Source organism: Vipera berus (genome assembly GCF_964194415.1).
Source record: "Vipera berus genome assembly, chromosome: 2".
NCBI classification, from domain to species: Eukaryota; Metazoa; Chordata; class Lepidosauria; order Squamata; family Viperidae; genus Vipera; species Vipera berus.
The window spans coordinates 250456382-250517890 of record NC_138203.1 but is presented as its reverse complement, the minus strand read 5'-3'; the positions used below and the strand labels follow the sequence as shown (position 1 = coordinate 250517890).

At 40.1% G+C, this 61509-nt stretch overlaps 2 protein-coding genes across 2 annotated transcripts; both read left to right on the top strand.

Moving 5' to 3' along the window:
• Positions 1 to 22768: 22768 nt before the first annotated feature.
• Positions 22769 to 24932, top strand: LOC308660903 (putative G-protein coupled receptor 173). Its single transcript, XM_081315531.1, has one exon. The coding sequence runs from the start codon at positions 22948 to 22950 to the stop codon at positions 24100 to 24102; it is 1155 nt and encodes a 384-aa protein (XP_081171657.1). The 5' UTR covers positions 22769 to 22947; the 3' UTR covers positions 24103 to 24932.
• Positions 24933 to 27269: 2337 nt separating this feature from the next.
• LOC308664470 (putative G-protein coupled receptor 173) lies at positions 27270 to 29433 on the top strand. Its single transcript, XM_081321712.1, has one exon. It carries the CDS (start codon positions 27449 to 27451, stop codon positions 28601 to 28603), a length of 1155 nt encoding a protein of 384 aa, XP_081177838.1. The 5' UTR covers positions 27270 to 27448; the 3' UTR covers positions 28604 to 29433.
• Positions 29434 to 61509: the final 32076 nt, after the last annotated feature.

Here is a 61509-nt window from a genome sequence, read left to right as displayed (position 1 = left end):
ACCACAGTCCAAAACTATTTTATTTTTGTTTTTAATCTGGCTTTTAAGTATGTAGCCCTGGAAGCTGTTTCCTTCTGTAATGCAATATTTGCTCCCTTTATAGCACTTTGTGGTTTGGATCATACAGAAGGTTAATAAACAGGGAATTGAGATAAAAGTTTGGGAGAAAATTTTCCTTGTTAACCGTAGCAGTTTCTCTTCTACTTCTAGTAACCACTTATATTCTTTCCTGTCTTGTTACCTGCCTTCCAGATGTATTGGACTTCAACTTTTGTTATTCTTAGCCAGATGTATGTGGAGGCCAACTAATGACTGTATTATTTATTATTTCTGTTTCACTTTAATGTATAAAACATAATGAAGAGAATACAATATAAAAGGCACTAAGGGTCAGGTAAGAACCACAGTCTAAGCTCACTAGGATATTTGATCAACAGTAAGTACTGACGCGGTGGCTCAGTGGGTTAGGACTCTGAGCTTGTCGATCGGAAGGTCGGCAGTTTGGCGGGTCAAATCCCGAGTGCCGCGTAACAGAGTGAGCGCCTGTTACTTGTCCCAGCTTCTGCCAACCTAGCAGTTCGAAAGCACGTAAAAATGCAAGTAGAAAAATAGGGACCACTCCGGTGGGAAGGTAACAGCGTTCCGTGCGCCTTTGGCATCTAGTCATGCCGGCCACATGACCACGGAGATGTCCTCGGACAAGCGCTGGCTCTTCGGCTTTGAAACGGAGATGAGCACCGGCCCCTAGAGTCGGAAACGACTAGCACGCATGTGCGGGGGAACCTTTACCTTTTACCTTTAAGTACTGTTGAGCTGTAGTGGAAAGGAAGCTTTTGCATGTGAGAATCCTAGCCAGGCAGACACATAGTTTTTCTATACTGCAGATTTATTTGGTGACAAGTCACTTAGTGGGGGAAATACCATTTCTCAAAGCAGGAAGAATCACTGGTTTGATAAAACTGGTGTGTACACAATTCTCTGTGCTATGAGTTGGGAATACAGAAATTGCATGGCATTTCCTTATACAGAGTTCATAAACATGATGCCTGGAAGTTACAAATTTGTGAATAGAAATTTATAATGGGATGGGATGGGATGGAGTGGAACGGAACAGAACAGAACAGAACAGGATAGAATCAGTTGGAAAGGACCTTGGAGGTCTTCTAGGCCAATCCTTTGCTCAAGCAAGAGACATTATACTATTTCAGCTGTCCAGTCTCGTCTTAGCGTTTCACTATTTTTTCTCACTGTCAGAACATTTCTCCTTATCAAGCAATCCATTATGATAGAGCTGAAAGGGACCATGGAGGTCTTCTAGTCCAACCCTCTGCTCAAACAGAAGACCCTATACCAGGGGTAGGCAACCTCGGCTTTTTTATGACTCATAGACTTCCCAGAATTCCTGAGTCAGCTGAGTCAGGAATTCTGGGAGTTGAAGTCATAAAAGAGCTGAGGTTGCCTACCCCTGCCGTATAACCATTCCAGACAAATGGCTGTCCACTCTTTTCTTTAAAAGCTCCAGTAATGAAGCACCTACAACTTCTGAAGGCAAGGTGTTCCACTGTTCTTTTCTAGGTTTATTTTCAAGGTTGAATCTCTCATAAATTTCTATCCATAGAATGAAAGTTAGGCATAAGAGCATTTACTTAAGCTTAAGAATCACTCCTCCACGTGTAGAAGTATGTGTGTGTCTATGCATGCAGTGTACTGTATTCTACAAAAGCATGTTTTACTTGTTTTAGGCTCCCCATTCAGGATAGATCAGCTAAGCTTCTTAATGCTTGTTGCTATGGAAACTGAATGAGTTTTACTGATAATAAACATAAATGGGGTGCAGTCTGCCACTATGTGACAGATTATTTCTATTGCATAAGTTAATGATAACAGAGTTTACATGGCTTCAGCAGTACTGTATTCCTCATATATTGTTCCAAAAGGTAAATTTTTTCAGTCCTGGTATACTACATCAGTTCTCAAGAGCAGGAGGAAATGTCCTGTTGATTGAGGTCTGCTCTCAATATATCTTGCAAGGCAAAAAAGGAGGGCTGAAATGACTAGGACAGGGCTTTTCAACCTTTTCACCCATTGTACCACTTTTAGGATATGGCAAGATCCGAGTACCACCAGTCACCTAGCAAGGTGTCAAAAACTTGATGACCAAAAAAAAAAAAAGGAAAAAAGTGATGAAGTACAGGTAGTCCTTGACTTACAACAGTTCGTTTAGTGACTGTTCGAAGTTACAGTGGCACTGAAAAAAGTGCCCCCCAAGCCACAGCTGAGCAAGACACCTGCCTGCCCACCCGGTGGCGCTCTTCCTCCTGTCCGAGGTTTTCATTGTGAGCATTTCTGTTGAGGATTGGAAGCAGGGGTGAGGTGGGGTGGGTGTTTGGTTTTTATCTCCCCCCCCCTCTGCTGGGTGGTTACAGCAGATTTTGGTCACTTCACATGACCCTGGGACACTGTGACCATCATAAATATGAATCAGTTGCCAAGCATCTGAATGTCAATCACAAGACCCTGGAGATGCTGCAACATTCCAGCTGATCGGCGCTTCTTCTGGGCTCAGAAGCGCCAGGATCAGTGCCAAGCTCCAGCTGGAGCCTGGCGCTGATCCTGGAGCTTCCACTGAGCCCTGAAAGCCCCAAAGAAGCACTGATCCTGGCGCTTTCGCTGAGCCCTGACAGCCCTCCTTAGGCTTGTGCGTTGCTGCCACCGGTTCAGCTCATTCCCCTACCACGCTACCAGTTTTCTAGGATGGTCATGTACCACCTGCCAGGTGCCAATGTACCACAGGTGGTACCCGTACCACTGGTTGAAAAGCCCTGGACTAGGGAATATGGCTAGATAGAACAATAAAGCTTTTTGGAATTTTTTTCCTTAGTTTTGGTGCTTTTTATTGCTTTTTGAAAAAAAGGAACAGCTGGGACCGGTTCCATGGAGAAAGGTTTTCCCACGGATTGGAGAGGGCGTGGTTTTGTGTGCTGCCTGCATCCCATGGATGGGGCTTTGCTTGTTTGTGTTGTTGATTGTTGGCCTGGTACCGGTCCATGGACCGGGGGTGGGGGACCTCTGCCCTAGTAAACAGGTGCTGTGTATTTCCAGCTTCAAAATACAGGTAGTCCTTGACTTACAACAGTTCATTTAGTGACTGTCCGAAGTTACCGAAAGTTACTGAAGCCCTGAAAAAAGTGACTTTTAACCCTTTTTCATGCTTATGACCATTGCAGCATCCCCATGTTCACGTGATCGAAATTTAGACATTTGGCAACTGAGTCATATTTATGAGGGATGCAGTGTCCCAACATCATGTGATTCCCCTTTTGTGGCCTTCTGACAAGCAAAGTCAATGGAGAAGTTAGATTCGCTTTACAACAACTCCAGTGATTCACCCAACAACTGTGAAAAGAAAGGTCATAAAATGGGGCAAAATTCACTTAACTGTCTCACTTAGCAACAGAAGTGTTGGGCCCAATTGTGGTCGTAGGTTGAGGACTACCTGTAATGGGGGGGAAAATCTGTTAATTTGCACCAATTTTGGCTGGAGAAAGTTCTAGGAGTCACAAAGAAGATATTCTGTGGTTAGGTGTGTGGTCTTATGTTGCTTATTACTGCTCAAGCGTATCATAGAGAAATGCACCTTCCAACACAGGAAGGTGGAATTGTGTATTATAAAACCACTGTTGTACTCTTTTTTGAAGCCTCCTAGAGTGGCTTTCCCAGAGAAACCTGGGATGACAACAGTTTAACTGGAATGATCTCTATCTGCCGTGATGAGGTATAATCATATAGTATGTTATATAGAACTAGATACCTATCAGAATTATAATGTCTTGGAGATTGTGGTCTAAGGATATAGTGTCCAGAGGTAGGCAACCTTGGCTCTTTTATGACTCGTGGACTTCAACTCCCAGAATTCCTGAGCCAGGGGTGCCTACCCCTGGTGTAGGAGAACAGGAGACATTGCAGGTAAGAGCAGAGAAACGGATACAGCACAGCAGGCCACTGGTGGTAAAGGAAGAATTGGCAAGAACGCATAGAGCCGACGACTGAAGAGTGGAGAGGAGAGAACAGAAGCCGGCAGACACTCCTTCTCCACTTCCACTAAAGAGCTCACAGCCACCAAACAGACCCTCCCTTTCCCAGTTCCCCCCAGCTCCAGTGCAGAATGAAAGACTGTGCAAAGCCAATGCCTTGGGAGCAATTCAGAAAGGCACCACTGAGCTGATGATAACAGAAGGCCGGTCAGCAATAGAAGCCAACTAACTCTAAAGGAGTTAGTGGCTCCGTGGGTTAGGAGCGGTGGCTCCATGGGTTAGGACGCTGAGCCTCTCGATCAGAAGGTTGGCAGTTTGGCGGGCCGAATCCCGAGTGCCGCGTAACAGAGTGAGCGCCTGTTACTCATCCCAGCTTCTACCAACCTAGCAGTTTGAAAGCACGTAAAAATGCAAGTAGAAAAATAGGGACCACTACGGTGGGAAGGTAACAGTGTTCCGTGCGCCTTTGGCATCTAGTCATGCTGGCCACATGACCACGGAGACGGAGACGTCCTCGGACAAGCGCTGGCTCTTCGGCTTTGAAACGGAGATGAGCACCGGCCCCTAGAGTTGGAAACGACTAGCACGCATGTGCGGGGGAACCTTTACCTTTACTTTAACTCTAAAGGATGGCTGAGGCAAGCATAGAAGGAAAAGGAGATAACTGTTCGAATCTCAGAAGGGTATGACTGACTGATGAAGACTAATGAGTCCGAAATGCATATCAGCCTCCCTAAATTCTTTGTTAGTAATTTACACAAATATATGAACTGTCCGGTGTGACTACAGCCTGTTCGATGGCCTTTGAGATAAGGCTGAAAACAGGAAATAAAGATTTGCCCCATGTTTGGGGCCTAGCAAGGTAATCTAAGAGTTAACATATGACACATATTTCTCCCCTTGCAAAAAGCTAACAAAGCGAGAGAGAACCTGTGGCTCAAGAAGTAAAAACACTGCCTAACGTGCAATCAGCCCAGGTTCGAATCTCAGAAGGGTATGACTGACTGATGAAGACTAATGAGTCCGAAATGCATATCAGCCTCCCTAAATTCTTTGTTAGTAATTTACACAAATATATGAACTGTCCGGTGTGACTACAGCCTGTTCGATGGCCTTTGAGATAAGGCTGAAAACAGGAAATAAAGATTTGCCCCATGTTTGGGGCCTAGCAAGGTAATCTAAGAGTTAACATATGACACATATTTCTCCCCTTGCAAAAAGCTAACAAAGCGAGAGAGAACCTGTGGCTTAAGAAGTAAAAACACTGCCTAACGTGCAAGCAGCCCAGGTTCGAATCTCAGAAGGGTATGACTGACTGATGAAGACTAATGAGTCCGAAATGCATATCAGCCTCCCTAAATTCTTTGTTAGTAATTTACACAAATATATGAACTGTCCGGTGTGACTACAGCCTGTTCGATGGCCTTTGAGATAAGGCTGAAAACAGGAAATAAAGATTTGCCCCATGTTTGGGGCCTAGCAAGGTAATCTAAGAGTTAACATATGACACACACACACACACACACACACACACACACACACACACACACACACACACACACATATATATATATATATATATATATATATATATATATATATATATATATATATATATATATATATATATATATATATATATATATATATATATATATATATATATATATATATATATATATATATATATATATATATATATATGATTCATATCCCGCCCTTCTCCGAAGACTCAGGGCAGTTTACAATCTAAGAAGCACAAATCAATGTGCTTAGCAATAGCCTTCATTCTATGTATATGCCTGCTTATTAGGGCTTCCGCCCCCCCCAGCGGCATTATTACAAAGTCAGCTTATTGCCCCCAACAATAGGACCCTTAAGGATTTAGATACATTATGCATATAGAATTGAACAATATAAAGAGTATAGATTTAGGGATAGTTAAGTGAGAAAAAAAGTAGGGTAATAAAGTTTGTTAGGACCTTTTGTATAAGAAATCTTCTCTAGAAACTCTACCCTCTTTATCAGTAATCTGTACCATTTCCCACTAGAACACCTCTAGGGTTCTCCAAGTTTTAAGGAAGACATTTTTCATATCCTCTGCTACCCATTCCTCTTTTCTTTCACCATGGGAATCTTTAGAGTAGATATTGAGTTTCTATTCATTGAATTTAAAGGGGTATTTCAAGAAACTGCAGGCAATTTTCATATGCTATGGCTTTTCTATATCACCAGACTGCAGTCACATAAAGTTGCATTATGATTTTTCAGCTATGGATACATTATCTCATTCCTATACATTCAAATTACTAATGTCATCACATTTCACCACATTTCCTCTCCTTGTCTCATTGCCATTCCTAACCTGTTTATTTAATATATGTTTTCAGCTCTTGATCAATCAACCAGTTTATTGTTTGGATTGCAAATTGTAATAAAATTACAAGGGAAAAAATTATCCACTCAGGGCTGAGACAGTAACATTGATAAATAAGCTGAATAAGAGTAGTGCTACCATATAGCTTTGTTTCACCCCATTAAGACTCAGAATATTGTGTGTTAAATGTTGCATTAGAATAAATCTACCCAGAATTTGAGCACTTTGGCTCATAATAACATCAGTGATCTTCTGTCCAAATTTAGTGTTCCAATTTAGTCTAAAGCTTGTTTCTATTAATGGATTTGAAGGCTTCACAAAAATCAACAAATACAGCAAATATTTTCCTTTTCTCATAGAGTATTTTACATACTTATCGAATGAGCTAAAATGAAGCAATGACCAATTGTTAAGTATCTGCTCTAAACCCACCCAGTTATTCTGCAAACACATTATCATTGATTACTTAATCCTCTAATTTGTAAACTAGATTTTTTTGCATAAATTTTGGCTATGATGTCAATCAGGCTAATCAGTCTATATTTTTCTGGGAGGCTTGACCACCCTTTTATAAATTGGGATAATAATAAATAATAATAATAGCAACAACAATAATAATAAAGGTTGGAAGGGACTTTGGCGGTCATTCTAGTCCAACCCCCTGCTCAGGCAGGAAACCCTATACCATTTCAGACAAATGGCTGTCCAGTCTCTGTTTAAAAACTTCCAGTGTTGGAGCATTCACAGCTTCTGGAAGCAGGTTGTTCCACTGATTAATTGTTCTGACTGTCAGGAAATTTCTCCTTAGGTCTAGGTTGCTTCTGTCTTTGGTTAGTTTCCATTCAGAAGACAAACTCAGGATCGAAAAAGATCTTGACAAACTTGAACAATGGGCCCTATTCAGTGGTAGGATTCAGCTGGTATGCACCACTTCGGCAGAACTGGTAGCTAATTTTTTGTTGCCCAGGCCCAGAATAGACTTCTGGAAGTGGCATCCACACAGAGAACTGGTTGTTTACATACTTGAATCCCTTGAATCCCATCACTGGCCCTATCCAACAAAGTGAGTTTCAGTGTAGAGAAAAGCAAAGTTTTACATTTAGGCAGGAAAAATCAAAGGTACAAATTAGGCAAGACCTGGCTCAAAAACAGTAACTATGAGAGAGACCTTGGAGTCCAGTGGACGAGCACTTGACTATGATCCAGCACTGTGCAGCAGCAACCAAAAATGCTAATACAATCCTGGGTTGTATAAACAGAGGCATAGAATCAAGATCACATGTAGTATTAGTACCACTTTATAAAACCCTAGTAAGACCACACCTGGAATACTGCAGCCAATTTTGGTCACCATACCACAAAAAAGATGTTGAGAGTTTGGAAAAAATTCCGACAACAGCAACTAAGATGATCAAAGGCCTGGACACTAAAACATACAAAGACGGCTGCGAGACTTGGGTTTGGCTAGTCTAAAGGAAAGAAAAAACAGGGGAGACATGATAGCAATATTCCAGTATTTGAGGGACTGCCAGAAAGAAGATGGGATCACGTTATTCACCAAAGCACCAGAGGGAAGGATGACTAATCAAAGAGAGAAGCAACCTGGAATTAAGGTAGAAACTTCCTGACAGTGAGGACAATTAACCAGTGGAACACTTGACTTCAGAAATCGAGGTTGCTCCATCACTGAAGATTTTTAAGAAGAGACTAGACAGTCACTTGTCTGAGATGATATAGGTCAGAGGTCCCAAACCTTAAGGGCACAAGAGACCAGAGGTTTTTCTGTGGACCGGATGGGGTGTGGTTTTCTGTGCTGCCTGGATGGGGCTTTCCTTGTTTGTCTGGACCGGTTGCTGGCATCCTGTGGCCCGGTACTGGTCCACGGACCAAGGGTTGGGGACCCCTGATATAGGTTCTCCTGCTTGAGCAGGGGGTTGGATTAGAAGACCTCCAAGGTCCCTTCCAACTCTATTCTATTCTAATCCAGGAGAAAATGACCTGAAGAACTGAAGTTACCTTCAGATGCAAAACTGTTTTAATTAAAAGAAGAATTTATTTAGCTTTGTTTACATGTGGAAACCACTTCTGGATTTTGTACTTAGAAACTGAAACTGAAAAAAATGAAATTCTAATTTTAGGTTTTGATGATTAGAATGATTGTGTTGTTATAGCAATGGCTGAAAACATTTAAAAATGTAAAGCTAAAGGCTGAGGCTGTAATTTGTTTTTTATTATTCTACTGCACTGAAAAACAGAAGTCACTTTTTTCCTTTTTTACTTCTTTTTTTTCCTTTACTTCTTTTCTTTTATATTTTCTCAATTTCTGTATTTGCATCTTATCTTATAATAAACAATAATAAGAATTTAAAAAAAACAAACAAACCCTGATGTTATCAAAATGGTTTTCCGTCAACAGTTTTCATTTTTAGTAAATTTCCTGGGATATAATATTCTCCATGGATTTTATTGGAAAATAGTGCCAAAATTCTTTCTTCTTGCTTCACTCCTAACCATACAACAGGGGTCTTCAAACTTGGCCCTTTTATGACTTGTGGACTTCAACTCCCAGAATTCCTCAGCCAGTAAAGCTGGCTGAGGAATTCTGGGAGTTGAAGTCCACAAGTCATAAAAGGGCCAAGTTTGAAGACCCCTGCCATACAACATGCTATTTTGCATTCCCCATGAAAACAGTAACTATGCTGTGGATCAGCTAGCTTAACTGTTAGGTTATTATGTTGATAGTAACTCAAAACATCTGTAGAACCTGAGTCAGCATTAATCAACTTTTGGTAAATACTGCCAGATGACTTGAATGTAAAATGACAGTGATTTTCTGTGCCAAACTTATGGATGATTTCATTTTTTTAAAATTCAATAAATCTACTTCACGTAAATGTTCATTGTAAACTTTAAACTTCCTATTGGCTCTAGGCCCAATATATTGGAAGGAAATAAACTGATTAGCATTACAGCTTTTCAAAATGACCTCTGCATTTGAATTTTTCCTTTCTTGGCAGAGGAGATAAGTTACTCTATACTCATCCCATTTGTTGATATACTGTATAGGTGTAATTGCTAAACAAAACTCTGGGCTGAAAGCCATTCTAGATTTGATACTTTAATTTATAAAGTAAATGCAAAAATTTATATCCTGCTGGATTTATTTTATTATCTTTAAGAATCTAAGGAAAGGTAACAGAGTTCATCAGGATCACGTTTCAAACATTTTGCTATTTTGGGTTAATCATCCCCTGTTCTTGCATTAAAAGATCATACTAATTTAATAAGTGTTTCTAGAAAATTGTGTTCCAATATATCTATTGTATTTCTAGTGTTGCCAACTGGTCCTGTTTTTGAAATTTGGCACATATAGGGAGCATACAAACAGTTATATAATTAGGACAGATTTATTCATTGTTATTAATTTAATTAGCAGAGAAGGATCACAATCCATTTAATCAGAACTATCTCCAGATTCTACTTCCTATTTAACAAAATACTTAAACCCTTAAAATATGGTGTATGAAATACATCTATGCTACAATAACCCATGATCAGAATCCTGCTAAACAGATTATACCACTTTGACTTTCTGGGAACCATGTTTTTTTTGCTGGGACCAATCTGGGTCGGTCACTTGGGATCACAGGTTTAGACTTCCCAGCTTTTGGACTCATGCTGGAACCCATTCTTAGGGAATTTCTCTCTACTGGAATGAGACCAACCCAGACTGGATCCTGGGACATGTATATTTGCCTTCATGTTTTCTTTTTTAAAAAAACACAATACCATGTGATTTTAATCACTGTAAGCAATCCTCATCAACAATTTGAACACCCTACTATGTTCCAAACTAGGATGGATACGCTGTCTGAAGTAGTATGGCTTAATTATTAATAACAAGAAAAAAGTCAAGAAAACTGTAGGTCCACTAAAGAGAGAAGATGGCAAGGAAGTAACAGGCAGTAGGAAGAAAGCAGAGCTGCTTAACTCATTCTTCTTTGCATCAGTCTTCACACAAAAAGAAATTATAGCCCAAAGTAAAAAAAAAAACCACTGCAAAAGACAAACTAGAAACAAAAATTAAAATAAGCAAGAAAATGGTAAGAGAACAGCTATCTGACCTTGACAAATATAAATCACTGGGATCTGACAGATTACATACATGAAGGAGCTGGCAGATGCTATCTCAGAACCATTGCACCATATCTTTCAAAAATCCTGGAGCACCGGGGAAGTATCTGAGGATTGGAAAAGGGCTGATGTGGTTCCCATCTTCAAGAAAGGAATAAAAACAGAGCCAGGAAACTGTAGACCAATCAATCTAACATCAGTACCTGGGAAGATCCTGGAAAAGATAATCCAAAAAAACATCTGCGAACAACTAGAAGCAAACAAAATTATAACTAGTAGCCAGCACAGGTTTGTTAAAAACAGATCATGACAAACCAATCTTATTTCATTCTTTGATAAAGTGACTAAATTAGTAGACCAGTGAAATGCTGTGGACATAGTATACTTAGATTTCAGTAAGGCATTTGACAAAATAGACCACAACCTGCTGCTTAGTAAGCTAGAAAAAGGTGGGGTAGACAACATCACCACCAGATGGATTTTTAGCTGGCTGACAAACCGTAATCAACGAGTAGTCCTCAATGGCACTACATCCACATGGAGAGAAGTAAGCAGTGGGGTAATGCAAGGCTCCTTCTTAGGCCCAGTACTCTCTAATATCTTCATAAATGACTTAGATTAGGAATAGATGGGGAACTCATCAAATTTGCAGATGATACTAAACTGGCAGGAATAGCCAACACCCCAGAAGACAAGCTCAGAATCCAAAAGGATCTTGGCAAACTTGAACAATAGGCCCTATCCAACAAAATGAATTTTAATGTGGTGAGAAGCAAAGTTTTACATTTAGGCAAGAAAAATCAAAGGTATAAATACAGATTAATCGAGACTGTGACTGAAACCTTGGAGTCCTAGTGAACAATCACTTGACTATGAGCCAGCAGTGTGCAGCAGCAGCCAAAAAAAAGCCAATACAATCCTGGATTGTATAAATAGAGACATAGAATCAAGATCACGCAAAGTATTAGTACCGCTTTATAAAACCCTAGTAAGACCACACCTGGAATACTGCAACCAATTTTGGTCACCATACTAGAAAAAAGATGTTGAGACTTTGGAAAAAGTTCAGAGAAGAGCAACTAAAATGATCAAAGGCCTGGAGACTAAAACATATGATGAATGGCTGCAGGACTTGGGTTTGGCTAGTCTAAAGAAAAGAAAGACTAGGGTGACAAGATAGCCGTATTTCAGGATTTGAGGGGCTGCCACAAAGAAGACGGTGTCAAATTATTCTCTAAAGCATCAAAGGGCAGGACCAGAAACAATGGTTGGAAACTGACCAAAGAGAGAAGCAACCTAGAATTAAGTAGAAACTTCCTAACAGTGAGGACAATTAACCAGTGGAACAGCTTGCCTTCAGAAATCGTGGGCGCTCCATCACTGGAGATTTTTAAGAAGAGACTGGACAGTCACTTGTCTGAAATGGTATAGTTTCTCCTGCTTAAGCAGGGGGCTGGACTAGAAGACCTCCAAGGTCCCTTCCAGCTCCTATTCTGTTCTGTTCTGTTCTATTTGTCATTTCACTTATGAGATCTTGTTAATTGTAGAATCAGAAAGTTGCATGGTATTTAAGAACTGAGTATCAGTTTGTTGGAAGGTTTGTTCCTACTTGTTATTTTGGTGCCAATAATTTCATACCCTTAACTTGAATTAGCCATTGGGCCAGGGCATAAAGTAATGTCATCTGAAATGTTTAATCCAACAATGTTGGCTTGTTTGCTAAAACCAGGGGGTGATCTTAGGGTCTCTTGCCAACTGAACTGCATTGTGGTTAAATTTTAAGGATGTCACTTCAGGTAGCTGAGGGAACCCTATATCTGAAAGACAAGATGCTGTATGCAGAGTGGAAATATAATGAATTATTTTCATATAGAGAGTTAGGATCCGCTAGTTTCTGTTCCTTACCAAGACTGTAGGCTCTACATTGTTTTTTTCCCCTGAGAGATGATTATTATACACTTGACTACTCTGCTCAATATTGCTAAGTTTATCTTTGCAGGCCCAATTTTTGGATTCTCCTTTTCTCCCCAAACATACCAATATGCAAAGGTCTACCAAGCAAAGGAAATTTTAGAACATGGACTACTAGAGCACCAACTGACCATTAGAGGGAGCTTTAACATTTTTTGAATGTGAACATTCCTGCCTGCTGTGGCTTCCATCAAAAATATACATTGCTCGAAACAATTGTAAATCAGATTTCAGAATAGTAGATTACAAGCCCTAAAATTTCTATCTACTTTATCAGATAAATAGCAACTATTATTACATGCAAGCTTACATAAAGTATGAACTGTATATCATGCTCATTTCACACAAATACATTTTTTGCAAATGGTAAAACTGAATTTTGCAAAATGTCCAAGATTATGAAGCAGCCTTCTTTATCAGATTTTCCTCCTTAATTGCTTTACTGTCGCGGTTGGGCCAGTAGAAAGGAAATAGCCAAGACTTGGCCAAAGTCTTAACATCTTTTGTGTATGATTCTCTATTTAACTGCCACCCATGCCTCTCTGGCTATGCCTTTTTTTCTTCCTTGCTTCCAGTCCCATTCTGCTTCATATGTCATATTGATAAATAGTTGCCTAGTAGTTAAATGCTCCCAAAGCTTGTTAAGGAATTTGTTGTGCAGAGGTCTCCTTGTGCTACCAAAGAGTTGCACAGACAAGGAAGGGTACTGAGAGCAGCAAGAGTCACACAGTAAGAGTACACTGAGTTGTAAAAGCAAAAAGTATTTTACTTTTGAGGTGGTGTAAGAACAAAAATGCACAGTCAAAAATAAACAGTCCAGGTCATAAACAATGGCAACAGTCCAAGGAGTAATCCAAACTACAAAGTCTTCTTACCGGTCCAGAGGTCAATACACAGTTCAGGTTTACAACAGTAGTAAACCAACAGCAGAGCAAAAACAGTAATAGTAGAGATCAGTGAATTCAGAGAGAGAGAAGCTACGTTCCTAGCTTCCTCTTATGGCCATGAGAACACTTACACACCCATTGGCCAATTAACATCTTAAAGCCATAGCATTATGGTTAATATATTTTCAACCCAACATTGTAGGCTAACACCATATGCCTAACAAAGTTGATGAATCCTTGAATATAATCTGTACTGCAATGAAGGAACTTTATGTATCTGATATATAAAGATCCTGTTTTATCAATTTAGGAATGCTTCATCTACTATTTAACTCTTTTAACTCAATATGCTAAGGATATATTGGCTCTAGAACTTTCTATATGTAAAGTAAGTGCTTCATCTTACCTTCAAACTATGTTCTCCATCAAATTACAATACCTCTTTTTAAAAACCTATGGGAAAGGAAAAATAAAATGTACACTTTTGTGAAAAAAGTACTTTATCTGACTTTCTGAATTCATCCATCTCTGTCAATGAATGTTTATCAGAGTCATTGCAGCTCTACTTATACATAAAGGGAATGAGCGAGCAGATAATACTAATTTTGAAGGTTTTCATTTATTTCATAAAGAGTAATCAAATATGTGTTCCAATGTGTCCCCCTTTATTTAAAGGGATAACTAGAGACAATTATGTCTTATCTATTACTCACAAACTTTGACTTCTACTTTTCAGTAATCACCCTGTATAGTAGATTTCACAGAGTGATCATGCCTGCTAAAATAAATTTCTGAAGAGTTTTATCAAAAAGCTCATTATGCTATCAGCCTGGAAAAGGTTATATCACTATTTCTAAGATTTTAGAGCTCTGCTAATCCATAACCAGTCATAAATTTGAAATGAAATTTTTTTTTGAATTATATGCATCTTCCCAATTGTAGTCAAAATTGTCCCACAAGTGCAGCATCAAATTGTCCAGGATGTTACAAAGAATCCAAGTACAACATCCATAAATCTGGAGGCTATTCTTTCCTAAAATCAGGTTCATGACTGTGTCATCAAAAAAGCACTGAATAGATAAAATTGGAAGAGAATAGCAAGAAGAAGCAAGAACACTCACGTTTGTGTTAAATTTTCCAAAATGCACATAAACATCCAGACAGGTGGAGGAATATTATATAGGCAGATGAGTCAAACGTGCTGTTGTGATTCAGGGTCAGCCTGTGGGTTCGGCAGTTGGGTCAGATGACTCAGAGGAGGAGGGGGGTGTTTAAGAGCTTGCTGATGAGAGCCCTCAGCCAGGCCCCTCCCACCTGGTCACGACGGAGACCCAGCTGTGTGAGCATGACAGTGTGGATGAAGATGACCCACAGCTGGCCCTGTTCAAGGACGCCCGACGCAGGAGGCAGTCAATCAGGAGTAAACAGAGGAAGGCAATGGGGCACCTCGGAAGGAGGCAGAGAGAAGCCACGCCCTAAACTGTATAAAAGGGGAATGCGTGGGAGGGCTGGTTTGCTGAAGGCAACCGCTTGAAAAGCTCCTGTTTCTTGGTTCGTGTCTTGTTTGTTTTTGTATCAATAAATTTGGCAGGCTTAATTCCAGCCTCTTGCCTTCTTGTAAAAGGGGTTGTCCCTGCCTTTTCTGCAGGGCCGGTAGCAGGCTGGTACAGAACACGTGCGACATTTCAAGTGACATGGTATCATTACATTTGGCAGAAACACAGATTTGAATTCTGCAAGAATCTCATATCAACTGTCAAGCATGAAGGTAACAATGTCATGGTTTGGGGATATTTACTTGCTTCAAGACTCTATATAACTTGCCATCATTGAAGGAACCATAACTTTTGCCTTGTATAAGAGAATGTCAGAAGGAAAAAAAATCAGTCTACTTGTACATCAACTTAAGCTGAATCTGAAGTGGCTCAGACAGTGGACAGTGATCCCAATCGTCTAACATAATGAAGAGCAACAGATGTGAAGTTTTCAAGCAATCAAGTTGAAATCCAGATCTAATATACTGGCAGGAATATTGAAATAGTGTCACTATATCAAAATATAGTGACAGGACCTAAAAAATGTAGTTTGTGCTAGAAAGCTCTCACATGTTGTTAAACTGAAACAGTTAACCATGAAGGAATGGCCCAAAATTTGTTTACAGCAATGTAAACAAATGAATAGAAAACACTTGGTTCCAATTATTGCAGCCAAAGATGGTGCAGACAGTTATGGAATCAAAGAGGTCAATTACTTTTTCACAGTGACTATTTACTGATCTATTTGTTAAACAGATTGCTACAGCCATAGAATTCACATTAGTGACTTCAATATTGCATATGGGATTACACTGTTTATGAAATAAAAAAAACAAATTTTGTTGTTGACCTATATTCCTTTTATATATCAGGAGGACCTACAATATATAACAATCAGCAGTAAAGTCGCAGAAACTCTGAAAAAGGACAATTTTTTCCCCTTAAATGATAAACAGATCTGTATTTTACAATGTGAGCCATCCTTTTTTTATTTATATGCAGACTCTTCATACCTTAATAATATGTGAGATAGACCATGGGGAAAGAATGGAAAAAAACTACTTCCCTATAATACACTTAAGTACAGCTGTAAGATGCTTCCAGTCTGGTGTTCTACATATGTATAAGGTAATGGAGCACTTACTTAATTACAAGATATAAAATGTTCACCTCTGGAGGGGATTTAAAAAAAAACACAACTTGAGTCAAATAATACTGTAGCTTTAGAGCAAAGAAATGGTGATCTCCTGAATGCTAATTACAACTGATTGAGAAGTTTACTATGTATTAGTATCTCCCCAAGCTCATTAGCTTCAGTGTGTTGCTTTTAGGAATACAGGCCAGTGATTTTTAAAGCTGTTAAAATAAGCATGTAGAAAGGGCCTGTGGGTTACTCAAAATTTAAGAAAACTGTTGAAGGAGAGCAGCAATGAAAGAAATAGCTAGTAAATAACCAGTTTTTTAAGATATCCAAACTAAGATGCAATAACCAGAAAAAACCTGAATGGTTATCAAAATACATTCAAAGGTAAAGCTGGCTGTATAGTGAATTAATATGCAGCTCCTGTGTTGCTACTTAAGAATGAACCATTTAAATGATCCATTTATAAACACCATTTAGTGAAATAATGTCTAAAACTACAACAGGGAAATTGTTTTGGAAATGGAAGAGTTTACCACTACAATTCAACATTATTCAAATTACCGAGTGCCTTCAAATAGTTTGGCATATGGATTGGAAGTGACACAGATTGAAATCTTAATAGCAACTACGGTGTCCAATTAATGTTTGAGTTACAAACATGATGCCAGAGTTTTCCTTAATCTTAATTGATGATGTTATGAGACGAACTAATTCTGAATTGAACAAATCTGGAATTTATCCTGGTTTTGGAAAATGACTTCACTAACATTAAATAAATATAATTGATCACCAGCTAAATATTAGTTCTATGATTGAGATACTGGAAATGAGTTATTTAACAGAGCATTTATAATAGAAAAGTACTTTGAAACTGGAAGAATATTCCTCTCCTATGCTCAGTGGGTTAGGACGCTGAGCTTGTCGACCAGATGGTCGGCAGTTTGGCGGGTCAAATTCCGAGTGCTGCATAACAGAGTGGGCGCCTGTTACTCGTCCCAGCTTCTGCCAACCTAGCAGTTCGAAAGCATGTAAAACTGCAAGTAGAAAAATAGGGACCACTACGGTGGGAAGGCTACAGCGTTCCACATGCCTTTGGCGTCTAGTCATGCCAGCCACATGACCACGGAGACGTCCTCGGACAAACTCTGGCTCTTCAGCTTTGAAACGAAGATGAGCACCAGCCCCTAGAGTCGGAAACGACTAGCACACATGTGCGGGGGAACCTTTACCTTTACCTTATTCTGTTTAAAGTTGCCCAATTACTATGTATTTTTTTTCTGTAATAGAAAATTTATCCTAGTTTATATTTGTTGTCTTGTGAACCCACTTCTTGGTGGTAATTTATTTATTTATTTATTTGTTTGTTTGTTTCGATTTATATACCGCCCTTTTCCCGAAGGACTCAGGGCGGTTTACAAGGCAAATTAAAACAGTGCAATGCACAAATTAAAATAAAATAAAATTAATAGCCCCAAAATAGTTTAAAATTTAAAATTTAAAACCTTAAAACCCCTCGGTCCAGGCCGGCTAAGTCAAATAGCCAAGTTTTTATTTTAAATTTAAAATAAATAAAAAACACTTTTGAAACAAAGGATAAAGTGATCTTTAAATGCTCACCTTCACTAATTTATTTATTTATTTAAAACATTTATATAGCTGCCCATCTTATACAGGCAATCCTTGACTTACAACCACAACTGAGCCTAAAATTTCTGTTGCGAAGCGAGAAAGTTAAGTGAATTTCACCCCATTTTACAACCTTTCTTGCCACAGTTGTTAAATGATTTACTGCAGTTGTTAATAACATGGCTGTCCTTAAGATGTTCTGTTATGCATGTAGAAGATAAGCTATAAACAGGAAAATTCAGAAGATGATCAAAGATGGAATAATGTATTATACTATACTATAGCATGATTTTCATCCTGTGGGCGAAGGTGATTACAAAATCTTGCTGGTACAGTGACTGGGATCTTGCCGGACAGAAACAATACACAATACACAATACCAACAAAGAAGAAAAATAACAGCTTTCAAAAGAAACCAGCATGGCTGCATAAAGAACTCTCTGATAAACTGAAAGATAAAAAGGACAAGTATAAGAAGTGGAAAGAGGGGCACATAACTAAGGCAGAATATCAGCAAACAGCCCATGCCTGCAAAGATGAAGTGAGGGAAGCTAAGGCTCAAAATGAACTAAGGCTTGCGACCAAAGTCAAAAATAACAAAAAAAGCTTCTTTCAACATTTTTTTTTATTATTTTAATACCATTTATATCCCGCCCTTCTCCGAAGACTCAGGGCGGCTTACAAGCTTAGCAGTAGCCTTCATTCTATGTATATGCCTGCTTATTAGGGCTTTCACACACCCCCTAAGCGGCATTATTACAAAGTCAGCTTAATTGCCCCCAACAATCTGGGTCCTCATTTTACCTACCTCGGAAGGATGGAAGGCTGAGTCAACCTTGAGCCTGGTGGGATGCGAACCTGCACTAATTGCAGGCAGCTGGTGTTACTTAAGGAGGCATTAGCCCACTGCTCCACCAAGGCTCTTATATAAGAGCCTTATATAAGAAACAAGAAAAAAGTAAAGGAAATGATTGGTCCATTAGTGGGGGAAAGTGCCAAGAAGGTGACAAGCAACAGGGAGAAAGCAGAACTATTTAACTCGTTTTTTGCATCTGTCTTTACACAAAGGGAAAAAACAGTCCAACCTACCAAAACCAGTGCCATAAAAAACAGAATAGAAACACAAGTTAAGATAGGCAAGAAAATGGTAAGTGAGCACCTGTCCAGCCTAGACGAGTTCAAATCACCAGGACCAGATGGATTACACACCAAGGTTCTCAAGGAACTGGCAGACATGATCTCAGAACCACTGAACTATATTTTTCAAAGATCCTGGAGCACTGGGGAACTACCAGAGGACTGGAAGAGAGCTGATGTAGTTCCCATCTTCAAAAAAGGGAAAAAAACAGATCCAGGAAACTACAGACCTATCACCCTGACCTCAATACCTGGGAAGATTCTGGAAAAGATAATCAAACAACAAATCAGCGAACACCTTGATGAGAACAAAGTTATCACTAAAAGCCAACATGGGTTTGTCAAAAACAGATTATGCCAGACAAACCTTATTGCATTCTTTGACCAAGTGACAAAACTAGTGGACCAGAGGAATGCTGTAGATTTAATTTACTTGGATTTCAGTAAGGCATTTGATAAAGTAGATCACAACCTACTACTTGATAAGATAGAAAAATGTGGGTTAGATAGCATCACCACCAGATGGATTCGTAGCTGGCTGACAGGCCGTACTCAGCGTATGGTCCTCAACGGAACTGCATCTACATGGAAGGAAGTGTGCAGTGGGGTGCCCCAGGGCTCTGTTCTGGGCCCAGTGCTCTTCAACATCTTCATCAACGATTTGGATGAGAGGATAGATGGGGAACTCATCAAATTTGCAGATGACACCAAGCTGGCAGGAATAGCCAATACTCCAGAAGATAGGCTTAAGATACAGGAGGATCTGAACAGACTCAAACACTGGGCACTATCTAACAAAATGAAATTCAATTGTGAAAAAAGTAAGGTTCTGCATTTAGGCAGGAAAAATCAAATGCACAGGTATAGTATAGGTGGTACCTTGCTCGATAGTAGTAACTGTGAGAGGGATCTCGGAGTCCTAGTGGACAATCACTTAAATATGAGCCAGCAGTGTGCTGCAGCTGCCAAAAAAGCCAACACAGTGCTAGGCTGCATTAACAGAGGAATAGAATCAAGATCACGAGAAGTACTAATACCACTTTACAATGCCTTGGTAAGGCCACACCTGGAATACTGCATCCAGTTTTGGTCACCACGATGTAAAACAGATGTCGAGACTCTAGAAAGAGTACAGAGAAGAGCAACAAAGATGATTGGGGGACTGGAGGCTAAAACATATAGGGAACGGTTGCTGGAATTGGGTATGTGTAGTTTAATGAAGAGAAGGGTGAGGGGTGACATGATAGCAGTGTTCCAATATCTCAGGGGCTGCCACAAAGAAGAGGGAGCCAAGCTATTGTCCAAGGCACCTGAAAGCAGGACAAGAAGCAATGGATGGAAACTAGTCAAGGAGAGAAGCAACCTAGAACTAAGGAGAAACTTCCTGACAGTTAGAACAATTAACCAGTGGAACAACCTGCCTCCAGAAGTGGTGAATGCTCCAACACTGGAAGTTTTTAAGAAGAGACTGGACAGCTATTTGTCTGAAATGGTTTCCTGCCTTAGCAGGGGGTTGGACTAGATGACCTCCAAGGTCCCTTCCAACTTATTATTATTATTATTACCTTTGGAGGGCACAGAAAGTTATATATAAAATTCTACTCTCCTCTTAAGCATATTTTGGGAGCACCATCGTACTACAGGTAATCCTTGACTTACAACCATTCATTTAGTGGACGTTCAAAATTACAGTGGAACTAAAAAAAGTGACTTATGACCAGCTTTCACACTTACCACCATTGTAGCATCCCCATAATCACTGTACAAGATCTAAATTTGGATGCTTGGCAACTGACATGTATTTATGAAGTTGCACTGTCCTGGGATCATGTGGTCATCATTTGTAACCTTCCCAGCTTGCTTCTAACAAGCAAAGTCAATGGGGTGTGTGTGTCAGATTCACTTAATGATCGTATAATTCACTTAACAAATGCAGTGATTCACTTAGCAGCTGTGGCAAGGAAGATAATAAAACGGGGCAAAACTCACTTAATAATTGTCTTGTTTAGCAACAGAAATTTTTGGCTCAGTTGTGGGTCGTAAGTTAAGGACTACCTGAATCTGTATCATAAGAAGTAAATTGACCAGCAAGTAACCAGCCTGGAGTCGTACAGTGAATTCTCCAGTTAAATAAGAGATATTAACCACGAGAGATGGATCTGTGGTCCTTCAAACACGGCTGAACTATGAACCCAGCGTTTACTTGTTTGTTTACTGCATTTATAGCTCATCTTTTCCCTGGCAGCTCAAGGCAGCCGAGAGCGGGTACTTGAGTCTCAGCAAACTGCAAAGTGAGAGGAGGAGCCAACCAACTAGCTTAAAGAAAGCAGTTGGCCCACCCCTCTCCTCCTGCGGCACGCTGATTGGCAGTTATTTTTCATTCTCCTTTATATTTGGGGGAAAGGGGAATTACGGCCAAGTCAGAGGAGGCTGTTTCGTGCAGAAAAAAGAATGAGCGAATAGCCCTTTAAAGGGCAAGTTGCCCGGAAACGAAGGGTCACTGGCAGCAACTGGCCCAGGACCTTGGTGGTGTTTGGGAAGGAGGAAATCACCCAGCCACGGCATTTGGTTGCAAAGTTGCACGCTATGGCATCCTTTGTACAATGAAATCATGATCCCCATGACATCATTTTGGCACTGTTGTGGCTTACTGTGTGTGTTTATTGGTCAGGAACCTCGGGTTGGTTTTCTGAAGATCATCTGTGCCTGGCCATCTGCTGCACTGCCCGGATCTGTGGGGATGCTGATGGCTGGGTGGATGGATTTTTGGCAAGCAGGCAGGCAAGGCTGGGATGCCCAGCACTGAGCCTCCCTTTGAATACCAGCGGGGTAACGCTGAGCCTTGGTGGAGCAGTGGGCTAATGCCTCCTTAAGCAACACCGGCTGCCTGCAATTATTGCAGGTTCGCATCCCACCAGGCTCAAGGTTGACTCAGCCTTCCATCCTTCCGAGGTAGGTAAAATGAGGACCCAGATTGTTGGGGGCAATAACCTGACTTTGTAATAATGCCGCTGGGGGGGAAAGCCCTAATAAGCAGGCATATACATAGAATGAAGGCTATTGCTAAGCACATTTGATTTGTGCTTAGATTGTAAGCCGCCCTGAGTCTTCGGAGAAGGGCGGGATGTAAATGGGATTAAAATAAAATAAAAATAATAATAATAACGCGTTCTCTGACCGAAATCCGCAATGAAAGAAGCGACGCTTGCCGCTGACCGACCCTAGTCCCCTTTTGCGCAGGCTCAGCCTGTCCTTCCCTCCATCCTCCCCGGAGAAGCATGCCCACCGGAAGTGCAGCTGCAGCCACTAAGACAAGGGGGCTGCGCTCGAGGCTGACCTGGGGCTCCCCGCGCGCGCCAGCTGCCGGGGCGTGCTAGTCTTTGGCTGGGTGCCGTCTGGGAAGACCGCGGCCAGCGGGAGGAGGAGGCGGCGGCGAGCCCAGCCTTTCCGCGGAATCCTTCTGAGGGTGACGGCCAAGAGCGAGCAGAAGGTACCGCCAAGAGGAAGGCGCACTGATGGAGGAGCGGCGGCGGCAACCGCGCGCCCCGGTCCGGGGAATGGGAGAGGCGCGGGAGTAGCTCCTCTTCCTCCAGCCTTCCAGGCCCGCTCCCTTCTCCCCGGGGAGGGGGGGGCGTTTTAAAGTTTCAGCATGGCCGCCCCCCGGATTAAGCGGGAGTCTCGCGAGCCAGCCGGGCTGCCGAGGGGAAGGGAAAGCCCGAGGCGCGGAGGGGGCCGGAGGCGGCGGCTACGCTGAAGCCAGCCTACCATGGCGGAATGGGGACGCCTGGCTTGCGCGCAGCCTGAGCTCGGCGCTGCTGGGCGGGAGGACGGCGCTGCGGTTTGGGAGCGAGGCCGAGGAAGGGAAAGCCAGACGGGGGTGGGGGGAGCTCTCGCTCCCAGACGCGAGGAGGTCTGCTGAGGGACATGGGTGCCAGCAAAGGGGGCTCCGGAGCGGGAGCCTGTCTTTTGGGCGGGTGAAGCCTGAAGCAGAGCCCGGCAGGGCGAGTCGGCGGCGGCCGTTGGAGAAGCGGCCTCGACCCCGCCCCCGCCATAGCTGTGCCTGAGCGTCGGGAGAGAAGGGGACTGTCGCCGGCCCTGCTAGATGGCGAACTCCAGCGAGCTGGGAAGCAGCAGCAGCAGCAGCCCCCACCTGCCCAGCCCCGGCAGCCTCCTGGGCGCCTCTGGCCTGAAGCTGGCCTCTCTGGGCTTGATCCTTTGCTTCAGCCTTGCTGGCAACCTGCTCTTTGCTTGGCTCATCCTCAAGGACCGCCAGTTGCACAGGGCCCCTTACTACTTGCTCCTGGACCTGTGCCTGGCGGATGGCTTGCGCTCCCTGGCCTGCTTCCCCTTCGTCATGCTTTCGGTGCACAGCGGGGCGGGCTTCTGGCCCCACGGGCTGCTCAGTTGCAAAGTGCTGGCTTTCCTGTCGGTGCTGTTCTGCTTCCACGCCGCCTTTCTGCTCTTCTGCGTGGGGGTGACGCGCTACATGGCCATTGCCCATCACCGCTTCTATGCCAAGCGCATGACTGGCTGGACCTGTTTGGCCGTGGTGTTCATGGTGTGGACGCTCTCCATGGCCATGGCCTTCCCCCCTGTCTTTGACGTCGGCACTTACAAGTTCATCCGTGAGGAGGAGCAGTGCATCTTTGAGCACCGTTACGTCAAGGCCAATGACACCCTGGGTTTCATGCTCATGCTTGCCACGGTCATGGTGGCCACCCACCTGGTTTACATCAAGCTCCTCGTCTTCATTCATAGCCACCGCAAAATGAAGCCGGCCCAATTGGTACCAGCCATTAGCCAGAATTGGACTTTCCATGGGCCTGGAGCTACTGGTCAGGCAGCTGCTAACTGGACAGCTGGCTTTGGCCGGGGTCCTACCCCTCCTACCTTGGTGGGCATCCGACAAAATACTACTCATAGCCAGATCAAGAGACTGCTGGTCTTAGAGGAGTTTAAAACAGAGAAGAGGATTTGCAAGATGTTTTACATGATCACCCTCCTGTTCTTGCTTCTTTGGTCTCCTTACATTGTGACTTGTTACTTACGTGTCTTCATCAAGGCCAGCACAATTCCCCAGATTTATTTGACCACCTCTGTCTGGATGACCTTTGCCCAGGCAGGAGTCAACCCCATCCTTTGTTTCATTTTCAACAAGGAACTTAGAGTCTGTTTCAGAACTCACTTCTTTTGCTGCCAAAGTATCCAGAATACTCAAGGCACAATTCTGTGTGATCTGAAGAACTTGAGGATATAATTCATTTTTCCTTAAAAAAGGGGGGAAAAAGTTAAAAATGTGTATGCTTATTCTGGCATGTGCACTTGCTAATGATTATTTAAACAAAACCCTTGGCCTCATCAAACCAATAGGTTAAAATAGGGTATTTATATTAAGATTTGGTGTGGGGGGGAATCTTTGGTGTCTCTGGGGGGTAGGAAAGGGGGGGGGACCCAAACAAGACAGGTTACATTTTTTCCTTTGCTCTGAATTTCTACAGATAATTCTGACATGGATTAAAGGCCATAATTTTTTTGTTAGTTTTTCTTCCCAATCTTGTCAGTTTTGATAAAGGGTTTAGCAATTTTATTCCTTATGTAAAATTTGATAAAAGGTCAAGGCAAATTTTGTAGTAAAGTTATTTTTTGATGACTTCAGAATCTTGTATTATATTTGTCTTTCAAGAGCAGTGGAGATGGAGAAACTGAATTGTGTCTTCTTTGTAGGGAGACTTGGGGCTAATTTTGTTTCAGTACTTAAAGTAACTTTCTATCCTTGCCTGAAAATATGGATACTACTGATTATACTAGAATCATTAGGACATTTCCTGCTAACCTAATGAACATTGTGTCACCTAATCTGATGTAGAACTACTTTAAACTTTCTTGTTGTACTGTTTCTTTGATAGCGTTTCAGAAACATATGAAAAATGGCAGTTTTAAAAGAAAAAATGTTCAACTTTTAAAACTCCCAGGTTTTTAATTTATACTGACTTTCATACTTTATTGGCTTTATAAGTTCTTATCTACAAACTGGATAATACTTGTGTATTTCAACTGTTTTAATAAAACACTCTCCAGTTTTTTGTACATACATGAATTTAAATGTTTGGGTATGCTTTGCTGTCTTCTCTTTTAATAAGCAGAATTTGCTTACAGACCATTCAAACAACAGTGTTTTGTTTTTGTTTTTAAATCACACCTGAGCCCATAGGATAATCACTTGTTTTAGAAAGTTAAGCAGGATTGGACCTAGTTGCAACTTGGGAAAAGTCTAGAAAAGCTCAGGGTATTGTCCACAGTATGGATGAAGGCAATGGTGGACTACTTCCTTATACTTGTCCAGGAAGTTAATGAACCAACTAGACTTGAGAGACTTTAATTTTTTCTTCCATTGTTCTTGGTTTCACAAACTACCGACTTTGAAATATTTATGTATTTAATTTATATAGCCACCCATCTCACAAATGTAACCACAATCTAATAACATCCAAAAACAAAGTATACAAACCAGAAAATCTAATCCAAGAAAAACAGAAGGCGGGCATCAAGCTCCAGCCTTGTCTAGAAGAGTTGATTTTAAATGCTTTTGGAAAGTAGCTAGAGTCAGGGTTAATTTAACATAAAGAACAGCCCTTTTGTGTCTCAGTTGCCCACACCTCCTCAGAGAGGAGAACCACACACTTCTTGCTTTTCCCGGGAAATTCAAATCAGTGTAAGCGATTCTCATGTAGCCCTGAAGGTACTTGGTGCCAAACCATAAATGACATTATTTTATTTTATTTTTATTTTTATTCCATTTATATCCCGCCCTTCTCCGAAGACTCAGGGCGGCTTACAAGCTTAGCAGTAGCCTTCATTCTATGTATATGCCTGCTTAGTAGGGCTTTCACACACACACCCCAAGCGGCATTATTACAAAGTCAGCTTAATTGCCCCCAACAATCTGGGTCCTCATAGGTTAACTAGCACTTTAAGTTGCACAAGAAGCTAACGAAGGGTCACTGGCAGCAACTGGCCCAGGACCTTGGTGGTGTTTGGGAAGGAGGAAATCACCCAGCCACGGCATTTGGTTGCAAAGTTGCACGCTATGGCATCCTTTGTACAATGAAATCATGATCCCCATGACATCATTTTGGCACTGTTGTGGCTTACTGTGTGTGTTTATTGGTCAGGAACCTCGGGTTGGTTTTCTGAAGATCATCTGTGCCTGGCCATCTGCTGCACTGCCCGGATCTGTGGGGATGCTGATGGCTGGGTGGATGGATTTTTGGCAAGCAGGCAGGCAAGGCTGGGATGCCCAGCACTGAGCCTCCCTTTGAATACCAGCGGGGTAACGCTGAGCCTTGGTGGAGCAGTGGGCTAATGCCTCCTTAAGCAACACCGGCTGCCTGCAATTATTGCAGGTTCGCATCCCACCAGGCTCAAGGTTGACTCAGCCTTCCATCCTTCCGAGGTAGGTAAAATGAGGACCCAGATTGTTGGGGGCAATAACCTGACTTTGTAATAATGCCGCTGGGGGGGAAAGCCCTAATAAGCAGGCATATACATAGAATGAAGGCTATTGCTAAGCACATTTGATTTGTGCTTAGATTGTAAGCCGCCCTGAGTCTTCGGAGAAGGGCGGGATGTAAATGGGATTAAAATAAAATAAAAATAATAATAATAACGCGTTCTCTGACCGAAATCCGCAATGAAAGAAGCGACGCTTGCCGCTGACCGACCCTAGTCCCCTTTTGCGCAGGCTCAGCCTGTCCTTCCCTCCATCCTCCCCGGAGAAGCATGCCCACCGGAAGTGCAGCTGCAGCCACTAAGACAAGGGGGCTGCGCTCGAGGCTGACCTGGGGCTCCCCGCGCGCGCCAGCTGCCGGGGCGTGCTAGTCTTTGGCTGGGTGCCGTCTGGGAAGACCGCGGCCAGCGGGAGGAGGAGGCGGCGGCGAGCCCAGCCTTTCCGCGGAATCCTTCTGAGGGTGACGGCCAAGAGCGAGCAGAAGGTACCGCCAAGAGGAAGGCGCACTGATGGAGGAGCGGCGGCGGCAACCGCGCGCCCCGGTCCGGGGAATGGGAGAGGCGCGGGAGTAGCTCCTCTTCCTCCAGCCTTCCAGGCCCGCTCCCTTCTCCCCGGGGAGGGGGGGGCGTTTTAAAGTTTCAGCATGGCCGCCCCCCGGATTAAGCGGGAGTCTCGCGAGCCAGCCGGGCTGCCGAGGGGAAGGGAAAGCCCGAGGCGCGGAGGGGGCCGGAGGCGGCGGCTACGCTGAAGCCAGCCTACCATGGCGGAATGGGGACGCCTGGCTTGCGCGCAGCCTGAGCTCGGCGCTGCTGGGCGGGAGGACGGCGCTGCGGTTTGGGAGCGAGGCCGAGGAAGGGAAAGCCAGACGGGGGTGGGGGGAGCTCTCGCTCCCAGACGCGAGGAGGTCTGCTGAGGGACATGGGTGCCAGCAAAGGGGGCTCCGGAGCGGGAGCCTGTCTTTTGGGCGGGTGAAGCCTGAAGCAGAGCCCGGCAGGGCGAGTCGGCGGCGGCCGTTGGAGAAGCGGCCTCGACCCCGCCCCCGCCATAGCTGTGCCTGAGCGTCGGGAGAGAAGGGGACTGTCGCCGGCCCTGCTAGATGGCGAACTCCAGCGAGCTGGGAAGCAGCAGCAGCAGCAGCCCCCACCTGCCCAGCCCCGGCAGCCTCCTGGGCGCCTCTGGCCTGAAGCTGGCCTCTCTGGGCTTGATCCTTTGCTTCAGCCTTGCTGGCAACCTGCTCTTTGCTTGGCTCATCCTCAAGGACCGCCAGTTGCACAGGGCCCCTTACTACTTGCTCCTGGACCTGTGCCTGGCGGATGGCTTGCGCTCCCTGGCCTGCTTCCCCTTCGTCATGCTTTCGGTGCACAGCGGGGCGGGCTTCTGGCCCCACGGGCTGCTCAGTTGCAAAGTGCTGGCTTTCCTGTCGGTGCTGTTCTGCTTCCACGCCGCCTTTCTGCTCTTCTGCGTGGGGGTGACGCGCTACATGGCCATTGCCCATCACCGCTTCTATGCCAAGCGCATGACTGGCTGGACCTGTTTGGCCGTGGTGTTCATGGTGTGGACGCTCTCCATGGCCATGGCCTTCCCCCCTGTCTTTGACGTCGGCACTTACAAGTTCATCCGTGAGGAGGAGCAGTGCATCTTTGAGCACCGTTACGTCAAGGCCAATGACACCCTGGGTTTCATGCTCATGCTTGCCACGGTCATGGTGGCCACCCACCTGGTTTACATCAAGCTCCTCGTCTTCATTCATAGCCACCGCAAAATGAAGCCGGCCCAATTGGTACCAGCCATTAGCCAGAATTGGACTTTCCATGGGCCTGGAGCTACTGGTCAGGCAGCTGCTAACTGGACAGCTGGCTTTGGCCGGGGTCCTACCCCTCCTACCTTGGTGGGCATCCGACAAAATACTACTCATAGCCAGATCAAGAGACTGCTGGTCTTAGAGGAGTTTAAAACAGAGAAGAGGATTTGCAAGATGTTTTACATGATCACCCTCCTGTTCTTGCTTCTTTGGTCTCCTTACATTGTGACTTGTTACTTACGTGTCTTCATCAAGGCCAGCACAATTCCCCAGATTTATTTGACCACCTCTGTCTGGATGACCTTTGCCCAGGCAGGAGTCAACCCCATCCTTTGTTTCATTTTCAACAAGGAACTTAGAGTCTGTTTCAGAACTCACTTCTTTTGCTGCCAAAGTATCCAGAATACTCAAGGCACAATTCTGTGTGATCTGAAGAACTTGAGGATATAATTCATTTTTCCTTAAAAAAGGGGGGAAAAAGTTAAAAATGTGTATGCTTATTCTGGCATGTGCACTTGCTAATGATTATTTAAACAAAACCCTTGGCCTCATCAAACCAATAGGTTAAAATAGGGTATTTATATTAAGATTTGGTGTGGGGGGGAATCTTTGGTGTCTCTGGGGGGTAGGAAAGGGGGGGGGACCCAAACAAGACAGGTTACATTTTTTCCTTTGCTCTGAATTTCTACAGATAATTCTGACATGGATTAAAGGCCATAATTTTTTTGTTAGTTTTTCTTCCCAATCTTGTCAGTTTTGATAAAGGGTTTAGCAATTTTATTCCTTATGTAAAATTTGATAAAAGGTCAAGGCAAATTTTGTAGTAAAGTTATTTTTTGATGACTTCAGAATCTTGTATTATATTTGTCTTTCAAGAGCAGTGGAGATGGAGAAACTGAATTGTGTCTTCTTTGTAGGGAGACTTGGGGCTAATTTTGTTTCAGTACTTAAAGTAACTTTCTATCCTTGCCTGAAAATATGGATACTACTGATTATACTAGAATCATTAGGACATTTCCTGCTAACCTAATGAACATTGTGTCACCTAATCTGATGTAGAACTACTTTAAACTTTCTTGTTGTACTGTTTCTTTGATAGCGTTTCAGAAACATATGAAAAATGGCAGTTTTAAAAGAAAAAATGTTCAACTTTTAAAACTCCCAGGTTTTTAATTTATACTGACTTTCATACTTTATTGGCTTTATAAGTTCTTATCTACAAACTGGATAATACTTGTGTATTTCAACTGTTTTAATAAAACACTCTCCAGTTTTTTGTACATACATGAATTTAAATGTTTGGGTATGCTTTGCTGTCTTCTCTTTTAATAAGCAGAATTTGCTTACAGACCATTCAAACAACAGTGTTTTGTTTTTGTTTTTAAATCACACCTGAGCCCATAGGATAATCACTTGTTTTAGAAAGTTAAGCAGGATTGGACCTAGTTGCAACTTGGGAAAAGTCTAGAAAAGCTCAGGGTATTGTCCACAGTATGGATGAAGGCAATGGTGGACTACTTCCTTATACTTGTCCAGGAAGTTAATGAACCAACTAGACTTGAGAGACTTTAATTTTTTCTTCCATTGTTCTTGGTTTCACAAACTACCGACTTTGAAATATTTATGTATTTAATTTATATAGCCACCCATCTCACAAATGTAACCACAATCTAATAACATCCAAAAACAAAGTATACAAACCAGAAAATCTAATCCAAGAAAAACAGAAGGCGGGCATCAAGCTCCAGCCTTGTCTAGAAGAGTTGATTTTAAATGCTTTTGGAAAGTAGCTAGAGTCAGGGTTAATTTAACATAAAGAACAGCCCTTTTGTGTCTCAGTTGCCCACACCTCCTCAGAGAGGAGAACCACACACTTCTTGCTTTTCCCGGGAAATTCAAATCAGTGTAAGCGATTCTCATGTAGCCCTGAAGGTACTTGGTGCCAAACCATAAATGACATTATTTTATTTTATTTTTATTTTTATTCCATTTATATCCCGCCCTTCTCCGAAGACTCAGGGCGGCTTACAAGCTTAGCAGTAGCCTTCATTCTATGTATATGCCTGCTTAGTAGGGCTTTCACACACACACCCCAAGCGGCATTATTACAAAGTCAGCTTAATTGCCCCCAACAATCTGGGTCCTCATAGGTTAACTAGCACTTTAAGTTGCACAAGAAGCTAACATGGGCTCTGCAGCATGGATCTAATAAATTGTGACTGCTGAATGCCTGATAATACACAGGCCACTGCATTTTGGACAAAATGCAATGACCTCTAAAGGCAGCCCCATGTAGAATACATTATAGTAGTCTAATTGAGTAGTGACAAGGTGACCCAATAAAGAAGTTGTGTTTATTTCTGACTACGTATAAATAGAACTGTGGGTTTTTTATATTATAAAGGGAACATTCTGCTATTGATATTTTAGGGGCATAAGTAGAATGACTACCTTCCCCCCGACATACATATCTGTCCAATGTAGTTTCTATTTAAAAATAGCTGCTCATGTGCTAGTGCCAGAGGAGTCTCTAGACAATTCTGGATTGCAAATTTTAGTAGACAAAGCAATTCCTGTGCATAATTGCTTATCTGTTTACATGTTTGCAGAGTTACCAGTGTATTTTAAATTTCCAATGCCCTAGCATTTTTAAAGATGCAGATTATGAATTTTTAAAGCTTTAAAAATAACCTTTATCTACTGCCCCAATTTACTTTTAGAAAATAAACTAAGAGCCTCTTTTAAAGTCTATTTTTAATAGCAAAGCGGCCAAAGTAAGTGGTCCAAAACTGAATGATCAAAATAAATCATACCTCTTCCAGATATCTCAAAAATGGAAACGTTGCAATGTTTGGTAATACAGAACTGAAGTCATAGTAAAAAGTCTTTTAAAGAAATAAGATATATACAATCTGTTTAAGGTACTTAAACCTAAAGTGAGATCTTACTTCTCTTAAGTTCCTGAATTGCCTTCCTTTTTAGAAAAAGCTCTTACCCCTTTGGTTCAAGTGAACTTTGCACTGAAGGTGATAATGTGCTATCAAGTCATTCCAACTCTTAGCATCCACACTGATTTTCTCCAGGGAATTCTGCTTTAATCTGGTGCTTTAGATCTTTCCAACAGGGCACCCATTGCCACTGTAACTAAATTTATTTATTGATTTGATTTAGATAGATGCCATCTCACATATGTAATTCTGGGCAGCTTATAAAATTAAAACATAATACACAAAAAAGGTAAAAATAACCATACAAGGTTAGAAACATTAACACAAGGCAAACACCATACAATCAATTGCATCAGCACAGTCAATTCAGGAACAGTACAACCATTTAATAAGGCTACCACTACCTGATCCCCAGACTAGATAGCGAAGACCAGACAGGTCTTCAGGCCTTTTCAGAACACCATCCTAACCTTGGGGGAAATGGTAGGTATAATAGCAGAAAAGCCCTCTTCCTGGATCCAATCAGATGATATCCTCTAATGTTAGGAACCTGCAACATGCCCCTTCAGCCAGAGCCAATGGGACTGCTAGGTGAAATTAGGGAGAAGTGGCTGCTCAAAAAAAGAAACAAAAAAAAAAACCCTTACCACTCAGCTTATGCTAGATTGCAATGTACAAATTCAACCCACACATGCTTTTGATAATTCAACAAAATGAGTTCATTAAAAAAAGAGAGATTGTAATTTCAGAACCACTCAAGGCACAAAACAAATGTTGATCTTTTAATATTTCCTAATCTTAATTTTTGCAATTTGTAATCATCCCCAAAGCAGCTCAAACATTTATATAAACATACTGTAATTAGTTATTGTCCAAATTTTACTACACTATGGGAAGGCAACCTAGACATCAGGACTTTGATAGGGCTAACATAATCCACAAATGACATAAACCATTTTCATTGTAAACTGGAAAATTAAAATCGGTTAAAACTCACTAGGTTTTTACCAAAATTTCTAGTAGTTAAATATAGATTTTATAAAACTGGGGCAAAGCAATTAACGTTCAAAAAGACTAAAGCAAGTGAGGTATAGATTGTTAGACTAAAATGCAGCTGGGTAGTTTCTGCTACAATATGAATCTGGTTTGTATTTTATCTGATGTGCAAACCCTGATACTTAGCTTAATTCAGGAGACCATTGTTTAATAATGTTAATGTGCAAATGCAGTCAATTTGTAAAAGAGAGAAAGGAGACTTGAGAGGCATCATTTCAAAATACTGTATATTTAATAAGTTTTTATATACTTTTCTATTTTCAATTTCACATTTTTGAAATTACAAAACAACTCTGCACAACTTGTTTGCTGATAACAAAACCTAGATGAATGTGTATTTATTTAATTCAATTTAGGCAGAACCCTATTCCAAAGTACTCTATGCACTTCACAATATAGTCACAATAAAAATGCAATGCAAAACTAAATAGGTTGGAATCTGGTCATTCTGTGCGAAACAAAACTGCATTCATCAAGGAGCTCCATATTTCATTAGTACTGATCCAAATGCTGAATGTTCAACAGTAGTAAATAAATTGGAACATAGGCAGCTATATGTACTTTTCTGTTCTAAGTTAATTTGTGAGGGAGTAGGTATATGAGGAATTTGCTTTTCATAACTTCTGTTTGGTGTATAACTATTGAAAGATACAAACTGTTAATCCATGATATAATGCATTTAAATTCAGGAATTATAAATACTGCTTATTAAGCATAAATCACCTTCTATTTTGTACACAGTGAAATTTCCATACATTAGTGTGAGTAAGCATATTTGCAACAGAAAAGCTGTAAACCTTATATACTAATGCAAGTGATCTGGTACCCATTACTGAAGTGATAATGCATGTCAGGCCTACTGTTATGTAAAAAAGACTTACCGGTAAATAATATTTTAAGATACTGTATGATCTCAGACTAAAAAAAGTTCACAGTGCAGCACAGTGTCTTGGAACATAGGAAATCTCACACCTCACAATAGTATATGTCAGGGGTAGGCAACCTCGGCTCTTTTAAGACTCATGGACTTCAACTCTCAGAATTCCTGAGTCAGCATAGCATAGCTGACTCAGGAATTCTGGGAGTTGAAGTCCATGAGTCATAAAAGAGCCGAGGTTGCCTAACCCTGGTATATGTCATTCAGTGGAACAAAGTCTAGATTACTTTATTTGGTTTGTGGCCCCTTTTCTAACATAACAGGGAAGCTCAAGATCGCCCCAAACATTGTAGGTTCAGTCTTTGACACCTCCACTTAAATACCATTACTGTAAATAAAGAGAACCAGGCAGAAGGTGATATGAAGGATCTTTTCCTGTCGGTAGACAAAATTTAGAAAGATGGCATCATAGATTGATCAGTGGACACCTGAAATATGAGAACTGCTGGGTCACGTTTAATGTGAAAAAGCTGACTTACCTTAATTAATAATGATGTTTTTCCCCTCAATTTAATATTTTTCAAGAAGAATATCTTGCATGGGATGAGACAGGCAGATTATGTGATGAACCTGAAGAAGGTAGGCATAGATAGGGATATCTGCCAGAATATAAGAGATACAAGGAATAAAAGAAGAGAGAGCCCAGAGTCTAAGGCAGGGGTAGGCAACCTCGGCTCTTTTATGACTCATGGACTTCAACTCCCAGAATTCCTGAGTCAGTTGACTCAGGAATTCTGGGAGTTGAAGTCCATGAGTCATAAAAGAGCCGAGGTTACCTACCCCTGGTCTAAGGGATACATTGTTTTATTTAAAGATAAATGTGTGCTTCTATTTTCAAATATTTATTCTGAAATTTTCAAATGGTGCTTCGGCGAGATGAGTGGCATAAAAGTTTAATAATAAAAAAAATAATGGTGCAACACTTTGAGACTTCAGGATTAAAAACCATAATTCTAATAGGAATAATATTTCTTTTGAAAGTAGAAACCTATTATTTCTCATCCTTAATTACTTGCACAATTCTTTTATTCACAATTTACTTACCTTAGCCCAGTACATCGTCTTCATAAAAATGTGTCTTTTCTTTGCGCACTTCTAGATTTTGAAACCTCCTGTCTACTAATGACTCATGTATTTTTCTTTGAAAGCAGTATGGCTGTGTCTATGTGCTTGTTCTTTTTATCAAAACAGAATGAATCACAGATCATACTAGAGATATTAACCCTTGCATCTTTCTTGTCACTTCAGTAACAAAAATAGCATTTTAACACATTGCCATTTTTGTAGGAAAAAAAGCACTACTTAGTGTGCTAAAAAAATAAAGTTTTCAGACTGAAATTCATGGCACTTTTTGACAGCCAGAGAAAGTGGAATGATTTAATAGCATGCTAGTTCACTCTATCAAAATCTTCAGTCTATTCATCTGTCATCTGGCCTCTAGAAGGCTGATGAAAAGAAAGCAGCTGAGCAGTTTCAATGACACAAGTAAATCAAAGGAGAATTTTATTGCTATAGGGTTTTTTGGGGTTTTTTTTGCAGTTGAGGGTCCTACCATGTGAGGTTTTCCACATTTTCCAGAAGTAACTCTGAACCTTTTTAGTCTCCCATTAGTTTCTGTGGTTTAGGTTGTGTTGTATGTGAACTAATTTATTTGTGGTTCAGCTGGGATTATCCAGAATTGTAGAAAAGGACATCTTTCCATTTGCTGGGCTGAAGTTAGGCATAATTTGTGAATGGGCCTTTTTTCCATGGGCTAGACCAGGTCTTTAAGAGACAGGTCTTTCAAATGTGGAGTTGGAGTTACTCAGCAGTTGTGCATCTCTCTGTTGAATTTGCATAACAGAATAACAATAATAGAGTTGCAAGGGATCTTGTTGGTCTTCTAGTCCAACCCTCTACTCAAGCAGGAGACCCTATACCATTTCTGACAAGTGGCTGTCCAGTCTTTTCTTGAAAGCTTCCAGTGATGAAGCACCCACAACTTCTGAAGGCAAGCTGTTCCACTGATTGATTGTTCTTGATATCAGAAAAAGTTTCCTTATTTCTAGGTTGAATCTCTCCTTGATCAGTTTCCATTCATTGTTTTTTGTCTGGTCTTTGGATGCCTGGAAAATAGATTGTCACCCTCCTTTCTGTGACAATCCCTCAAATACTGTACTACTGCTGTAAGGCCACCTCTGATCCTTCTCTTCACTAGACTAGCCACGCCCAGTTCCTGCAACTGTTCTTCATAGGTTTTAGCCTCCAGTCCCCTATTCATCTTTGTTGCTCTTCTCTGCACTCTTTCTAGTTTCAACATCTTTTTATACTGTGGTGACCAAAACTGGATGCAGTATTTCAGGTGTGGCCTTACTAAGGCTTTATAGAATGGTATATGCAACCTAGGATTCCATTGGCTTTTTTGGCTGCTGCCGCACACTGCTGACTCATATTTAATTGATTGTCCACTAGGAGATCCTTCTCACAGTTACTGCTATTAAGCCAGATTTCACCTAATCTGCACCTGTACTTTTGGGTTTTCCTGTCTAAGTGTAAGACCTTACTTTTCTCTACGATGATTTTTATTTTGTTAGTTAGGGCCCAGTGTTCAGGTCTGTCAAGATCCATCTGGATCTTAAGCCTATTGTACAGGGTGTTGACTATTCCTGCCAGTATTATCTGCAAATTTGATGAGTTCCTTTTCTATGCCCTACTTGGAAGGGGAGAGGAGAATTAAAGGCAAATGCAGACATCCTGATTTTTTAGTTCAAGCCGTCCTCCTGCTACTGCAGTTTGCTTTAGTTCTGATTCACTCTGAGATAAAGTCAGCATTGGCTTAGATAATTGTCTTATATCTAATTTATAGCACAAATGCACATCGTTCTTATCATTTCTCTGCAGTAAAAGGAGCTCAAGACAAAAGCAAATTATCAACTCAACAGGAATTTCTTTAGATATTTTCAAAATTGAAAACCAGCCAGGAAGCAGCTGATGAGTTAGATGACAAAAGGGGTTACCTTTTGTCATCTAACTCATCAGCTGCTTCCTGGCTGGTTTTCAATTTTGAAAATATCTAAAGAAATTCCTGTTGAGTTGATAATTTGCTTTTGTCTTGAGCTCCTTTTACTGGATGACTGATTAACTGCATTCTTCATTATTCTTCTTCATTATTCTCTTTTTTCTGCCAGAGATTGTGCGCCTCTTTGGGTTCCTGTTTTATGGCAAAATCAGGTTGGATTAATTAGTTTCCCTTCTAGCTCTTAGGTTATATGAATCTAAAAGGACCTTCCTTTATTATACAGTATATCTAGAGTTGTGAAATCCTGGTTTCCTTTGAAGCTTAGTCTCTGGAGGTAAGTCAAATTGCCTCTCTCCCAGTTCTCCTCCTTTGAAAAATTTATGTTTCTATTTGTTATCCTGGTGATGAGCTCAGACCATCTGCTCAGCAAAGAAGCAAACATCTCTGCAGCCAAAAAACTACATATGTCCACACAAGCAATCAAATAACCATCCTAAAAATTAGCAATCTCCTCCACAATGCACCAACTCCCTTGCAAACTCCTTAGTATTTGTTATATTTTTGAGCACTTTTACAAACAATAATTTTCTTCATCTTCATCTTGTTTAGCAGATAGGGATTGCTGCTTCTTTGAAATTATGATAAAAATTTAGGAAATCCGAAGGTATCAATATTCTCTTTCTAAATATCTGTGACTGCCCTGCAAGTGTTTTGTCTTCTTGCTTTTGCTTCTCTTGAAATATAATTAGTCATGCCGTTATATATTTTTCTCTTTCCAGAATTTCATTTGCATCTGTGTTTTATCAGTTTTATTTTTTTCTTGAGTAGAAGTGGTTATTTGCCATTAAGTCTGCTATTAATTCTGAAAAGGATTAGTTTTTCTGATATATCTACTATCCAATGATGGATAATGAAAACAAAAATAAATTTGATCACATGCTTAATTTGTATGTAGACCATCTTTTAGGTTCTCACCAATTTAACAGTTAAACAACTAGAATTTTAAGGAAAAACCCATGTTTTAATTAATTTCTAACATAAATTTTGCCTTGTATTCTAGCACCAAGTAATAAAGTTTTCTATTGTTTTGCATCAGCTTCTCATACAAAGCAATAGACAACAATTTAGACTAGTGTTTCACAAACGTAGCAACTTTAAAACACGTAGGCTTCAGTTCCCAGAATTCCCCAGCCAGCATGGCTGGTTGGAGAATTCTGGAAGTTCAAATTCACACATCTTAAAGTTGCCAAGTTTGAGAAACATTGATTTAGACAATGCTATCCCAGAAGTAAATTTACTATCAGCAGCAGTCTCCATTTGACATGCCATAAGACTATGGTGGCAAACCTATGGCATGCTTGCCACAGGTGGCACGCATAGCCCTCTCTGTGGGCACGCACACCGTCGTCCCAGTCCTAGGCCTTTAGCTGTGTTTTATAAAACCTTTTTGATTTTTTGCCATATGCAAAAAAAAAGGTTCAATCAATCAATTTCAACTTCTCATGGGGAAAAAAAATATCTCGCAAAGTTGGAATTTATTGATTGAACTTTTTAGTCCCACCCAGTCTGCCATTACCACTGCAGCCACACCCACCCAATGGGCCACACCCACCTGCACCCGACGATACATAAGTGGGTTTTGGGTTACAGTTTGGGCACTTGGTCTCTAAAAGGTTCGCCGTCACTGCCATAAGAGGATAGACAGCATGTCTTCATGCATCAAAAATGCATTGTTATTATTGAAAATTTAAAGAATTAAAGCCAGGAACATTATGTGACAAAATTTGGAAAACTTACTTCAAAAATACAGCTGTTGGACATTTATGAAAATTCTGTATCTCCATAGTTTCCCCATATATTCATATATCTTTGAAACAGAGAAATTAATACAACTTAGTTGTACTGGAGGTTGCTATCATCACTGTCTAACTTTTCTCAAAAGATTTGCATAGAATTGTCAGCTAGGAATTAGAAACTGACGTGTTTAGGTCTAGTTAACATGTCCCCTTAGGCTAACCATTTTCCAAATAAGGTATTAATCAACCAATCACATAATAGAAGTGCAAGATTTAGATAAACAATTTCCCCTCTTCTTCTCTCCTCCTCTTTTTCTCCTTGTTGTTTTCCACTGATCGAGAGCCATTGATAAAGCAGCATCATTTTGTCATCTGTTTTTGCATTCATTCTCAACTGTCATGAAAGTCCTTGCAGCAAGGACAATTCTTTGCTTTTGACATGTTTGGCTGATGAATTCCATTCACACAATCAATGCCTGCCTGAAAAATAGTTTGCCAGTTGATAAAAGGCAGCATTGTTCTGACAAGATATGAGTTATATAAAGCATTGCACCTGACTAAATTCTCTTTCATCGTTCCATGAATCCAAAACAATTTTATTGCTGTTGCACTTTATATATTTTATTGTAGACTACTACTTCTTAGTCTCTTCACAATATTGCAAATGACATACATTTCAGAAACAAAACACTTCAGTGGAATGCACTATGGCATTTGATATACCTATGGATTTTGAAAAATAAGCAAACACTAAAGAAATGACAGTTTTGAGGGAAACTGAGTTCTTCCAGCAATGGGCAGATTATTAGAGGCAATTAAAGAGGATAAAACAAACCTGAAGTGCTACAGAATTAATAGCAAGACAAGCCTGAAATGGTTTGACCAAAATTTCCGAGTTCATTCATTCTCAAGATTCTATCCAGGTTAGTTACCGTAACTGGTTTTCTTGACATTCTCTGAAACCTTTAGCTTTCTTATAAACTTAAGCAGATTTAAGCTTATGCATTTCCTTCCACCTTTCACGTTCTCCAAATCTCCAAATGCAAGAACTTTAACCACCTAGATTAAACAGAGTACATTTAGGGTAGCTAACATGCATTTTTCCTTCAACAAATACATGATTATATTTGGGTATCTTTAATTAAAATCAATTTCCAGAGACAGAGCAATAAAGGTTCTTTACAGCCTTGTTAGTAAAAATAGTCTGACCACATCTTCAAATTTACTAGCTAACCAGAAACTTGTTACGATTATTCCTATACTGTTTTTCATTAGTTCACAGAGTGAACCACATCTGGCATTTATCTAATTTCCTAATAATGAACAAGCTCTGTATTATTTTGAAAAATTAAACAAATTTTTCCCCAGCATGCTACTTTAATGCAAGCAAGATATTCTTGTGTGATACATTCAATGCTTTACCAATAATTTAAAATAAGCTTCCATATTGACAATGCATGCTGGCTTTGAGTAGCCTCACTTAAAACTACAAATATCTGGCTTTAGCTACTTACCTACTATTTGCCTATATAATGTCAAATAAATATATGTGTAATTCTGTTTTACTTTTATGCTTCACATTTTCTGGAATATACTTATCAGATCTTCACAGCTCTCTAAACAAAGGAAATGAAGAAGCAAAATGATTGTGGTAAGGAAATCCTCAATACCCAACACAGTTTACACACTCATATTCAGTGAGATTTATTTCTAAATTACCATGCTTAGGATTATGAAGCTTTATAATCTCTCCAGAATTTCCATATATTTGGAAAAACCATATTAAATTTAATAGGCCATATTTAAGCTACACTTTTTTAGTGTTAAACCCTTGTGAATGTTTTCTAGAATGTTTTCTGAATATAGTGTTGGAAGGTAACAACTTTTACAGAATAAAAACTATATGTAAAAATAATACAGACTTGAATAAAATATTTTAATTTTATTATTCTGATACAGAAACTTTTGCATATCAATCTATTTACATATGAAGTCAGAGGCTTAAAAAGATTTTCAGATTTTAAAAAATATAACAGGAAACTGGATTTCAGTTATATTTGTGCTCATGAAATAATTCTTTTTCTCATTTTCATTATATGATCTTATGTTAAATAATTCTTCCAAAATTTAAGCTCTGTGGTTGCAGATTATTGGCTTTAAAGAAGCTAATAACTTTGTTGCAACCTAAAGCAACATTTTGTCTAATTTTAAAGAAAAGCATATTTAGTACAACAAATTTGTAATTGAAATATTTTAAGCAATATTTTAACTGTTGCTTAAGAATGAAATTTGAGGAAGTTATGGGTGCTTCAGTGTTACTGGCTGCTGCTGCACCTTCAGTCCCATAATCTGACCTGCCCCCATTGTGTGCCTTCCCTGACTCAGACAATACTTCTTGTGTACTCCCATTAGCCCTTCCTGACTGTGCCGTTTGCCATATACCTTTCCTCACCAATGTGGCATCTCTTGTGCATCCCTATACGCCATCCCCAACCTGCACCCTTGCTGTGTGCCTTTCTTGACCTATGCGGTACCACTTGTACACCCTTGCCCAACCCATACTGCTCCATGCGTGTTGTCCCTGACTTGCATGGAGCCTCTTGCGATCTCAGGCAAACTTCCTAACCCATGCCACTCCCTTGCACACTATCTCTGACTGGTGCAGCACCTCTCTCACACACCTGCAACCTCCTCACATTCTTCTTGCTCTCTGCAACATCTTGCATGCCCTATTTGACTGCACAGCATCTCTTATACATCCCTATGATCCACTCACTATTCTTGATCTGCAGTGCCTCCACCCCCTGCACAACCCCAGGCACCTTTCTTAGCCTACACCACCCATCTGCATGCCATCCCTGACCCATTGCATACACCCAACCTTTCCCAACCCAGTGGCACCTCTCATACATGTCTTTGGTCCTTCCCTCCCTCACCCAACAGTAGCCACTTACCTACCTGCTGTTCTTGGACTTTCAACTTCCTGCTGGCTTCTCCATTGACTTTCTTTCCCACAGGTAAAGTAAATGGAGAAGCCAGCAGGAATTCAAGGGAGAGAGGGAAGGAAGAAAGATAATGACAGAATGAAAGTAGATGGGAAGGAGGCAGGGAAGGAAGGAAGGAGTGAGAGAAGTAAGGATGAAAGGAAGGGTAGAAGGAAGAGTGGAAGGGAGGGAAGAAAGGGTAGGAGGAAGAGAAGGAATGAAGATAACAGAATGACAGAGGGAGAAGAGAAAAGGGAGAAGGGAAGGAAGATTTTTAATGCTCCTGCCAGCTTCCCACAAGGAAACTCAATGGAGAAGCCAGCAGAAAGTTGAAAGTTGTTCCTGATCCCATTGTTTTTTGCCCATCCATGGCCATTCTGTTTCTTGTTTTAGGTAAGGAAGTATCTCTGAAATAATGAGATGGGCATTCTAGCTGTATCTCTGAAGTGCAGCAACAGAAACACATATATACACAATCTGACATACACCCCTACCGGCATCAAATCCATACTAATTCTGAAGCTAATATAAATTAATTCATTCTCACTGATATCAACACAGATAATCTGATGTTATTTTTCCCTTAAAGACCAGAGATTCTAATAGAAAAATGCTCATTTTCTTTCCAAACTTGCTAGTACAAATTCACCAGGAATTGGATGAGATTTCTTTGCTTTTTTATGTGATCAGTAAGATTGATATGTTCATTCAATTTGGCAGGCTAAGGAAAACCATCCAGTTTAAACAAACTGATTTGGTGATACTGGTTACTAAATGGTCTGGATTTGAGCATTTTAGTACAAAGAATTTGACAATAATATGCCTTTTTTTCTAGATGTGCTCCACTTGTAGCCCAATTAGTCTACCTTTATGACATTGCCAATAATATTTATGTATACAGCAAAATGCATTGGGTCTCCCTTGGTCTGTCAAGCATGGATGATGGGGCTGTATTCCAGCTAGCATCTCTCTACAGGCCTACCTCAGTTCATCCTTATTTGGGCTGATAAAAATATAAAGAAACTGTACTTGCCTAAGGAAAACACTTCAGTTAATCTTAAATATGGTATCTTAATAATAAGGCTAGAAAATATAATTAAATTTCCTGTCAAATAATGTCATCACAATAACAAATAGGGGTCTTCATTCATGAAATATGAAATGACACAGAATTCTTCACCATCCTTCTGCTAAAAATAGATGTCATCATTTTTGAACTCTGGTAAACATTTGTATTTGCTTGGAGAAATCCGGACACAAGCCAAGTTAGGTTCACAGGGACAGCTGTGATGCATTCTTCTTCCCCAAAATGGAATCTGGAAAGAAATATTTAGAGTTAAATCATAGGGTGACTCCTGAAAAACTAAGTAATGTTTTGATTCAGCATCCATTAATATACTCTCCACACTTCAAGCTGCTTCACAGATACGCCATTCCAGTTATTCTATCTTCTTTGTAGCATATTATTTTCCCATGGTAATATTAACTATTTCTATGGCATGATATTGACTACTGCATGTGTCATAACAAAAGTGACCATTGTTACATTATGAAAGTATCAGCTTTGAAGAATCAATTCATATATTGATTAACTCCCATGTGGCAATTTGTTTTAGATGAAGCATTTCAATAGCTTCAACCAACTGCATATTATAGGTTGGTTACTCAGTTGTGAGTGTCTTTGGTGCATAGCAAGATACTAATGTTACAATTATTGTACTATTTTCTCTGTCTCCTTAAAGACACATTGGATGTACTAGAAAATAAATGATAGTAAATATGCATGATTAATAAAGAGGAGTGAAGCAGTAACTACAAACAAGAAAATGTTCTGTTTGCATAATTGGCAATAAATAGGATAGTGTAGACATGTTTAAATCTATGAGTTAATAGATATATTCATGATATATTGGTGCCTTTTCCAATCTTCTGCTCTAAGAATGTAAATTCCGGGGATGCAATTGTAATACATTCAGAAATTCCAGAAGTTTGATATCAAATTAAAATTTCAAAAGCTTAAATTAACAGGAAGTTTAATCCACTGAAATTTATGCTACACCTTTGTGATTTTTGTTCCCACTTATTTGAATAGGGATTGTGCAACTAACAGTCTGGATTCAACTTTAACTTAGAAGTTAAAGGAAGTTTTTGAAATTAAAATAAAAATGTTTTAACATCCTTTCATATCACATTCTATGTAAATTCTTTGGATAATACTGTATATCTTTAGGTAATACAAGAGGAACTTTAGTCATAGTGACCATCATAATTTGGTTCATAAAGATGGCAATTAGGAGCTCAATAGAAATGAAAGTACTCAATTTAAAAGAAATTTCCCAATATAAGAAATAGACAAACTGATTCCTTCCAGATGTTTGAGATCACATCTTTCATGTTGTCTTGGTGGAGTTCAAATTCAAATCTTTCTGAAAGACACCATGTTGCTTGCCCCAGATCCAAGAAATTGTGACTTTCAAATGTGATTTTAAGTAATCTTCTCCATCTAGAAGAACATAGGGGCCTAAATATCCTAATAGTTTGTCTTTCTCCTTTAACATTTTTTTTAAAAAATTGGTTAAAGGAAAAAAGATCAAGCAAAAGTAGATAATAACATGCTGATCAAGTTCCACAATGCAAGACTAGTTTGCCTTAGATCTTTTATAAGATATTGTATAAGATATTGTACAATATGAATAATGATAGATAGAAAACTTTCTTAACTTTTGCAGGGTGAATATTATTTTATGAAGTTTGGTTTATAGCTAATATTTATGTTTATATTTTGTTCTATGTTTAACATTGCACAAGAACCAGAATATTATGTAACACACTAACTTTATGACTTAATGGATGACAGTCTTCTCCAAAGATGCCCATTGGTGTACAAATTCGAAGACTTTGGATCCAAAGACTAACAGCACAGCACATGCCTCCACCACATTGCAGATCTCTGTCACAAGCCTTAAATGCAATACCCAGATATATAGCATTAGATACAGAAAAGAAATACAAAAACAATCTCGTTCTAATTATTTGCTCATATATCTAATAGAGAGATTTTTTTAAAAAAAACCAGATAAAATCAAAGACATAAATCTGAGCAATAATTTGAGTTAACTCACATCACCACTACAAGGTTTAGGGAAGGTGTTCATTGCTCTCCAAATATCTTCTAGAGGAACCCTACGTCTAATGCTGTAAAAGCTGCTGCTTCTCTTAACAGGGTAACTCACAGTCTCCCTTCGTATCTGCTTGTTATTGGAAGAAAGTATCAAGATGATACAAGCTCTGCCTCACCTATTGATGGTGGACCTAGTAATTCACTCCCCACGACTCCCCACTGTGACATAAAAAGTCTGTCTTGCATCCTCCCAGGCATATGTTTCAAATAAATACATAAACCTTACTTCCTAATATCAAAATTAGATGAAGACTACTCTAAGTGGAAAACATATAGGTTTCCCCTAAAAGAGGTAGCTCCCAGCTACTTTATGTCAGCTCCATAAGGCAGACTGGACTAAGAAACAGACACTCTATAAGTCTAAAACTAATTTTTACTAGAAAACCTATAACAGAATTATGCAAGTCTGAATATACTTCCTCTTCTCCCTCTTTTATCGTCTGGAGCATTTTTGTCCTGTCATTACAAAAGGGTTGACTAGACGAATTGCCCATCTTTCGCTGCCTCCTTGAAGAACTTCAGAGTGCCTTTTGCACTAATTTAGCCAGGCTGCCGAAACAGTGTCTGTGTCCTTTTCATATAGCATACCAGAGAAGGTGGATATACATTTTGCCCAGAGAAATTAGCAATGCAGGTAGTCTTTGAATTACGATCATTCATTGAGCAACTGTTCCAAGTTATGGTGGCACTGAACAAATGATACTTGCAGCCATGGCAGGACCTCCATGGGCACAAGATTAAAATTTAGCCAATTTCCTCTAGGAATGTATTCTTGATGGTTTTACTCCAGAAAGTAAAGCTGAAATTTCTTAACTATTGAACTTACAAGGCACGCCTAGCTTGGCCCTTTGCCAAGAAAAAGAAGGAAAAAACTGCCAAAGGCAGGCAAATGTTTTGATTTTGGAATCAAGGATTCTTCTTTCTTTCTCTTTCCTCTTTCTTTCTTTCTTTCTTTCTTTCTTTCTTTCTTTCTTTCTTTCTTTCTTTCTTTCTTTCTTTCTTCTTTCTTTCTTTCTTTCTTTCTTTCTTTCTTTCTTTCTTCCTTTCTCTCTCTCTTTCTCTCTCTCTCTCTCTCTCTCTCTTTCTTTCTTTCTTTCTTCTTCTTCTTCCTCCTCCTCCTCCATCTCTCTCCCTCCCTCCCTTCTCAGTGACTCTGTTAGATGCTGTTTCAGATATATCATAGGTTCCTGGGTATGGAATTATATTAAAAAATAAAGAATTTCTGTCTCATTTTTAAACATCAACTGAATGAAACACGTACGTTATGTAATAGATATAAAAACTAAACAGTTTTAACAAAGTTGGAAATATAGGCATAAAAGGCAATGAAAGGCAAATTGAAAATGGAATACCAGTGTTCTGTTACAGGCAGTTGTATTGTGGACAACCAGCATAAGTAATTTTAGAGATATGAGTAAAAATATTAACATTTTGAGAGACAATATGTTTTTTAAATTTATTTAATAAAATGTTTCCAGGGAAATCTAGGAATACATTATGATGGCAAGTATGCAATGATTTGAATTACAGAGGACCACACTGTTATATTATTATGCTTATTTTGGCTTCTCTTTTATTCCAGATTTTAAGATTGCCAAATATTATAAGGTTTTTCCACAATGGCATAATAAATAAGTAGAATGACTTTATGAGCTGATAATGGTGCTGAAGGACACATTAATGCACATTAAAACAAATGTCCTGTTTAGAGGGTTTCATTATGAATATAATTATACTATATTCTACTGCACAGGTATGTAATTTCAGCAACAAAACTGATAGCATCACATATATTTATTAAATAGCTGTTGTCTGAGGGGAAAAAAGTCCAGATTTTCCACATAATACTATTACAATTCGGGAATAAAATTTTGTGTTATATTGAAAATTAAGGCTTCCAGTGTGAGTCATGACTAACTGAATAACTCTTAGTGAACAAATGGAGACAACTGCTGTAAAGAATGAAAGATTGACAAGTAGACTGGCCCTTTGAATCTCTCTGGAGAAATAAATATTGGGAAATTACCCATGAGTGCTCTGAATATTAGCTCTTCATAAGGAGACTGTAAAATAGCAGTTTCTCACGGTTCTGAGCGCCAGAGGCTGAGAGAGATCAGGTCTCACCAGTGGCAGAGCCTTTCATAAGGACACTAAGCCAGCCAAATTTACCTTCTAACCACATTCAGAAAAGTTCAATTTAACCACTTTATAGATATTAGAGACCTTAAAAACAGTGAGCTTAATATGACTCCTGGTGAGTATTACCTTCTTATTTGGATCTAATAAATTTTAAACAGAAATTAAGAATTTAAAATAATATACAATTAATAAAAGCAAAACGGGGGGATTTTCATTAAGAAAGTTTTAAACAGATTGGGGGGATCAGAGAGATTAAGAATATTGGTTATTTTTGTGATAAGATTTAAAAAACAAGTATATAATTTAGTAATATACTTGTGGGAAATGACTGAAACTGAACTAAACTCATATTAGAAACTGAAGTTTGATGAAGGTTGCAAATGGACACTATAAGAAACTAAGGAACGAGGCAGAAAAGTTTAAATGGCTAAGCCAGCTCTAACTTTTTCTCAAAGTTTTCTGAAACATGGACTGAAATATTAATAACTAATACAAAGAATACAGATTTCAATGGATAGACTTTTAGAACATGATGAATTTTTTTTTAAATGTTTGCCTATATTGATATTATAGAGTTTGAAAGCATGGAAGAAATTGCGATTACCAAAATGCAAATACAAAAGATAAATGAAGAGGATTTGGACATGCAGCAGCTGTGACAAGAAATCTTAGACAATGCTTCCTTATGGGATTTACAAAGTAGGTTAGTGAAAGGTTTGAAGAAATGCAAAAAATGTGATGAAAAATCAAATCCTCCCAATTTCATTGGAATGATTTTAAAGATTAAGATTGTGCAGAGTAAAAAAGAAATACAAATTTGGGCTACTTGAACAGCGATAAACTATTTGTTGATATTTCTGGACCTTTTGCTGAACTGGGATTGAAAAGATGATTTCTGGACTTTATATAGATAAAAATTAGATAAAAGAGAAAAAGGGAGAATAGAAGGGGTTTAATTTGCAACTTTAAAAGAGGGTGAAAGTTAGTATATTAGCTTTTGCTTGGTGTGTCATCAATGTTCAAAGCCACTTCATTATTGTCTTTGTTGCCTTTTTTTTTTTTAAAAAAATCCCATTTATATCCTGCCCTTCTCCGAAGACTCAGGGCGGCTTACAATCTAAAGCACAAATCAATGCCTTTTACCTTTTTCATATTTCTCTATTTTTTGAACTTTAATTTTTTTTAACCAGAAGATTAAGACAAAAATTAGACCCACTCATATATCAATGTGGAAAAACCCTAATTCAGCCTCCAAAAAAGGATTCCTTGTCAAGTCATTACCTTATCAACATTTTAATTCAATTATCACATATTTATGTTTCAGATGTCTTAAACTTATAGATGCTTCAATTCACTGGTGTTTGTAAGTTTATGATGAACCAGAAAGTGAAGTTCCTCTAGGATATTTTGCAAGTACATGAAGTACCACGCTATTTTTGATTGAAAGAAAAATTCAATGGTCTGTTGTGGGCCCGGTAGCCTGTACAGTTTGATTTGTCTCATGTAACCATACACAGGAGCTGCTGAAAGGATACAATCTGATTCAAATCACTGCTGGCCAGAGGTCATCTGTCTTCAATGAGTCAATATGAGCAAAATACAAATGAGACAACTTTTGTTTTGTTTTGTTTTCCAGAAAAATGGTACTAAATGTTCAAAATATGCTAGAATGTTAGAAGGGGACAAGAGAGATAAATTTCCATAGAAATGGTGTAGGAGAATTCAAGCTATTATTTCTTTGTTTTCTTAGCAGGGAATGTGGGTCCAGTAGCCTCTTTGCTGGGGAATATCCTGGTCAAATTTCAAGTAGCTATGTCGGATTGTATATAGAAAAACTGCTCTCAAAGAATGCTAACACTTCTTGTATATGGTGATTGTTGAAGAGAACAGTAGAAATGTAAGAGACAAACTCATATTTTCAATAAATAAAGCACTTTTCAGCTATCTCAAGAACCCAGATTTGTCACAGAATTCAGTAGTGCTCCTTGCTTTCGAGGTGGCATTTTATGTAGATGATCAAAGCCCTCCTCCCAACTTCTTTGTGGCATGACTGCTGTTATAGCAGTATGGTAGCATCCCAAGGCTCTGCAGATCAGAAATGAAGCCTAGAGATACTCTTTCAGAACTGAAATAATTTCAGAGTTCTACCTTTTCTCCCAGATAAATGAAAATGTGCTCTGTATAATGCAACTTTGGAGCAAATACCAATCTTCAGCAAAATCTAATGAATTTGGTGTCACGGGGATGATGTTTAATAAGTTTCCTTCATGATGTATTGGTCAAGATGCTAGACTAGGACTGGGCAGTCCACCCTCAGCCATGGAAATTTACTGCAGGACTTAGGTACAGGCCTTTTCTCACAATCCAGCATACACATAGGAATGTTGTGTGGTTAAAATGAAGATAAATATGGGAGCTTATTACAACAACTAGTGATACTATTGTTTTAAAATATATCACTCAACAGTACAATATCCAAAGAGATTTTTCCCAAGATTTAAACTTATCTCCATTTTAAATTTATTTATGGTGGCAAGTAAGTCTCAAATCTTAAACAAGTAACTCTAATAAACAAAACATAATTTAATAAATCATAAATCATAATTTAATCCCTCAATAAGAAGCAGGGCAAAATACAATTAAAAATAATCATCGTATTGTAACCGAGAGTCTCAAAAACAACTCATAGTTGGGCTTCACTAAGGTTTGCCCCAAAGAACCAGGTCTTAATGGGTGTCTGAAAGGCCAAGAGGGTGAAGTCTTCTGAACGTCAGGAACTATGCCAGAGAATAGACCTCAGTACATGAGGAGAGAAGCTTTCTTTTCATCTGAGGCTCAGATCAAATACTTTGGTGCAATTAGTCACAACAAAAATTGTACAACTGCAAGGAATAAAAATCAAATAAACAATTAAAAAAGGCTTCTAACAGTTCACTAAGTTTAATGGTAGAGAGAGAGAGAGAGAGAAGCATTAAAACTCTATGCGCTGAATTCCCTATCCAAAGAATCTACTATTAAATGTTTATAATACTCAGAATGCTACAAGCAGTGCATTTAATGAAAGAGTATTTGTAATTGTTGTTCACACATATACACATATGTACACATAGTCTCTTTCTGAGACTGGGAGCAGGAAAAAGTTTAAAAAGACAGGTTTCAGTCACTGAAATAACACTTTTAAAAGTACTATCCTGCCAGAAAATGTCGGAAACAACTCCTTCATTCTCCTGTTTAGGTTATAGATTAATTGGATAAATGTTAAGAATTTAACATCCCCAGATATTAGCTTATGTACAATGTTTGCTTCATTAAGTTCACAGCAGATTTTATGGCAGATTTCAGAGCCGGTTGTTGCAATGGTTGAAGTGCTGGGATAGAAACTGGGAGACTGTGAGTTCTAGTCCCACCTTAGATACAAAAGCAGCTGGGTGATCCTGGACCAGTCACTTTTTCAGCCCTAGGAGGCAGTTACAAACCACTTCTGATATCTTACAGAAGAAAACTGCACAGGCCTATCCAATCTGTATTGACTCAAAGGTGCGCATGCACACATAAGCACAAAACCATATTTCACATGGTTAGCTTAGAAGACTTAGAACAACAGAGTTGGAAGGAACTTTGTAAGTCATCTAGTCCAACTCCCTGCTCAAGCAAGAGACCCTATAACATTTCTGACAGGTGGCTGTCCAGTTTCTTCTTGAAAGCCTCCAGTGTTGAAGCACCCACAACATTTGAAGGCAAGCTGTTCCATTGGTTGATTGTTCTCACTCTCAGAAAATTTCTCCTTATTTCCAGGTTGAATCTCTCCTTGATCAGTTTCCATCCATTGTTCCTTGTCTGGCCTTTGGGTGCTTTGGAAAATAGGTTGTCCCCCTCTTCTCTGTGACAGCCCCTTAAATATTGGAACACTGCTATCATGGTCCTTCTCTTCACTAGACTAGCCATGCCCAGTTCTTGCAATTGTTCTTCATATGTTTTAGCCTCCAGGCCCCTAATCAGCTTTGTGCTCTTCTTTTTCTGTATGAAAATAAACTTCAGAAACAAAAAAAATATTCATACAAATAGAAATACTGCTAGACAATTATAGATATGTCTACTGTTCTTTCATTAATAAGGCAAGGATATTTACTTTCCTATAGTTTTAGACACATTTTGATCCCAAGTCCAAAATTCCCTCTTGCCAACATTTTATCATTGGATCACTGTCAATACAGAAGAACATGATCTGGACTCTGGTAATTCAGCAAATGTGTTTGAAATAGAATTACTGATTTTTCCCCCCAAATAGCTTTTGCTTTGTGGTCATACTATCTGTAGCCATCATCTTTCCTCCTACCTGTTTAATACTTTTAACCATAACTAGATCTCAGTTCCTTGACTAAGGATCAGAAAAGACACATCACCATTTCACTATAACAGGGAATAAGATAGTGTGGCCTAGTAGTTAAGGCACCAGGTTAGAAAGCAGCAGACTATGAGTTCAAATCCTGACTTATGAAAGCCAGCAGGGTGACTTTGGGACAGTCACTCCTAGCCCAACCCACCTCACAGGGTTGTTGTAAGGAAAATAAGAGGAAGACGTTTGATATGTTTGTCATCTTATTTGTAAAAAGAATACAGGTGGGATATAAATACATTAAAATGGGAGGAATTAGAGGTAGTCCTCCAACTTACACTGGGACTGAAATTTCGTTTGTAAGTCTTCATATGATTTTGCCACAATTTTTATAGCAGTCCTAAAATGAATCATGTGCTAGTTCAGTAAATCACATGGTTGCAAGTACAGTACAAATCAACCCTCACCAATGGATTTTTTGCCATTGTTTGCCAGAAACTGGCAAAAATTCACAAGATCATATGCCTATGGGACACTGATTATAAATGTGAGCCAGTTGCCAAAGGCATGAATTGTGTTCTCTTGAACATGAGTCTTCTCTGATGTGACATTTTCGATGGTCAGAAGTGCTTTACAAGTGCCCTCATAACTTTGTACACTTGCTAAACAATCATAAGTCAAGGACTGCCTATATACAGAATAGGTGTATGGATGTATTAATTTCATTAATGCTGCATAGTAGGCTAGTGATCTATGCCAACAGAAGTACTGGTATATGTATATTTCCTGTTGTTAGTATCTGCTTGGCTTAACAAGCAAATTGCACAGGAGGCAGGAGACTGAAAAACTCTGTGCAGAGTGAACATCTAAGCTATTTTTAAAAAAATTAAAAACACAATGAACATAATTCTTGCCTAAAGCAGTTATGGGGCTTAGAAAACTATGTAATATTTATAATGTTAGCAATAATAGAATCTTTAGCCAAGGAGAAAGCTGGGAAATTTTTAGAAGGCTAACAGACTGTAGCCTAGTTTTTCATATTGCAGTGAAACATGACATGTTCGCAAAACCTGTCTGTTATCCAGACTATACACTGATGAATGAATGGCAATAAAAGTCTTTCAAAATTGTGCCCAGACTTTTGTTTTCCTTTTACAGTTTTTCACAGAATGATACATACATTGGCAAGGAAATCTGGAACTGCCAACTCTTTTAACAAAGCCTTTGGAAAGTTCACAACATTTTGGAAAGTTCACAAAATTGAATTTAGGTACATGAGGGGAGGGAAAATCTGGAAAACAGAAGAAGTAAAACCAAGTATTATTATCTCAGAAAGGAATTTTGCACTACACTATGGCAAGAAAGCAAATTCACTTTGTTACCATTCCAGTGTTTATTTGGAAACAAACCAAGTTCCCTTGCACATTTGCATTAGCTAAGACCATACTCTCAGCTGAATCTAAGCACATAAACATACATTGGCAACATCGTTTTGCTGTCACATTACCACAATGTTGCCTTCATCCCATTCCATGAGTGAGGCAGCCTTAAATATGTACTCCTTTCCTGTAACTGGTGTTAAGACTGTCCAGAGTTGCTCCATGAGTGAGATAGGTGGTTTCTTAAATCTGATATATAAATTTCCCACTTATTGCAAGCCTGCCCAAGGACATTGCAAAGGCATATATAATATCTTAGGCCAGGGCTTTTCAACCAGTGGTACGGGTACCATCTGTGGTACATTGGCACCTGGCAGGTGGTATGCGACCATCCTAGAAAAGTGGTAGTGGGGAGAGGAATGAGCTGAACCGGTGGCAGCACCGCACAAGCCTGAGTGAGAGATGGCTGCAGGGTTGTCAGGGCTGAGCGGAAGCGCCAGGATCAGCACTTCTTCGGGGCTGTCAGGGCTCAGTGGAAGTGCCAGGATCAACGCCAGGCTCCAGCTGTTGAGCCCAGAAGAAGCGCCAATCAGCTGGAATGTTGCAACATCTCCAGGGTCTTGTGATTTACATTCAGATGCTTGGTAACTGATTCATATTTATGACGGTCACAGTCTCCCAGGGTCATGTGAAGTGACCAAAACCTCCTGCAACCACCCAGCAGAGGGGGGGGAATACAAACCAAACATCCCCCACCCCACCCCCGCTGCCAATCCTGAACAGAAATGCTCACTCACAACAATGAAAACCTCGGACAGGAGGAAGAGCACTGCCGGGTGGGCAGGCAGGTATCTTGCTTGGCTGTGGCTTGGGGGGCACTTTTTTCAGTGCCACTGTAACTTCGAACAGTCACTAAGCGAACTGTTGTAAATCAAGGACTACCTGTACTTCATCACTTTTTTCTTTTTTTTTTGTTTTGGTCATCAAGTTTTTGACACCTTGCTAGGCGACTGGTGGTACTCGGATGTTGCCATATCCTAAAAGTGGTACAATGGGTGAAAAGGTTGAAAAGCCCTGTCTTAGGCTTTGTCACCCACTACCTTGGATGGTTTTTGATAACTATGGGGATTTGAAACTGTGGCAACAGATCCAGTTTAGTATAAGGACTTGGGGCAGCACTTTTTATGCTTTCTGCTGATTCAAGGATGGCTAGAAAGCACCTCAACTCAATAGTTGAGAAAAACCCTAAAATTTTTTTACAGTACATCCTATAGCTAATTTATTTAATTAGAACAATTAATCAGTGGAACAACTTGCTTCCAAAGTTGTGGGTGCTCCAACACTGGAGGTTTTTATGAAGAGATTGGACAACTATTTTAAATGTTATAACATTCGAGCGGGTGTGTGTGTGTGTGTGAACTAGAAGACCTCCAAGGTCCCTTCCAACTCTCTTATTCTGAAGAGTCTATATTAGGTAAAGGTAAAGGTTCCCCCGCACATGCGTGCTAGTCATTTCCGACTCTAGGGGCCGGTGCTCATCTCCGTTTCAAAGCCGGAGAGCCAGCGTTTGTCCGAGGACGTCTCCGTGGTCATGTGGCCGGCATGACTAAACGCCAAAGGCGCATGGAGCGCTGTTACCTTCCCACCATAGTGGTCCCTATTTTTCTACTTGCATTTTTACGTGCTTTCGAACTGCTAGGTTGGCAGAAGCTGGGACGAGTAACAGGCGCTCACTCTGTTACGCGGCACTCGGGATTTGACCGCCAAACTGCCGACCTTCTGATCGACAAGCTCAGCATCCTAACCCACTGAGCCAGGGCATCCCTTCTATATTAGACACATATATAGTGAATTAAGTGAGACAGGAGGTAATGAGGGGGAAAGCAACGAGCTTCAAACGTTTTCCCACGAGGGAAAAGTCCTTGGGGGAAAAAACAAAAACAAAAAAACGACTTTCAATCTTTTCAATACAATCGCCGGTGGCAGCAAGCGCAGATCTCCTCGCCTTTAAGCAACGCCGCTTGAAGTTTCCGCAGCAACTAAGAAGGGCTGCTATGACCACGTGCCCCCCCCCATGCACCTGTTTGACAAAGCCTCAGGGACGAACCGCGTTTAGCCCCGGGGCAGTCTGGGCAGCCTCGGCTGGTATTCAGCGAGTGATTCACTTCAGGCTCAAGGACAGACTCCCGCCTCTCCTGACCCCCTTCCCCCGAAAAATATCCAAGGCCCTTGAACTAATCTCCCCGCCTCTCTGCAAACAGCCTTGACAATTGGTATCTACCTATTACACACACACACGCGCGCGCGCCCTCTCACAAAGCGCAACACCAGCCCAAGACCTGCCAGAACCCCGGTCCTTCCCTTCTTTCCCGCCTCTTTCCTCCCTCCCTCCCCCCCCGCCAGCCAAACCCTTCCAGCGACTTTCAGGCAAATTACAACCCTTGCATGTATCGCGCCAGGCTCGCCCCACGCGCAGCAGGCGGGAGACGCGGCGGCATTTTCACCTTCTCAGAGCACGTTGCGCTTTCTCTCTCTTCTCCCCTCCCGCCCCCTCAACTCTCATCTTTCTCACCCGCTCATTAACCCTTTGGACCCTCGGCAAAGAAAGCGCCCCCGCGGCTCCATCGGAGGTGGTTTTTTTTTGTTTTTTGTTTTACTTATTTATAACAGAGGAGCTCATCGTAGGCATCCATTTCTTCCTACTTGTTCTGCCCCCACCCCCCACCCCACCCCGCTCTGGCTCAGCGCAATCCCGAACTACAGGGCAATCCTCGGTTTTTCCCGCCAAAATGGGACTGCCGCTTCAGACGGGACGAGCCCGGCCCTCCCGTGTTCCCGTCGGCTAAAAGCGTCGGAAGAAGGGTCTGGCCGGCCCAGTCTTGCCCGGCATTGCCTGCTTGCGAGATGGGCTGGCGCCCGGCTCTCACCCCAGTGATGACCGCCGAGTCCCCCGAGCAGAAGAAGAGCAGAAAGAGGAAAGGAAGGCAGGGAAGGCTTTTCATGGCGTCCTCCTGTATTTCGTAGGTCTGCCCCGAGGCTGCGTCCGGCAGCTCTCCGTGCGCGGAGTACTCAGCTGGGGGTGGGGGTGGGGGCTCCCTCCGGACGGCAGCAAAGTGAAGAAGAGCAGAGCTGAAGCTGCGGTCGCTGGAGCCGTTTTAAAGCCCCGGGCTGCTATTCAGAAGCAAGATGAGTCACTTCTCGAGCTACCCCGGCAACGCTGCCGTGCCGTCGGGGAGAGGGACCGGAATCCATACCCGCGAATCCATACGAAAGCCCGAGCTGAAATACGAAAGCGCACCTCGTCGTTAGAAAGGAGGTATTCTTGGCTGGATGCAAAAAAAGAGCAACGCAATTTCTAAAAAACCAAGGAGAGGCCTAAAGGCGAGCCTGGAAAGGGTTCAACGGGGATGTGGGTTCCCTTAGGCTTAGGAAAACCTTTTAGTAGTAGCTGTAATCTGAGCCAAAGGAACAACAGTCACAGTGACATGTTAGCGCACTCAGAAAGATACATGCAGATCTCATTAGGTAGCCATCATCTGGCTGAGAGAGTTATTTTCATGGTGGATTAAGGCATGCAAATGAAAAAGAGAGAGAATCTGGTGGTGTAAGATTGATTTGAGTAGGAAGGGCACCAGCTAAAGTTTCTCATCCTGTTCAGCAACTCTTACTGATGTGGAATAAGTTCCTTGCAACTGTTTTCAGAATCTGCTCTGTCCCTCATGCTCATGTCTGTTCTGGGTGTTTCACAAGGTAAAATAATGTGACATAAATAAATGGGCAGGTAAGGCCAGACACACAAGGCAAGACCATGCAACTAGCAATATTGAAACTGAACTATTTTATTTGGGGGGGGGGTCTGGAAGGAATTGAATTGGACACATAAGCAGCAGATTTTCCACTTGAAAATCTCATTATTTTGAACAAGCGTAGGTAGAAAGATCTATGTCAGTGTTTCTTAAAGTATGGTTGTAGGATCCCTGGAGATCCTTCAAGACCCCCTTGGGGTCCATGAAATATAAATTGTCAGCCCATGTTGAAAAATAATACAATATTAAAATCCCATCAATAATGAGAGGCAGTAGCAGCAGTGAATGCATCAATTTTAATATTTCATATGGTAAATATAAATAAATATAACCCATACAAACAAAAGCTTTTGAGGAGTTCTTCATAATTCTTTAAATAGAAAGGGGCCCTGAGAGAAAAATGTTTAAGAAACATTGATCTATATAGTTAGATACATTTCAGGATACTGTTAAAGCAAGAATAATACAAAAAAGCCTCTTCTTCCCTATGGAACAGTGAAGATCTAATCTTTCAGAATGAACGAATGAACCTTTATTGTCAAAGTACAACCATGTATACATTGAGATTAGCTGAGCCTCCCTTCGTGCTCCCACCCCCCCAACTCACAGTGACAACAAACCCTCCATCTTATCACACCATGTGAACTAATATTGTTAAGAAATAGCACTGGTATAAATTTTCTTCTTGAAATGAAGTAGTCAGACTCTCCTCTCTTCTCTTGGCCTTCATTCAAAACATGGTAGGAAATAGATGTCAAAAACGGAAAGAGGAGACATGTTGAAGGACACAAAAACCACTCAGCAACAAGCTAATTGATATGTCCAGTTTAATGAAAATAAAGACCAGGGGTGTCATGATAGCAGTCTTCCAATATCTAAGGGGCTGCCACAAAGAAGAGATAAACATATTCTCCAAAGCACATGAAAGCAGAACAAGAAGCGATGGATGGAAACTTATCAAGGAGAAAACCAACCTAGAAATAAGAAGAAATTTCCTGACATTTAGAACAATTAATCAGTGGAACAATTTGCCTTCAGAAGTTGTGAGTGCTCCATCACTGGAGGTTTTTAAGAAGAGATTGGACAACCATTTGTCTGAAGTAGTATAGAGTCTCCTGCATGAGCAGGGGATTGGACTACTAGAAGACCTCCAAGGTCCCTTCCAATTCTCTTATTCTAGTGCATGAAGGAAACATTTAGAACAGAGGTCCCCAACCCCCGGTCTGTGGGCGAGTACTGGGCCGCGGCATGCCAGCAACTGGTCCTCACAAACAAGCAAAGACCCATCTGTGAGATGCAGGCAGCACACTAAACCACGTACCCTCTGGTCCGCGGAAAAACCTGTCTCCACAGAACCGGTCCCTGGTGCCCAAAATGTTGGGCACCTCTGATTTAGAAGACAATGGCTGTACCAGGGCCTGCCTAGGACCAGAAGGAATAGGCTTGGGCCTTTCAAAAACCCCAGATTTCACCTCTGACCACATCCACAGCAGGTCACCTAACCTCTCTTCCTAGATACTCTATGAACAAGTATGATACTATTTGGACATCATGAAGTTGTGATGGAAGAGTCTTGGTTTCATGCTACTTGAAATCTATGACTCAGAACTGTTAATTACGCTTATGGCCTGGTGACAACAGGTTTAGATAGAAGACTAGATGATCAGGGGATGATGGCACAAGAAGAGGCAAGGTTTCATGTTTTCTAGGTTGAGTAAAGTTTTTAAATTTGTGCAATGAAAAAATATTGAAGAATTGAAAAGTTATTGTTCTAAAATAGATATTTGAAGGAGCTATTAGCTAAGATCCATGAGCCTTTTTATTCACATGTCAGTTCAGTGTTACAAACTGCAGATTCATTTTAAAAACTCTTGTTCTACAGTATATATTTTTCACGGATGTCTTTTTTTAGGTATTCTAAATTCAGACTACAAAGTTGAAGACGTTCTGTACTCCTCCAAAACATACATACGTGATTTTTAAAGTAATCTCATAGTTTATCGGGGTAACTTTTCAGCCATTTGAAAATACAATCTTGATTTCTTTTTAATATGATGTCTGGCATTACTTTATAAGATTTACTATTTGATGTTTATCATTTTGTCACAATTTGACACTCAAAATTAAAATCTTAATAATGCTTGACCCAACAATCATAATTTTAATCTTAAACAAAATAAATACTAAGGTCATTTCAAAGGTGGTGTGTGTGGAAATAATTTACTGTACCTCTATCAAATAAGGCTTTACACTGAAATATATGTCTAAGGCCCTTGCAGGAATTCTTGCACTTCTACAACATTGTTTCTTACACCATTGTTCTGAATGGTGGGCAATTTATATTACTTACATAATTTAACTATTAGAGGAAAATAAAATGTACCGTAAGAGACATTTTTAAAATATATTCATTTCTGGGGAAATGGTGTCATAGTTCAGTTGTCCTACAGAAGAATTTGCCTAAGAAGGAAATTTTTTAACTTAGTGTGGATTTCCCTTTAAATAAATACATATGAAATATGTATGTATTTTGGTAAGAAAATTATAGTCTCATGTTTCTCTTTTTTCACTTTAGTAAACCAGTTCTGAATGTTCATCCACCTCCTTCTGCCTGTTTAGATCACTGATAAAATGCTACTATGATGGGGTGGGTGGGGGAAAGAGACTATTAACCCAATAAATTAAACTCTCTGCTCAGTGCAAGAAACAAATACTTATCTGGTTGTTTGAACTCATGTAGCAAAGTAAGAATGTTCTTCAGTTATTGCTTCCAATAATCTTAGGAAGTTTTCCTCAATGTTCACCTGAAATCTACTTTTTTATAATTTTAATGTTCTCTTACCAGGCAACAGAGAATATTAGTGGCTCATATAATGTACACTCATACTGTGCTGTCCACACAATTGACTTGCTTCAGGTCTAATTGATTAAGCAATGTCATCCAGCAGGACCTTCTCTGTCACTGCACTTGCCGTTTTGATTAGCATCCTGTGGGACATTCATTTCCTCCTCATTTGGAGGTTGAGGACAAGAAGCACTGTTTTTCAGTAATGGCTCTGGTATTCAAGTACTGTCACCCTCTGGAAATAAGATAGACCCCATCCATCCACAAATTAATTAAAGTGGAGTTGTTGCAGAAGGCTTTTTAGGATTAATTGAAGTGTCACCTGTAGATGTTAGAGCAGCTGTTTGCTTTTTACCTACAATATTCTATAGACAGCGTAGAAAATACCTAAGGGGTGTGTGTGTGTGTGTTAAAATCTTTCTGTTTCAGCTGACTAAAAGGATGACAAGAATTCACTAGAGGGTTTCATTAAATGCAGGGAAAAGTAGGAAGCTCAAGGAAAGAAAAAAGTAATTTTAAAAAATTTCTGTCAGGTTTCAAACCAGCAATTTTCTCTTTACAAAGAATATAGCTATTCTGCTATAATAGTGGCATAGTGGTTTTTTTAAGCAGCTTTAGAGAACCAGGAATCAATCAAAGGGAAGGTCCTTCCTCTGAAAAGTATCCAGTGAACCATTACTGGGTTTAGTGTGCAACAAACTGAACTTTGATACACCGGTTGGATGAGGAAACCTCACAAATGTACTTGGAAAATGGGACAGAAAAATGTGCTCTCTGGCTTCAGGGTGTAGGTGGAATAAGGGGGGGGGCAGGGAGTTAGGTTTTCCCTCTCTTTTATGAAACCAGCTGGAAATCCATTTGAAATATTCCTAAGGTAGGCACATTTTTCCATTATAAAAACAAGTGTGGGAAGCTGAAGTGCTATCCTAAGTAAACTGAACTTTTTACATGTTAACAAAATCAGCAGATAGCTTTTAAAATGTCAGTTTCTTTTTATGTGCAAATGCGTAGCTATTTTTAGCTTTTCAACAGAGTTGATAAAAATAAATCAATTTTAACTCAGTATTAGTGAAAGCTAATTGTGTGTGAGTAGGAACTGGAAAATTCATCAACTGAAGTGATAGGGTAAAACAAAAGGCATAGATTATTAAACAAGAGATATATAAATACAGTAGCTCTCTAAAAGGACAAGGAGTGATTAATTGCAATTGCTAAATGCATCTATGAATATTTTCTTCAGAAATCTTGCTTATTAACCAGTGGTTTAAATTGTTTTCTAGTCTGCTAAAAGAAACATTTCAATTTGCTTAGGGCTGGTCATTACATTCTATGTTGCAAGCAATACAAAGGTATTTTTCTAAACTAGTTCTTTATATAAAGAACGATAAAGCTGAATATTAGAGATAAAGTGATGCCTTTGGTTTAGCTTAGATAATATTTTTCAATATTTTGGAAATGTATTTCTTGAACTGCATATTGAGAAAATATTTCTCTGATGATGTTTTTAAAAGTAGACAAATTACATCTATTGTGAAAACTGAAATGTTGTGAAGAACATTAGCATTTACATTTAGACACCATTTTGACAAATCTATAAGTCAAGATGTAAACATTTTTCTGTTTTTGCTCATTTTAATAAATTGGAATGATTCTCCCTGCAAAACAAGATTTAAAACATAAGTACTTATTTGATTACTGACAGAACAGTACTTGTAATACATGCTAGTTGCCAAGCACCTGAATTTTTGATCACATAACCATGGGGGTGCTGCAATGATCATAAGTGTGAAAACCTGACATATTATAGTCACTGTTTTCAGTGCTGTTGTAACTTCAAATGGTCACTAAGTTGTAAGTCAAGGTCTACCCGTAATGTGCTAGGTATATAGTGTGGGAATTTGTATGTGAGTTTATATAATATGGGAAAGAGCTCATAGAAATGGTTTCTGGAATATACTAAACGAAAGTTGGAAAAATTGAATGTGGGATTCTTGGTGCTGTACAAGCTTGGTTGTTTTCTTCCAGACATTTCATTAGTCAACCATGTAACATCATCAGTGCTAGAAGGAAGTAGGGTTTGCTCTCTGTTTCTATATAAGTGGCTTGCCTGGTCAGTGTTGGCATTCTTTGATTAAGCTGTTGTTTAGTATTAGCTTGTTTCTCTGAGTTGATAGCTCGACTGAGCTATCAGGAAGCATATCCCTCAGTTACTGTACTACAGCAGGAATGGGATTGCCTGATTGCAGGACTCTGCCTATCATGTCTAGACTTCTGTGACCTTACTCCTACATCTCATTTCTGTCATTCCTAGAATTAAATATTTTTAATTAAAAAGGCATATTGGAGTCAGGAAAGGAACTGTGTCATAAATTGCACTTTTATTTAGATTTTTTTCTCTTTTTCCTTTTTTATACAAGCATCCTATGCTGTCTTCATTATTCCTCCTGTTTCTGTTCAAGAGGATGGTCTTATTCTTCCATCGTTACACTACTTCAGCACTGCATTAAACTTGCAGTGAAGAGCCATAGGGTTAAAACTCTTATTGTACTGCCTATGCTGTCCCAAGCAGATGGGGTTGCTGGTTCCACGTGAGACAGCCAGAATAAAACTCAAATGGATGGGATAAGCAAATTACTTTATTCACAGGCATCCTCAGTTAATAATTCACGGTTACAGCAGAGGTTCTTCCGGAATGAAGGTTATAATCTGGACCCATCTCATTAGGTAAAAGAATAATGGACTTTCCCATCCTGTGCAAAGTTTACATGTTGATACGGAGCTTGTTGTCCCCTAGCCTCATGGATAGGGTTCGTGCAGAGAGAAGAATAGCCCTGGCACCCAGCCAGGATGTCCTGCAATAGAACTTCGAAGCTCCACCCACTTAACTAGATAAGCATAGGATTTATTAAGAACTAGACTACATCTCCCAGAAGCCATCTCTTAAGGAAATA

Excerpts from the sequence above, each read along its gene's own strand:
- LOC308664470 (XM_081321712.1), top strand. The coding sequence starts at position 27,449 with ATGGCGAACTCCAGCGAGCTGGGAAGCAGCAGCAGCAGCAGCCCCCAC.
- LOC308660903 (XM_081315531.1), top strand. The coding sequence starts at position 22,948 with ATGGCGAACTCCAGCGAGCTGGGAAGCAGCAGCAGCAGCAGCCCCCAC.